This window comes from Carassius auratus, unplaced genomic scaffold (genome assembly GCF_003368295.1).
Source record: "Carassius auratus strain Wakin unplaced genomic scaffold, ASM336829v1 scaf_tig00016366, whole genome shotgun sequence".
Taxonomy (NCBI): Eukaryota; Metazoa; Chordata; class Actinopteri; order Cypriniformes; family Cyprinidae; genus Carassius; species Carassius auratus.
Window position 1 is genome coordinate 888 of NW_020524669.1, and position 72,089 is coordinate 72,976.

General features: G+C 36.8%; 3 protein-coding genes, 1 long non-coding RNA gene and 1 pseudogene across 7 annotated transcripts; 3 read left to right on the forward strand and 2 right to left on the reverse strand.

Annotated features, from left to right (window-relative positions):
* The first annotated feature begins 8,157 nt into the window (after nucleotides 1-8,157).
* Nucleotides 8,158-17,512, forward strand: LOC113075086 (somatostatin receptor type 5-like). Of its 2 annotated transcripts, none has more exons than XM_026247807.1 (3): nucleotides 8,158-8,545; nucleotides 10,038-11,163; nucleotides 14,568-17,512. In XM_026247807.1, the coding sequence occupies exons 2-3, from the start codon at nucleotides 10,045-10,047 to the stop codon at nucleotides 14,688-14,690; spliced, it is 1,242 nt and encodes a 413-aa protein (XP_026103592.1). In that variant the 5' UTR covers nucleotides 8,158-8,545; nucleotides 10,038-10,044; the 3' UTR covers nucleotides 14,691-17,512. The 2 variants fall into 2 exon arrangements, with proteins under 2 accessions (XP_026103592.1, XP_026103594.1); XM_026247809.1 differs by having other exon boundaries at nucleotides 8,159-8,545; nucleotides 14,347-14,706.
* Nucleotides 17,513-32,033: 14,521 nt separating this feature from the next.
* Nucleotides 32,034-37,215, reverse strand: LOC113075087 (uncharacterized). The gene is made up of 5 exons (XM_026247810.1): nucleotides 37,092-37,215; nucleotides 35,669-35,860; nucleotides 33,209-33,697; nucleotides 33,063-33,132; nucleotides 32,034-32,481 (listed from the first exon to the last, which is right to left on the reverse strand). Exons 2-5 carry the CDS (start codon nucleotides 35,823-35,825, stop codon nucleotides 32,412-32,414), a joined length of 786 nt encoding a protein of 261 aa, XP_026103595.1. The 5' UTR covers nucleotides 35,826-35,860; nucleotides 37,092-37,215; the 3' UTR covers nucleotides 32,034-32,411.
* A 5,792-nt stretch (nucleotides 37,216-43,007) lies between these two features.
* On the reverse strand, nucleotides 43,008-53,301 carry LOC113075091 (uncharacterized). Its single transcript, XR_003280890.1, has 4 exons — nucleotides 53,181-53,301; nucleotides 45,545-45,596; nucleotides 44,626-44,725; nucleotides 43,008-43,100 (listed from the first exon to the last, which is right to left on the reverse strand). It is a non-coding gene; the product is annotated as an uncharacterized LOC113075091 (long non-coding RNA).
* LOC113075088 (gastrula zinc finger protein XlCGF57.1) lies at nucleotides 49,456-59,563 on the forward strand. 3 transcript variants are annotated; one of them, XM_026247812.1, is made up of 3 exons: nucleotides 49,456-49,743; nucleotides 50,465-51,262; nucleotides 56,509-59,560. In XM_026247812.1, the coding sequence occupies exons 1-3, from the start codon at nucleotides 49,629-49,631 to the stop codon at nucleotides 58,038-58,040; spliced, it is 2,445 nt and encodes an 814-aa protein (XP_026103597.1). In that variant the 5' UTR covers nucleotides 49,456-49,628; the 3' UTR covers nucleotides 58,041-59,560. The 3 variants fall into 3 exon arrangements, 2 of the variants coding, with proteins under 2 accessions (XP_026103597.1, XP_026103596.1); XR_003280889.1 differs by lacking the exons at nucleotides 49,456-49,743; nucleotides 50,465-51,262 and adding an exon at nucleotides 54,075-54,438 and having other exon boundaries at nucleotides 56,467-58,936; nucleotides 58,987-59,563; XM_026247811.1 differs by lacking the exons at nucleotides 49,456-49,743; nucleotides 50,465-51,262 and adding an exon at nucleotides 54,075-54,438 and having other exon boundaries at nucleotides 56,467-59,563.
* A 2,828-nt stretch (nucleotides 59,564-62,391) lies between these two features.
* The window catches only part of LOC113075109 (zinc finger protein 850-like), a 10,192-nt pseudogene continuing 494 nt past the window's right edge, over nucleotides 62,392-72,089 (forward strand).

The window sequence follows — 72,089 nt, forward strand, 5'->3', positions numbered from 1 at the left end:
AACTCTGCAGACGTGAATAAACTATAGCCTTTATTTCTTAGATTTTCCTTAGAGACATTTTCCAAATCAGGCTAATCCATCATTCATGCACATTGTTTTGCATTAGCCAGAGCAAAGTTGATCTCTGACAGAATGTGGATGAATTATTGAGGTCTTGCTGGAGTATGTTGTGTGTTCAAACTATAGGGGGAGTCTCAGATCTTCACATCATCTGATTTAGTGCTGTATATGGACTGGAACAAAACCAAAGGAGATTGAATATACAAGTCACTAGAAAACACACATTGCTGCTTACACACTGTAAAGTTTTAGGAGTGACAACACTATTTAAATAGCTACAGAAGTGGATCCTCTCAATTGACTCACTCTTGAGACGGTAATGATTGAGACCATCAGAGTTGGGTGGGTTTTCATTACACTCAGAACCGTCCTGCAGTTCCTGCACAAACCCAAGTTTGGGAAAGTTTTAATGGACTTCATGTTGTTAATAGCAATATCAATGCAATATATTTTCTCTTTGTGTTTTTATATCAATATGGTACAAGATTATCCTTTTTGAATAAATGGCAAAAATAAAAAAGCAATCTAAAGGTAATCTAGTCTGATTATATTAACTAAAATGTGTAATGTAATGGATTACGCTACTATTATTTTTGTCATGTAATCTACAATTTGTAAATAGGCCTAATCTACCCAGTTTTTTTATGTCAAAATCTGGCAAAACTGAGTCAAGAGGCTATTTGTTGCACAACTCTGATGTGTATTTAAATATGTCATTAACTGTGCTGTGTAGATTACTTACAAATTATAGTCCATAACTAATTACAAATTATTTGATGAAAATTGTTGCCATAAATGTTATCTAGAAAACTCATTTAACTAATGCATTCTGACTACATTTGAATTACTTTTAGATTACTTATCACCATTACCCAACATCAGAGACGTGCAAATGTGTTGTTCAATTATTGAAATATTAACTTTAAATACTTTTAGGCCAAATGGGTTTGACTGAAGAAAAAAAAGTTTGTGAATCCCTGCATCACATGAACAGTCAAGCACACGTTCATACTCACTGTATTCAAAATGACACACAGCAGAAGTCTCTAGAAAGTTAAACAAATTAAAAGAGAAAAAAAAATGGGAGAATCAATAATAGGAATAATTTAGTGCCATTGTTGAATAGCTTGTAATCATATAATTCATAAAAAGCATCTTTAATTCTGATCATAGGTATTTTAAAAGATGAGTCTGGTCACATGTACCAAATATTTAGACTCAATTACATAATCCAGATTACATGCAATCTGTTACCAGTGTAGCCAAGTCTGCAGTTTCCCGTGGAATTTGTTTGCAGTTGTCACTCCTTTAATAAGTGAATAGTGTTTGTACAGGACAGGATTGAGCACTAAAAGGTGAACTGACAACTGAATTTAGCCGTGTCCATGTCTAGTTGTTATGTCTCTAATAGGAGTCCATCTGTGCTTTTCTACATCAAACCGGAAGAAAGAAAGACATCTGAGGACATGAGAGGGAGTGAATCTCAACTCTTACCACCCAACTTGTCTGTCCTCTCAGAGCTTTTTGTTTCAGGAGTAAATGTCCCCGGTTAGCAACCATCTGCGAGATTAAAACACCTCAGAGATAAAAGATAAAGATAAAAGAGCAAGACAAACCGAGAGACAGAGATGCTCAGAACAAGAGGTGTGATGAAAGGAGGAAGAGAAAACGGAGAAAAGACAGCGAGAGACGGCAGCTCAGTGTAACTGGAGTTTAGTTCATTTCAGACAAACACTGAAGAGTTGCACAGCTTTAGTTGATCCAGACTCACCTGTGCTCTATTTTCAGACATTACTGTGTTTGCTAAATAAAACGTTAATGTAGATATTGACTTAACAATATTTGCTGGATGATCCGGCTGTTGCTACTGTAAGGTGATGTGGGTATTTGCTAGGACATTGCAATGTTAACCACATTATGTACTTGGAAGTTGCTAGGAAATTACTGTATGTTAAAGGAAAATTCTAGGTAGTTGTTAGGGTGTTGCTATGAGGTCACTAGGGTGTCCTGGGTAGTTGGTAGAGTGTTGCTGTTTGGTTACTAGGGCGTTGCTGAGGTTTTCCAAGTAATTGCCATGTTAAAGTCTCTATTCTACACTCCATTCTAGGGTCTACATGAACAAGTGTCAGTGTAAAATCAGTGTCCCACACACACAGATCTCCTAACACAGCTTTGGGAATGTCACCCGAGTGTCTGAGGTGTTTTCACAGGTGTCTCCTTCACCCTGATCTATCAAGAGCTGCTCTGCAGATCAGTCTGTCTCATCATCCTGGGATAAAGGGAAAGATAAAGAGATCTCCAGCCCAACCTGAGGTGGTCACTGATTGGACGCAGGACGTTTCCATTCGTCCGTCTGTCTCTTCTCCCACCTGCTTTGCTTATTAAGTTAACCTTTCTTTATTACATTGTGTTTATTTTGATCCGTGTGCTCTGCCAGTCTCCACGGCAGGTGAATGTTGAGCTAGCTTACTTGTGTTTTTATGGATATTTGTGCTGTACTTACATGTGTCTTTGAGGAAGCTGAAACGGACTGAGAGATTTGACTTAACTCCAGATGTGCTGCGTTTGCAGGAGACCACACAAAGATTTACATTTCAAATAAACAATGTACTTTTGACCATCCTATTCATCAAATGATCCTTACATAATAAACAAGTCATTGTTTTCACCAAATATAAAACATTTGAACATTTAATATAAGTAAAGAAAAATTAGCAAAATCATAAACTGTATATGTGTATGATTTCACCTTCATATAGTCTACATCTTATACATCATATAGTCTATAATCTACATTCTTTTAGCTGAATAAGGAAAAAAAACGTAGGATGTACACACATTAAGTACTGTATGTGAAATGAGAAAGGTTACCGTTTATTAATCTGAGAGTGGTATATGAACCACCTGATGAAATATTTTGATGAAATAATGTTCATTATACACATTTTAAGATTCAATCTTTCAGTTCAGTCATAAGAGTCATATTTCATAAGTAGCACCCCACTTCACAGCCATGATCATCAATTTTTAACCAGCAACCTAAATATAAAAATTCAAAGCATCAAAAGATACAGCTAAAGAAAAAAAAAGAGAACGATAGAGTGTATACATTTTCACACATCTCAAGCAAACTTTACTGAGCACATGCTGAATAATTGTTAGCTCCAGCTTGACTATGATAGAAAAAAAATGCCGTCATTGACTGACGTATGATTCATATATCGTGGCATTTACATGCTGTAGTCCAAGGTATACGGTGCAATCATTAATGAGTCCAAGCACATGCATGCTACATTTCCACCAATGGTGAGGCCGTGGAATCTGTCATGAGAGAGTACATCCCTGCTGATAAACAGGCATGTTATGAAGCATGGCAGCTGGTTTGAGCCGGTTTAAGCTGGTCCTGAGCAGGAGCTAGATGCTTAGGACCGGTTTAAGACCAGCACATGACCAGCTTTATTCAGCTGCCATGCATCAAAATACGCCTAACCAGTATGCTGTTGTTTCAACAGGATCAGACCCCTTTAAACCGTAAACAACAGCCTATTCATTTCTGCCAAGCATTTGTCTGAGAAGATTGTCTGCATCAGTTCTCATCTTGACAATTCACTGATCTGAGATCATCATCACGAAGCTGTCACTGACCTCGGTTCAGGTTAACTCAGTAAAGAGGCATGAAAGTTGAAGAGGAGTGGGTTATGATAAGACAAGCCAGAAGATGGAGAATGACCTGCGATATAAGCGTGAGCTGCAGTGGTCTCATATTTTCATCAGGATTAATTTCACATCAGATTGGCACTGCTTATGCTCTCTTTGGAAGCATTGGTCTGTATTAAAAGCACTGGCATTCATTTTAAATTTCAAAACTTTGAGTTTGGAGCAGAACGCTCATATTAGATCTCACAGAACTCTTCAAAAATTAAAAGTCACGCTTCTTTATTTCTGCAATCAGGCACCTAAATTACTGCTCCACATGTGATTACAATTGCACTGGGGAGTGAATAAGGCAGATACTCGCTATTAGATTGGAACATTATCAGAAACTGCAACATTATATACTGATTAAATCAGTTTTCTAATCTGGTGTAAGTTGCATTAGAGATATTTGAGCATCATGAAACAGCTTTTACATAACTTAAAAATTTAATCAAAGTTTCCAATACCTCCTATATTAAATTATACTATGATGATGATACTATGAAATAAATAAATCACATTTAATAATTTATTTAATAAGAAGTAAATGCATATAATAAAAAAATTAACATAACAAAATTTAACAGACAAAATATTAGTTTTTATAATAATTATTTAATATTTTGGCTATACTGTGCATGCAGCTGGGAGTTTAGACTGGCTAAAGCAAAGCAGACATGATCTGTTATCTATCAACTTATTCACATTCTTGTTGGTCAGATTAATTTGCCTATTTCTATGCTAAAAGTTAAGTTGCGCGTATAAATATTTGGACGCTTAAGTCACACTTAAAAACAAAACATCAAAGCGAACCAAGAATTTACCAAGAATTGAAGTGGCATCTACAAATGAAGGATTCAGGAGAATTCAATCCACAGCTGCATCAAACTTATATTGAATATATTTCAGCACAGATTAGATTGGATTTTTCTGACTCCATAATATTTCATTTGTAAATATCATGCCTGGAGCAGCCCAAGCTGTCCATATCAATTTATTTTTCCATTTATGTTCTTTTCTTATCATGTCCTCTAATTGCATATATTTGCGCTCGAGAACAATACAACAGCAGCTTTCAAAGGACAAATGTCTTGAGCTCAACCCTCAAAGCGGCGATATAAAAGCAGTCCTAATCTAATTTCACCGCTTAGACTGAGGTGAAATCATACGATATTGGTAGGAAGATGCTGTAGGAAGATCTGATGTCAGTAGAAGAACAAATGGCAGTCTGGGAGTCATATAATTAACTGTATTAAATCTCCTTCCTCTCTGTCCAAATGCAGGTAAACTATATTACCCTAACTGTATCATGTAAATTATTTACCATAGTGACACTAAATCCAATGACACGCAGACAACTTATAGTCACGACTCCCAAAGCTCAAGTCTTTTGACAAAGTTTTAGCATTGAACTCAATGGTTGTGACAGTGATATAACCTCGCTTCGGCCTGCTCTTATGTCTGCAGCTGGGGAAATGTTGCTGCTAACTGCAGTGTAAGTGAATTAGACTGGTGGAGAAGCACAGAGATCAACATTAATTCTGTGGAGGAAACCACCACCTGTCTCAACATACACTCAATACACTGCCAAACTCAATATATGTCTGGAGATAGTATTATGCTCTTCATAAAGGTCACTGTTAAACATGATTTACAGCAGCAGAAACACATGCGATCCCTACAGAGTTCCCCATTAACCCTTTACCTGCCACCTCCTTCTCTCTTTATCCAGTATTTCAGAAAATAACTCATCTATTACACGTTTATGCCATTGAACGCTTAGGAATTTATTATACTGAATATATCTGCCATGGAAACAAGAAGAAGAGAATCTGACAAGAATACTAATAGATTCAGTATGGGGTTTGGCCAGTAGGGGAGGCTATCATCAAAGGGGGTTGAAGGGTATTTGTTTGGACAGTACTAGTCGTTTTTTAATGCTGATCGATATTTATCTACAGGGGCTTCGGACTGAGGGCAAAACCAGCACTGATTACCAAAGCCCCAAAGGAAGAGAGGACCCTTGAAAAGTCTGGAATATATATTTTTAAGGGGGGGGGGGGGTGCATCCTTTTCTTCAACCACTGATCTGAATACTGAGAGGATGAATTCATCTAAATTTCCATATTGCATTAATATGCATTTGATATCATTCAGTGTGACATCGGTTTAGAGATTTGTAGCCTATAAATATACCCCGTGATATGATGATCTCTGAAACAGAACGCGGCCTGTCAGAGGCGTCTAGGAAACACTGATGAATCAGACAGAAGCTGGAGATTTGCAGGAACACATGTGGATTCTAGTTCATCAATATCTGTAATTATCCTGCTGTGTACTCGTCGAGTTCAGAGCTGCCTCAGGCATGAATGAACTCCACTTCAGTTGATCTCTGCTGTGTGTGTGTGTGTGTGTGTGTTTTATGGATCTTCGGGAGTTTCTCAGCAGCAAACACCCCAACCGTCTTAACACTGAGTACTTGTTGAGAGACAAATTGATTTTTTATTTTCTATTAATGCTATACAACAGGAGTTCCACCTGTAAATGTGAATGAGATATGTATGTTATATGTATGTCAGTTATGTATGTTAGTAGCAAAGATATCACTGTCATTTGTCACAACAAAAGACAAACTATTTTATTCAGCTGTGGTGGCACACTCCACAAACGCCAGCATTGTTGTTTCATTAAAACTTAAAAATCGTACATACCACAAATTACTCATCTGACCTTTTTTTTTGCATACAATGTTGAAAGGAAGTATGCATATTCTTTGCGAAACGTTGACCTCCGAAAAGGCCAACAATCTCAGTCGTACAAAATGATTTACAAGATGGAGAGATATTTCTTGCAAAATGTCTCATTTCAGTGATATCTGTCAGGCAGTATGACGATTTTGTACTAGGTACCTAAAAAAAAAAGGTCCCCAGTGATGCCTGATGAAAGATGCCATCTGTTTCTGTGCGATTAACATCTAGAACGGTGTGTTCTGTGTACCTCAACTCTGCACGCACCTCAAAGCTCTTGTTTTATCTGTCTGCTGTTTAATTATGGAAAAATCAACCAGCTGTAGGTGAGATATGAGTACAGGAACTCTGCTTCCCGCTGAGAAGTGAATTATGTAATAAGGTGGCACTGTCACACCGCCTCAGATGTCATGTGTGAGCCGTACGCCTCATTTTTGTCTCGCACCTTCTTCTAAAAGTTACTTTAAGCTTGTTAAAGGCACATCTACCTCCAGGTCATGTCAGGAATCAAAACTTTCTCAGGTCTCCGTGTGGATTGCACCACTCATTTTAATGGCTAAAGCTGCTATGGTTCACATCGGAGGTGCTATGTTGTTGGCACTCTTGAAAGATGGATAAAGGGGTGAATTTCACAAAACCTGTCAAGAACAGGTCAAATATGAGAAATAAGAAATTCCATTTGGCTATTTTTAAGATTTCCTGCATTTTGACATTATTCTTCATAATGTCAATCATGCAAATCGTTGAAAGTAATGGAAAAGTTTGCCGCTGATGTTGCTAAAGTAAAAGTCTGAACACATTACAGTAATGAACATGTGGAATGGAAAAGTTATTAAGTGCCGTAAACATAATGCCACAATACCAAAAACCAAATGGTTGCCAAAATAATACCAAATTATGCATATTTGAATGAAAGTGGAATTTTGTGTTTACACTTGGTGGTCACAACAAATTAAGATTTTCAATAATTTACAAATGTCCTAAAGGAATTTCACAGAATAATAGTGTTTACTCTATTTGTTTATCATGAAGTGCATAATAAGCCTCTGTAAAAATGGGTGTGGCCATTTGTAAATTTGAAGGGCCTTATGGGCTACTTTTAGCAATACAAAATCTCCTTTTGCTTCTTGATATTGCAAATTGGTGTGTCTTATCATATTATATAAATTTAGCATCTTAGTTATTAACACACCGGTTTGTAGTGGAAACAGTTTTACCGTTTAATGCAAGTTGTAATTCAAGGGATAACGTTTGTAATAAATACTAATACTTACTTCAGAGATTGTACAAATCATTTTCATATTTAAAAATGTAGATAGGCCTACTGCTGTCAAGAAGGATTTCAACTGCACCATAAAAGTATCCATACGCTTCATACTCACCATTAAAAGTCCTCTAATAAGCTTATATTAGGAACAGACAAAAGTTTAACATAAAATCTTCCGTTACGCTCTATCAGTTCAAACTGTTTCACCCGCGAACTTTGTTGTTTACGTTCTGCGCTGAGCCATATAAGGTAAAAAAAGGGAGGAGTTTAAAAAATGCGCATCAACTTTATTGGCTCTATTGCATGTGGAAATTAAATATTCAAAAACTATCATTAGAACTCGCCTTCCTTCAAACTCTATATGATTGGCATATGGAAAAAGTTCGGGTTAAAAAGCTATTACCCTGTGGGGTGATCGGTTGTGACTGGAGCACGCGCACGGCTTGACTGCAGGATTGCGATTTAACTGAGGGGTCTCTCTCTCTGTCTCTCTCTCTCTCTCTCTCTCTCTCTCTCTCTCTCTCTCCAGGTTTAACAGGGAGGTTTAGCTCGATCTCGGAGTGAATCGGGCAGCAGATGCCATCACCTGTCGCGAGGCTGCACACTGCGAGAGCGCGCACGCAAAGGCTGTATCTCCTCAAGCTATAATTCAGATAGCTATGCTGACAGATTTAACCTGCACTATGTTTTCCTGTTTTTATTACATTTTTCTTCTCTTCTCATCACCTTCGAGGGGTGTTTCACACTTTCCTGCGTTTCACTGATACATTCTCTGGTAAGCACAGTTTACTGTTTCAGATTTAGATTTTTATTTATTTTATTTTAGTCAACATTTCATCCAGGGAATCTTGTTGTAGCCTAATATTTGTAAGAATATTTTTTAATTGCTTTAGGACTGTTTTCGTTGATACACTGATCGTATGGTACGTTGCGCAAAATAAGATGTAAAAAAATTCTTTAGAATTCCCCAATAATGCATGTGATTTGTTAAGTTATTAAGTTTCAATGTCATCCCAGATGAATAGCATAATATGCATTTTAGTGTTTTTTTACGCAGTTTAACAAAGTGTCAATTTCTAAACAAACATAATAAATAATGTCTCTAAATAATGTAATCAATCAAGAAAGACCGGGGCACATCGTTCTTATCACTGTCTTTGACGACTTCAAGCTGATTTCATCAAGATGAGAGCAGATAGTTTGAAAGAAAATGCTTGTTTTTTAGTAAATAAGTCGAGATTCAGCTCCAGTGCGTTATTTCTGCGGGTACATGCTGTGAATTCCATGAAAGCAGCAGTGAAGTCCGTAAATATAAAACATTGTTATGGCCAAAATATAATGTAAATAAAAAAACAGTATAAATGTATACATATGTGACAAGTTGCCCCAACTTTGTCTCTTTTCTTGAGAACACAGTTCAAACTTATGGTTAGCACATAGATTAAATATTTAATTGCATATCATTGTAATTTTCAGTGGTTTGAAAACTATTATATGGTTTGGAGGTGAGAATTTACATAACCTATATTTACATTCACATAAAATTTAGTTTAAGGTTAACTGAAATCAAATGAGTTCTCTCTTAGATTATGATCTGACAGTCTGTTTTGGCTCAGCTGTGCTCAGATTGATAGAAAAATGCATTGTGAAGATTGATCACTGGACTAATGTATACATATATATATATATATATATATATATATATATATATATATATATATATATATATATATATAAAACAAAACAAAAAAGGCATTTTCTTACTTCATTTGTCGCCATAGTTAACTGTGTGTTGCCTCTTTAGTTCAAAAGCTTGAAAAAATTTTTTTGTTCAGTAGATGTCAAGTAAGCTATAGTGTTTTTTAAACCATGCTTTTTAGTTTTTAATGCATGAACGTGCTGTGCCACTATGCAACACTGAGGAGAGACATACAACAGGAGACAGAAAGCGACAGAGAGATATGCATGTGTGCGTTGTGTCAGTTCAGTCTCCTTGTGTGGGTTTTGGCACTGATCTTTATAGCTGAGGTGTGATCATCTGCACTGATTCGGGCTCTCTGATCTCTTACTGTAAAACAAGCCATCTCAAGCACATTAAATGAACACAAGCCATATTCTCTCCCTCTGAAAAACACATACCTGCATAAAGAGAAATATGTACCTTTCCACTGAGCTGTTTTGGATTAATTGCTGCTTTATATTCTCTCGGTCACTCATCTTACCTCTACACTAATTTCTGACCGTTTTTATCTTTCTGTCCATTCCAGTTCCAGAATGGAGTCAATAAACCAATCTGGGTTGGTGGGGACAATCCCAGGGGATTATAACTCCACCTTTGGAATGGGATTTTCAGGAAGTCCAGTTGGGAATTACACTGGCAATGTTTCCGATCAAAGCATGCCTTTTCAAGGGAGCAGCACGATGGTAACTGCAGTCATATCATTCACCGTGTTCATCGTTGGACTCACTGGCAACACTCTGGCTATCTACGTAGTTTTGCGTTATGCTAAAATGAAAACAGTTACAAACATCTACATTTTAAACTTGGCCGTGGCCGATGAGCTGTATATTATGGGCCTTCCGTTCCTTACGACGCAAAACGTACTGTCCTACTGGCCGTTTGGCTCATTCCTGTGTCGCGTTGTTATGACAGCTGACTCATTAAATCAATTCACAAGCATCTTCTGTTTGACAGTGATGAGTATTGATCGCTATTTAGCAGTGGTGCATCCTATCCGCTCCACTAAGTGGCGCCGACCACGAGTAGCTAAAGCAGTTAGCGCAGCGGTGTGGGCGTTTTCCTTCATCGTTGTTCTCCCCGTGGTGATATTCTCTGACGTTCAGGACACGTTTAACTCATGCAACATGAGTTGGCCGGAGCCACGAGACATTTGGTCAACGGCATTCATACTTTACACTGCTACGCTCGGATTCTTTGGCCCCCTGCTGGTCATCTGTATGTGTTACCTGCTCATCGTTGTCAAGGTGAAGTCGTCCGGTGCGCGGGCGGGATTTACGAAACGCAGACGCTCAGAGCGAAAGGTGACCCGCATGGTGGTGGTGATCGTGGTGGTGTTCGTCCTCTGCTGGCTGCCGTTCTACATCATCAACATCGTAAACCTAGTCTTCATACTCCCGGAGAACAGCGTGATGGCCGGGGTGTATTTTTTTGCCGTTATCCTATCGTATGCAAACAGCTGTGCCAATCCGCTACTCTATGGGTTCTTGTCCGACAACTTCAAGCAGAGTTTCCGTAAGGTGCTGTGCGTGCGCAAGACAAATGGCGTGGAGGATGGCGATCCCAGTGTGCCGCGGACGGAGAAAACGACGACCCAAGAAACCTTCCTGGCACCTCGGAACAATGACTTTAATGGACATGCACAGGGCAGCCAGGTACAGTCACTCTGAAAGCACATTTCACATATTTGACATGTGTTGAATGTTTATTTTTGGGCTGTTAATAGATAAAAAGATACAAATTTTAATTGTGATCAATTGCGTCCAATTATGTGCGATTAACCACACACTTAACGTGAAATTAAACATACCATTTATGCATTGTCAGCTTGCTTGAACTACACTTGAAACTTGATAAGCTTTAAATGGTACTTCTAAATGCGATGTATGCACAGAACTTTACGTTTCTTTTAAAATAGAAATTTTACTAATACATTAATACATTTTAAATACATTATTTTTATTTGATGTTGCAAGTCCTAGTTTATATCACTAAAGCGTCATATTTTTAGTCTTGGGGATGTTTACGCGACAACGTTTTCAATTAAATACCGAAAACTTTTTATGCGTTTTTGTAGTTAATTTACACAACAACAGCATTGTGTGTTTCTGTAAACTTTTGAATATGGGTTTCAAAGTGTGCGTGCATATTACGTGTTCAGTGTTTTTAAAACCAAAACAGCAAAACAGAATTTGTATTCACCAGTCTGAAGAAGAATGCTTCCATAAACGCATAGTGTTTATTTACAAAGTGACATGACAACTACTTCCCTGGCATGCATAATGCAGCATATATAGTCATTTTTGTTGATCTGTTTGAAAGTTGACCATTTTAACAACGTTGTTATCTGTATGAAAACTAAAAAAAAATTATAAGTTAAAAACTTTTCAATTTTGGCGCTGTGTAAACATACCTTTAGTCATTCTGTTCTTTGCATTGTCTGATATGTTGAATGTTTTAGATCATAAAAGCTCAGTAACACTAAAAATAAAGTTCCATTTGCTACATTAACTAACAATTCAAATTAATTCTGAACCATTTATTTATATTAGTTAACATTTATTAATTCATTATTAAAATCCAAAGTTGTGTACATTAATACTATTTAGCTGACCTGCACTAACATGAAATAAAGGATAAGATTTGCTTATTGTAAGTTAATGCATTAACTCATGCTAATGTGACCTTACTGTAAAGTGTTGCTGAATGTTCTGAATTTGTTTAAGGCACAGTTCACCCCCCCCCCCCCCCCAAAAAAAAACAAAAAACAATTATATTAATGAAAATCCTCAAAGCATTTGCTCACCTGACTGATTTTCTTTTGTGAAAAAAATAGATGTTTAGCCGAGTTTTCACATCATGCTCTCTTCTAACAATCAATGAATATGAACAAAAAGGACAACCAAAACAATTCAGGAGACTTAAAGAATTTAAGATCTACATTTAAAAGTCTATCTTAAAATTTTGAATATCATGGCGTTATGTTTTATGTTCCACTGAAGGGTTTGGGGCAACATGAGGGTGAGTAAATGTTGACAGAAATGTTACTTTTTGTTAAACTATTCTCTAAACTGTTTTGTAGAAGAAGAAAAACAAAGGATACAGTTAGGGCCAGTTAGGGCCAGTTGAACTCTCTGTAGATTACACACATGCTGAGAATTTTACGTTCGATACAGCTGCCCCAAAGAGACAATCTCAGTGAAATTGATTTACTAAGCAGCAAATTGAGTGAGAGAGAGAAAGATTGTGTTTTTGTGTCTTCCTGTCCATCAGTCCTAACCCCCTTAGTGCCCTTAGGGACAAAAACAACTCATATGTTCCCAATAAACATTCCCAGTGTCCATGTATATTAGCATCTGTGTGTGTACGTGAGTGAAAAAATGAAAAAAGAAAGAGAAAAAGAGCTGAGCAATAGTATGACCAAAATCTTACACCATTGATTCATTTTAAATCAGTTTTTGTTATGAATACATTACATACCCATTTTCACCAGTTTTATTTGATCATATCGTTTAGCCCTAGTAGAAGAGATGGTGAAATGTATTTCTCTGTGTTATGGTTCAGCTTGACCAATTGGACCATAAGGGAGTGTATGTATGTGTGTGTGTAGAAATGTGAGTGTATTATAAAAGTGTCCTTCCAGGAGTGAGATCAGACGATGCCATAGTTCATTCAGTGGGGAAATCATAGCCATGTGGCTCTAGAGACTGAGTCAGGTCTGTATGACTGAAGAATTCCTCGTCTTTGATGGATATTATAGCATCTGATGTAGGATCAAGGGGAAAAGCCAGTCTCTTTAAGCCAATACTGCATCCGCAGAGTTGATATCAGCTCTAATGTCTCTCTGTGGCAGACTGGCTTTCCCTGCTTTGATTGATACTCAGTCTGATTGCTGGAGACACAAAACACACATTTGCTCTCTCTCTCTTTTAGCCATTTTCTCTGGCAGTGTAGCACTGCTGGAACCGGAGGCCAATTTGGCTCCATTCTGCATGTTTACAGAGCAAAATAAATAAATATATAGCCTAGAAATGGCTCTTTAAACCTGCTGGTCTTGAACCGAGAAACCAATCATCACCACAAGTTTTCAGACCAAATGACTCTGGCACAAAACAAACAGTAGATCACTCTCATTATTTAAATAAAGTACACACTGGAAGCATTACATAGATTCAGCTAATGGACAGCTTGTGCCAATTTTTGTTACACTACACAGCTACTTTGCCCACTTTATTTCCCTTGTTTGTGTGAAAAAAAAAATTTATTTAATACATCATAAATCGAATATATCTAATAAATATAAATATATTAAATTCAATTAGGTTCACAGATCCCACTTCCGAGCACCATCTCCAGTATCATTCAAGAGTTATAGTTAAATAGTCTCTCTCTCTCAGTTTTGAGGAGTACCAGCAGGGAATCTCAGGGGCTGAATTAAAACCACATTGTGCACCAGAAAGAACACGTTATTCAACAGGAAGAAAGAAGGAACAGGAAGAAAGAAAGATATGAAAATGGCTGAAAATGTTGGGAAATAGAAGGGAAGAATGTTGTGCTTGTTAGGCTTCTGTTTTTACGAATGCAATTTAAAGGAACAGTTCACCTAAAAATTTAATTCTGTCATTGTTCACTCACCACAATGTTGTTCCAAAACCTGTATGCTGCTATTTTCTCAGTGGAACACAAATAGAGAGATGCTGAAAAAACTGTGTCTGAAATAACTAATGGCAGGGTTTTCATTATTGCATCATTATTTTCCTAAACTTCAGAACAGCATCTTTGACGCACACACAGCAGTGCAGAGGTGCCACTGTCTGTCCTGTTCTGTGTTTCTGCAGGATCTGCAGTTACAGTCTTGCATGAGCGCGTCTGAGAAGCCTCAGCCTGCAAGACCCCAGATCATTGGCCAGTCCACTCTCTAAACGCTGTTTCTCTCTGTCTGTCCTTTCCATCTTTATTTCGTCTCCTTTCCTGTGCTCTCTTGTCTTATCGTCTCTCCGTTCATCCCTTCAATTTGTCTGTCTGTCCGCTTGTCTCTTCTTCTGACTTCTTGTGGAAGGTGTGGCCTGAGCCTCAAGCCACGCCCCTGAATGTGCCAGTGACTCCGCCCTCCCACGCAGCAGAGCTCAGCCTCCACCCGGTGCCCGCTGTCTCCACACCCAGCTCCAGCCGTGACCTGTGACCCCGGGGGGTCGTGAGGGCCCATCCGAACAATGCCAGGATACTTTGTTTTGGGTGGAGGGTCCAGTGTGTTCTGGAAACACAGGGTCTTTCTTCATGCACAAGGAAACCTGGAAATGTCAGGAATTTCAAAGCGGTCTGGAAAATTCTGTGTTGAATTTAAATGCTTTAAAATATTTAATCAGTTAAGAATTACTATTTGTGAATTTGTTAAATACTATTAAAAACCTTGAGTCTGAGGCCACCAGTGAAAATCTGTTTCGTGTTTTTAGAATTTAATAAAATCGCTTTTGTTTCATGATTATGTGCATAATCATTGACTTTCTCCAGCATGACTTAAAAAGGAATAATGCAGGGTCTGAAATCTTATAAATGTCATTTTACATTTATTTGTTTTGAAAAATGTTTCAATCCAAATACCTTCTTTTTACTTTCTGGATTAAATTACATTTTGAATCCCAGATTTTCAACGTGGTCTCAGACTTTTGGGCCCAACTTTTAAAGAGTTTTAAGAAAGGATGAAAAAGAAGCGAGAGGGGTTTAGAAGAGAGACAGGACTTCAGATGCAAATGAAGGGGACTGAAGAAGATGATGAATGTTAACAAACACACAGGCTTTAAAACAGAAACATTTGATCAATTTTCCTGCATTAAACACGAAGTAACCTTTTTCCTTCTCCTCTACAATTAAATGATTAATGTGAAGTGTACAAAAAAGAAACACCCACACACAGAATATGTATTAAATGTACCTGCTTACAGCTGATTGCGAAAAACTGTGTGTATCCCAGTGTCCTTCACAACCACAGACTAATATGTTGTTTTCCTTCAGGAGTTCAGCAATCAAAAAGTGCAGCACAACTCCAAGAAGTTTGATGTAATACTTGGAAACTCATTCGAATACGACCGGCACCCAGTTATTATTAATATTCCCTTTTAAACAGATCAAACAATATTCCAACTACAACATAAAACCAAATTAGCAGGGTTATCAGTGCTAACTAAAGTAAAACCGTAAAAATCTTGTTTTCTTCAAATATTTTAATGTTATTGCAATGGGAAAATTTCTCATTTTCATTTAATTTGCGTTGAAGTACTTATATATATAACTGAACAGAAGCAAAACTTAAAGTTAATAACGTAACTATATAGAAATTTTTTAAATAGTGGTAGAGCATTGCGTTAGCAGCTCAAAAGGCTGTGGGTTCGATTCCAAGGGAACCGATAAATGCATACATTTTTTAATCAGTGATCCTAAAGGTTTTCAGAGAGAGATGCGTGTAAAACACAGTAAATGATTCTGTTGTACTCCTTTCCAAATGAATGCTAGATCTGCAGAGCCAAATTTGGTTGCAGTATGTAGGTCAAAGTTTTTAATTGACAAGAACATCTGCAATGCAAACCAGTTGTTTTTAAGATATATTTTTCCAGAGGTCAGCGACTCAACAGGGTTATGGGTGGACGTATGAAGTGAATGGACAGAGCGCAGCCGTTGACCCTCGACACACTGGGCAGAAACTTCCCTTTCTTCATCTGGGGACCTGCACTGACAGGTATAACCAGAAGTGAAAGATTGCTTCTGGACGTCAGGATCCCAGCCAACTGAACTTTTTGACCTGTCAGAGGGGATGGGAATCTGTGGAAACTGAGATTTTAAAGTACTTTAGGGTGTGGTGTTCAATGGTTGTCGAGTATGAGGGTCAAGATAGCGTTTCCTGATCCGTATCGACATGTTTAAACTGTCCTCTGCTCTCTGCCAAATGTAGCAAAGTGCCTTTTCTTGTCCCAGATCAGACGTTTGAGAATGCGAGGCATCAGTGGAGGCCTTAGAGACACAACCTGTTGTTTGCTTTCTTTGTTGCTCGGCTTCTTCCCTCGTCGTTTACTGGTGAGGGTTATTTCCGTTCATATGCTTCGCTGTTAAGTGTAACGTATTCATATGGTTTATATTTAAGAACGCTTTTTGACATAATGTCACTTGTGTAATGATATTGTGAAGTGTAATGGAAACCGCACCAACAAACATTATCATCGCCTTTCTTAAGTCATTTCTATTGATGTTTGATGTACAAATGGTCTCATTTGCCGAAAAACAAAAAAGACAAATTGGTGTGGGATGGATGAACCCATCCAGTGTGGTCGCAGTCACCCTTCTGTACCATTGGTGGAAGTTTCTAAAAATGGCTTCAATTCCTTAGCTACAAAGATCTTCCTTGTGCGATTTAAGTGTTCTGCGTGTCGGCATGTGTATTTAGCGGTTCATAAAAGCTATAAAGAATGTGCATTGCTTTGTTAATGCTAAACGTGCCTCTGATATTAACTTGGATGTCACTCATAATTCAGCAGGCATATTTCAGGCCTGTCCATGTCAGTCAGCAAGCTTAAGATTCTTCTATTAAACCCAAAGACTTGTTTGATTCTGGATTTGTTAGGAGCTGTGAATGACGCATTAACAAATCACTCTGTGCTGAAGAGATGCTGAGCAAATGTCCTGTTCTGCAGTGTTGCTGGTATTAATGTTACTTTTTAATGATTACTCACTTTTTATTATTCATTTGTTTTTCGCGATCCTTATCAGGAACCAGTGTAAGAAAATGTTTCGAAAAAATTTAGAGATATTTAAATACACAGTTTCCTGAAAGCGACCCTTCAGTCTCGTCAATACTTAATATCAGAAATCTATATTAATGACATATTGCTGACATTAAGAGTGCGCTTGAATAGCTGATGCCATTATTACTTATGAAATCAATTAAGTGAGAATCTGAATATTTAAGCTGTACATATACTATGTCTTTGTCTAAATAAAAAAGTGTATTCATTAGCCATTTGCTCTTGGTTTTTCTTTCAAAACTGAGTTGCATACAGGTGACACTGTACCATTGCAGACTTTTGAGTTTTGTCAGGCGTTGTTTCTGCTACTCAAGTATTTGAACAAAATGCATTTTTAATTAGCAATAACCAGACCAGACTTGAATTGCAATACCTTTAAGGAGGTTTGTAATGTCTGGAGAGAGTCTGTTTGCGTTTTCCATTCATCTCAATGACAGTTGCTTGGCTTGTGCAGGACCACCTCGAAGCATGCAATTTAAAATCTGCCATATTGCCCAAGACGACATAACCTTTTGAGCCTTTAAATGTCAGGTGATATATCAATCTTTATATACACTCCTAAACCTTCATGAACGAAAGTACATACACATCTGCTGCAAGAGAAAACTAAAAATCAATCACATGACCAGTCTTTGAATTCCTGCTGGTTATTATTGGGTCCTTTACACTTCTCAACAATTTTAATTAGTAGCTGCTAAGACATGTACATATTCAATAAATGACCAGAATCCAAAGGCCAATGGTATTAATTCGTTAATTCGTTTACCTGATTTTAGGACTGAAGCTCTGAAAATGTAATTTACTGTAAATGGGTAGCTGCTACAGGTCGATGCTATTTGCAGTGTATAAAGGTGGTACATGCTTTATAAATGGCAGATAATCAGCATACTGTTCACAATTAGTGTATGATAGTATGCTAATGCCTTCAAAGGGTTTGTTCTCCGGAGTGAGAGCTTTTAAGAGCTGAAGGGTGTAGGGGACCTTCTGCGTCATCATCGCCGTCATCATGGAAAGAATCTGCCCAAAGGATCATGGGAAGCGAAGTGCCAAGCCAAAAAAGGATACAAGTACCGTAAAAGTCATCGATATGTTTCCAGCGATGTATTGCAAGTTTCTGAAGGTGTAAAATAGCTTATATAAAGAAAAGTCCAAAATTTTTGTAATAATTTACAGAAAACCGTCCACTTTACACCTGCTGATCTTGTCATTTATTTGGACGCTCAGAGCCATTTTAGGAGAAAACTAAGTTTAAACTTAATTGGCTTAAAACTTAAATTGCATAGCCTATATGTCTCTTTGTGCCATATTTTAATAAGCAGAAACTAAAATCGCAGTTTTTGTTATGTAAGTAATAGCATGCAGCTCTTATGTTTGTGTGCAAACCAGTAAATCACTGTTGCATTTTGCTGCATCAAGCCAAATTTAGTCCTATAACCAGGGGCATCATAAAAGACTAATTAAAAGAGTTTAAATGAAAACTGTCTCCTGGTCTTGTTTGTGTGTATGAACTGCTTTTTCTTCAGATGTAATGTCTCATCCTGAGGCTTCAGTTTCCCATCTTTTCTCACTCTGCCTCCATTTGCTCCTCTGTTCCAGCTCAATCAGGTTTTCAATTCCTGCTTTACATTCCCTCGTTCCACGTTCACCCGCCCAGGGAGGATAAAAAGACTCTTTGTGTCTTCGTTTTCAATCCACTTTCACATTGTCATCTCAGACAGAGCTGAACTCTCTCTGCAACAATACACTTATCTGAGAAGTCATTTTGTGTCAAATAGCAGAGGCTCCGTGGATGCTGGAGGATTCTCACAGACTTCAAATCATGAATATAGCAGAAGTAAACAAAGATGCAGAGTAATAAAGCATCCTTCTCATCAGACAGGCTTATCTTTTTCCAGCTTGACAGCAACAAATCTTAGGTTTAGATCCGACAGGCAATAACACAAGAAAGCAAGCCCCCCAAAAACTAATAAACCAGATACGGTTTAGGGCATGGGATTAGGAAAAGACAAATACTTTAGCATCAGGGCAAACACGATCAAGAGCCCAGTGTATCTCAGAAAGAGCAAATAACATAAATTCAGTGTGGATCCCTGTTCAAAAAAGTTAACACTTTTCTATTCTTAAAATAGATAATACAAGATGCAAATAATGTAATCACATACTCAGTGCCTATGGTGGTTAAAAACAATAACAAATTCTGAGTAACTCTGTTAAAACCTTACAAACGTGACATTTAAAATAACATTTAAGTGAACATACCTCAACACTTGGTACTAAAAATGCCAAATGCTGACAACAGTATAAACAAAAGAGGTAGCAAAAAACATGCTGGGAAAACAAGTATCACATTTCCTTCATTTCATGCCATTTTACTCAAATATTACAAGGTTTTGTACAAGGCTATTATTGTAAAGGAGAAAACCTAATTTATATGCAGATTTGTATCAATTGTAAAGGTACAAAACAGCTGAATCAAGGTAGAGAGCTTCGACTGATATAAAGACTTCAGATGATTTCCACAGATGTCTGGCAGTAACTTCGAGACATTCTTTAAACACTTGGGTCTTGAGCAATATCTGGACATTTCCTTGCTGCTCTGAGGAGGAACATTCAGCAGTGTCTAGTGAGAAACTTCAACTTCTGGCACGAGGAGGAGGACTGCAACACCCCAGAGAACCTAGAGGTGATGCATTAATGTTAGTGGGATGTTCCTTGTACCAGTGGACGGCGTGTTGACATGATTTATAACCATGAGATCTTTCTGCTGGATTTTTTTGGCTTCGAATGAATATCTCAGGGAACTTACACAACCGCTTTGCACACAAATTTCAGGGGAGCCTACAAAGAGTAAGGATTTCCAATGTTTGAGATAAGCCAGCGAAAGCTTAGTGATATCCGGCATTCTTTGGAATAAATGAAGGCCGTTCTCACCATTTCTCCTGCTCTAATAAGTCCCTGCTCTGACAACAAAGAGCGATACAAACAAAGACCGATAATGCCTTGTTCGCTCTTGTTCCGACTGCTTTTGATGAATATCCTCCTGCATGGGAAACTGGAACTACTTTTAGCTAAACAAGTCACCTTTAATAAACCTGAAGTGCTTCTGCAAGGTCTATTTTTTTTTTTTTTACACCTTTCACTTTGTGAACTTTCGTTCTGAAGGTCAAGGCACTAGAATCCAGACTTGGGGGAATTTGAGAATTTATGAAGCTGCCAAACTGCAAACCCAACAAGAGCAACCTTGAAAACCTCATTAAAAAGCTGCCGCTGCTTCTTTCTAATGCAGAGTTTCCTGTCTGTTCGAGCATGAAGCTGATTTGATTGCTACTCATTCTGCACGCTGCCGACAGACTCTTTCTGCCAATGCATCGTTTGACGCTGGACGATCATTACTGCTGACTGGGAACACCTTCACATTTATACTCAATAGCTGCGAATCTTTAATAGTGCAAACACTCACTTTTGAATTCCTTTGTGTTTGGTTTGACATCAACACTGTACAGTTTGTCCCTCTCAGTAGCAAAAACTAAATTTGCTATGGTTGTACAAGGAACCCCAGGAACATAATTTGAAACAACTGGGACTCAATCTTTTGCAAGACACTGTTTGCTTAATCGAAGCTAACCCAAGCAGACACACATTCACACTTCAACAACAAATATACTGTACGTCATTGCCATCCGAAACTTGAAAAACATGGAGACACGGGTGGCTGAATTTGATTTTGGATGGGGTTTTTGTCCATGGATGAGTGTAGAGCTGGACTAACTGTTCTTATGGGGGTTTTATGAGCTACAGAACTGGAAAAATGTGGCTGTTTTATGGTACTTATGTTTTTTTGCAAAATGTGTTTTCATTGCATATCATTCAATATGTGTCAATATGTACCCCAATCCAAAAGATACAAAAATGATGTGGCATAACATCAAAACTCAGTAATAAACATTAAAATATCTAGGAAATTAGCAAATTTAGCTATTACAATTTACATATAAATAGAAACATAATATTTAGCATCTATACAGAAATCAATAATAAATATATGAATAAATCACCCTGATGATGATGAAAGCAGTCGTTCTGCAAAGACCCCTAACTGTGTGACCTTTTCAGTGGCTCCCTTTTCCTCTGATCCTGGACCAGCATCCAAAACCGAGTCCTGATCTAAACCACCGTTAGATAAAGCCTACACCTGATCTGAAACAAAACAGGACAGTATAGTCTCGTTTAGGACAGCGCTTCAGAGCACCCTGTCAGACTGCATTCTGGGATGCGGGAGATTCAATATAAGCTTCTCAGACCAGACACGTAAACATCCAGAAAGAAAGCAGCGTATATGTTTATCTGTGTGGGTGTCTACACCTGTCTCACACTGTGATCTTTAATAATGCTCTGATATTTGAAAAGGTGCAAGCTAAAGCGAGATTCACGTCCCTCCCTAGCCGCCCGCCCACAGAAGCTAAAGTGATTGTAATTATATTAGGCGGAAAGAATGAGTGGGATGTAGAGAAAGAAAATGTAATTGTTGCTCCACTATTTGACACTCTTTCCATGATGACTTTATACATAGAACTTGTCGTCTGCATCCTGCTTTCGTTTTGCATGTAGTAAAGTGTGCAAGGTGTAGATCGAGCCTACAGTACTTTGACTTAACATTTTAGCAAAGGAAGAGGCCGCTATAGGGCCCCTGGGGAATCAGGGGCCCCCATCTGAAACTAGCGAAACATATTTGCAGCATTGAGCAATGTAGCCAGTCACAGGCATATCTGAGACCAGGAGAGTTTATGTTATGCTCCGAACGCTGACTAAAAAACTTGCGAATCCTCGCATTATAACAAAGTGTAGATATGATGCATATAACAGATTCATTGTGAAGTGCAGGGAGCTTATTAACGGGATGTCGTCAGATTGTGTATGACAGCTTTTAGTGATTATATGAGGGGGCGCTCTTTGCATCAATTCTAGGCTGTATGTTACTGAATGTCTCAGAAAAGAAATGTCCACCTCAGTAATGAAGGTATTGTGGTTCAGGTCATAATTTTCAGATTGACGTGTTTGAGTGCTTTTACAGTGCGAACCGCCGTGCACTCGTATAAATGCACACATTCTATGACTTGCTTGATGATAGATTATATTTGCATTTATTTCTCGATAAACCCTACAATATGCCTTCAGAACACTTGGAATATGGAACAAGTTGCATAGAATTTTTTTTTTGTTTGTTTGTTTTTAAAAATGATTGAAGAAGGTTACAATTTATTAAATGGACAAGTGCAAAAAATAAGTGATCGCATCTTTTTTGATCCGAAAAAAAAAAAAAAAAAAGCAATCCTGCTATGGCTTTAGAACAGTTTCAGGTTGATTAATTATTTACTTGTTGTTAAGGCATAAGTAAACTATGGGAGCAAACAAGCAAAATTAGGGTTTGGTGTAAAAGAGCACATGGTTCTTGTGTTGGGGCCCCATACCTGGAATTTGCTTAAGGGCCCCCAAATCATTAAGTCTACCCCTGCAGGTATGAACAATATTAATATGACCAGCTTTCTAAATCATGTAAACAGCACAAATACTGTACCTATGTGAATGACCTTGTCTTGTACATAGGTTTTGTTCTCCTCTCCTTGTTATTTTGATGTGTCTCTTCAGTGCACACACCCCTCGTCTCCTCCACATGACCTGTGATTCATTCTCACGCAGGGTCAGTGCGACTCTGGTATCACATTGAGCCAAAGAAAATAACAGAACGAACAGTTCTGAGCATTTCATCTTGTGCTGGTTGGTGTTTTCGAAGAGAATGATAATTAAGAGTTCAACAGCCAAAAAAAAGGACATTTTTGCATTTTCTTCAGTCATATTTACAGCTCATTCAAGGATTCGTTTTCATTTTTCTTTATTTAGTAAAACACCAAAGGAGCTGTTAGGAAGAATGGTTGATCAATGTCATAATGTACGACTTCAGAAGAATTGGTAAAGACATTGCACGATACAGATGGATTGTTTAAATCAATTGTGTTGTATTTTATGGAGCCTGACAGTATGAATTACCCAAGATCTAAACGTGTGCAAGAAAGTCATAAAGATATAAAGTATCATGCATGGTGACAAAAATGTATTCTCTTAAAGTCTAAAATGACCTGATGATGTTCAGAAGCCATACACAGATAATACAACATTATACTTCAATCAGTTTCATTTATTATTGAACTGAATTAAATCAACATTGCATTGACTAGAGCTAAATAATGACACTATTCATTTACTTCCATGATTGATTCTGCTAGTTTCCTGTTTATTTCATTCTGAGGCTGTTTTGAAGCAATCTGTAGCCTATTGCGTAAAGGACTATAGAAATAAAGGTGACTTGACTAATAATTGTCCCATGCCCTCATATAGAGGTTATAGTTTATTTACATTGATTTATTTTGAAAAGTGTTAGGTTTTCTAGAAAGCATGCATTGATTCATTTCAAAATAGCTTTTTAGGAAATGCAATTAAGACCTTCCCTCATCCTTCAGGCTCTCACCATGTTTCCCCTCATTTTTGTCTCTCCACTTCTCATCGGTAAAGACATTACAGCATTTGGATTGGATTTCCTGAGGTAGATTAGAAGCAGACACAGCAAGAGCCCATCCTGAATGCTTGGATTTCTGGGTAATGGATGGAAATTAGTGATGCCATCGGTTAAACAAACATTTGAATGCAAAACACACACTCACGCAAGCTACTGCAGATGCACACTTTATCTTCGGCAGTATGTTGGTTCTTGCACAGATTTCCTATTTAATTTAATTTACTTAATAACTTTATTTATTGTTCGCTTTATTGCATGTCTTCCAATCTATACTTTAGATTTGACTGAGGAATTGATTGAAACTTAAATTAATATTGATAATTTTGCTTCAAATTGAGAATAAATTCAGTCTATTTTTTTGGAAAATAAAACTGTAGGTCACTTTTGCAATACTTTCATGGACTTTTGGTTATTTTGAAGCTTGATAGCTCCATTCCACATGCACCTTTATTATTTTGAATAGAGTTGTCAAGATATTCTTAGAAAGTTTCAGGTTCAGAAATGTGTCTAAATGCATGAACTATTCCATGTTTAGCACTGCATGGTCCTCTTGAACTTGGGTTGATCCTGAGGTTATTTTTTATTTTCTGTTGCATCAATAATCCAATATACTCTAAAAATAGTTCTTACAGTACCTTAACGTGACTGTTCTGTCTTTGAAAAAGGTGAGTGCGTCTGAACGCTATCTATTATTATTCAAACACACTCCTCATAAGAGAAACACAAGCACTCGAACGCACTGAAGGGGAGAGCTGAGTGAGGTGTACCATTACACACCCCACATCTGTGCACCTCTCACATTCGGTTCTTTGTAGCACACACACTGACAACTGCTGAATAGATGATGCATGAATAAAGGCAGACAGAGAAAGGAGAATAACATATAGACAGGGAGCGAGTAAAGTAAGGGAGCTCCAAAAAGGAGAAAAGATATGCTTCCATTCCCTGAACATCAAGACAGACATCTGGCTGTGAGAGAGAAACTTATCATGACAGGGTGACGATGATGAAAATCACTGTAATAGCAGCAGAGGTTTAGAACAACCATGTACTATATGCTTTTGTGGCATTTTTTTATTACTACAAACGGTTGTAATTTAGCTTTTCATTATCATTTCCCACCCTCTTTTTGACCCTTAAAATTAAAGAGGTGTTACTTCCAAAAATAAGAATCCTCTCATCATTCACTCACTATTCACTCATATGATGTGTATAGTTGCTTGTATTCGATTAAAAAATAGAAGCCAAATTGTTCCTTTGAAGCCAGGAATGAATGATGATGAAGGTGTTTGGAAAGGTTTAATCTTGTATTTGTGATTGTGCTCAATAGAGTGCATTAGTGCATATCCACTTTATCAGCGCTACCTGTTTCCAGAAGCATTTTTTCCCATTCATTTTTACCATAAGTAAAAAAAGAAAAATCTTAACTGAAGTGTTATAAGCCATGAACCAAGTGAACTAGCTACAAGGTGAATCACACATTCAAACTTTTATTTGAACCAAAAAATTAAAAAAAGTGTTTGAAAATGAAAAGTATTGAAAAGTATTTTAATATCTTTAATGAGGGAACACACTACCATCCCATGAACCACTGCAAAAGACACAATCAAAAATTATCAATAAACATTCAATTCAATTCAAAAGTTTATTTGTATAGCCCTTTTTACAATACAAATCACTGCAAAGCAACTTTACAGAAAGTTATTTTTCTACAATATTTAGTAGTAGTTTATGAGTGGTGACAGGAATTTTCAGAAAAATTAATACAAGACATATTCAGCCAGATGATGAACACCATTAACAGCATTATTATATGATGCAATCACTCTTGTAGCAATATTTGTTAGTTCTGTATGCTGTTTCAAGGTTAGCATCATCTGAGGTCCTCTGAGGGGTCAGCATCATCTCTTCATAGGTGTTCTTGCTTGTGTAAATCCTAGTTACCACGGGATGTAACAAATAGACATAATTAGCATAGCTGCTATTCCAACCAAGTAAAATTAATTAGTTTAACCCAAGCTAAAGAATAATAATGTGCATTTGATCAGATACAACTGCCGTCACAAACTATGAGATGCATTATTTGAATGCTTGGCGAAAGAGATGTTTTTAATCTAGATTTAAAGAGAGAGTCTGTCTGAACCCCGAACGTTATCAGGAAGTCTATTCCATTATTGACAACCACCAAGAAGTGCGTTACAATAGTCCAGTCTAGAGGTCATGAATTCTAGCATTTCTGCATCAGAAACAGATAACATATTTCATAGCTTGGCAATGTTTCTAAGATGGAAGAATGCAGTTTTGGTAACATGGGAAATATGGTTTTCAAAAGACAAGCTGCTGTCTAATATAACACCCAGATGTTTGACTGTAGAGGAAGTGACAGTACATCAGTCTAGTTGCAAACTGTAGTCTACTAGATTCAGTGTACTGTTTTTTGGTTCAATAAGTAATGTCTCTGTCTTATCCAAATTTAATAGGAGAAAATTATTGGTCATCCAATCTTTTAAATTTTTGACACACTATGTTAGCTTAGATAATTGAGAAGTTTCATCTGGTCTCGTTGAGATATATAGTTGAGTATCATCAGCATAACAGTGGAAGCTAATTCCATATTTTCTAATAATATTACCAAGGGGAAACATGTATATTGAAAATAGCAGAGGACCTAGGACAGATACTTGTGGCACTCCATATTTTACTGATGATAAATGAGATGACTCCCCATTTAAATAAACAAAATGGTAGAAATAAGACATGTAGGATCTAAACCATCTTAGAGCCTGCCCTTGAATACCTGTATAGTTTTGTAATCGAGCTATGAGTATGAAATATAAAACTATTAATTTAAAGCAGTTGATTGTATATATAGAAACAATATAATTAAAATGTATTTCAAAATATGCTTGCATATACTTTAATATTTAAGAGTTTTGAGAGCATGGGCAGACCTACTCTCTGATTGGAGGAATTTTCTGTATAGCATTATGGGTAATGTAGTTTTTCACAAAATTGTTATTGTTACAAATCCATTTCCCTATGGAGAAAAATAATGGTATTTTTAATTCTGAAAACCTACTTTTGCCCTCTATTAAAGAGCGGCACCTCTGCAAACGCTACTGTTGTTATGTGAACAGTCATGTTGTGATAAAGTATATTACACTTGTTTGAGAAGAGCGAAATATAATTTTCCAGGATTTTTAAGGATAAGTGAGTGTGTTGGTTTGGATGAAGTTTGATCATATTTCAGAGATATGGTCATTAAGGACAGAGTGCACACTCTAGTTAAAAACATGCTCTAGTTATTCCTTATGACTCTATCTCTGTCTGCACCTGCAATCTTAACCTTGATTAGTCCTGTTTAACACTGGTGAGTGTTTGTCTATGCCACGGTTTTGTCTCTCATCCTCTTCATTATGAGCTCAGCATCCTCAGGTTTCGCTCTAATTAAGATGTTATTTCTTCAGCGCTTCCCGCATTCAGACCACAGACAGGAGGATGTTTATTCAGACGCTCTTCACTTTTTAAAATCTCTCCATTATGATGAAGGGATACTCCAAATTGTCTGTGCATATCTGATAAAGCCAGAGCGGCCCGAGTCATTGGATCCCTCCAGTCACAATAACTGCGGCCGTGACTGCAGTCCCGCTTTAATCACATTGACATTTTCTGGTAAATATTGTACGGTGGGTAAATGTTTATGCAGTAAGTGCCTTCAGTATATTTTGTTGCAAAAGTATTCAGTTTGAAAAAACTCTTTGCAATGTTATTTTCTGCATGTTTACAGATGCTACATCAATAACCCATCTGGCACAGATATTTTGGTCACACTTTATTTTGATAATCCACTTTAGACATTCTAAGTAGCTTTGCAACTACATTTCAACTAAGTCTCATTAATTTAAAACTAAGTGCATGTCTACTAACTCTCAGAGTAGACTGTTAAGTTAGGTTTAGGGTTAGTAGAACAAGTTGACATATAGGGCCTACTTGCAAAGTTTCTCATAGTCAGCATGTTGCATGGTGTGGACCCATCAAAATAAAGTGTTAGAAGATATTAAGCGACACATAGTCGCAAAGTTATTTACTGTTAGTAGAATGTCTAAAGTGGACTATCAAAATAAAGTGTGACCAATATTTTATTGCCCCCTTGAGTACTGGGTAAGATTGGTTAACATTTTCACATGCAAGATGGATGTCAGTTGTTGGTGGTTTGCTGTCAGTTTTAATGCACTGAATCAGTCTTCAATAACAGTTTCTAGCTTTGCATTACATTTGGACGGATTCACAAACCAAACGAATGTTAAATCTGTTAAAACTAGACTGAAATTGTAAGTTATATTTACCCTACATTTGACTATTTTTCATTATATTACAGACTATTCTGATTCTTCAAGAACATTTTACCAAAGTGAATCATATTTCATTTACAAAAGCACCCACTCATAGTCCATGGTAGTGTTTAAAGCCTTGAGTCTTCTTTGATATGTATGAATGAACCGTGTACATTGATACCGTGAAATTATTCTTCAGAATGTGAATTTGCTGCAACTGGTGGCCAGCAGTTTTCTGATCATTCCACACATGTTCAAGTGGATTCAAGTCTGATTGAATTACGTCCTTTTGTTGAGCCATTCTTCTGTATTTTTCTTCAGGGCTTGTGGGTAAATAGATTGGCATTCAAAAATAGTCTCTGTCCCAATTTACCCCCGTCTTAGAAGTTTGCCTTTTTTGTCTCTGCACTTTTTTCATGCCTTCTACAATCATTTCCCATTTTGAGTCTGATATCGAGTCTCATTTTCTGCTCTGATGTGACCACAGTTTGTGTTCCTCTAATGACTTTCTGTATGCTGTGTGTGTTTGTAAGTGATTTTGGCTCCTAATTTGACTTCTGTTTTATTCTGTAAAACACTGAAACAGAGTGGACACATGTTTAAAGGGATAGTTCACCCAAAAATGAAAATTTGATGGTTATTTCCTTACCCCCCAGGGCATTCAAGATGTAGGTGACTGTTTCTTCAGTAGAACACAAACTGAGATTTTTAACTAAACCGTTGCAGTCTATCAGTCTTATAATGGCAGACAAAGGGCTCCACAAAACCAAATTAAACCCTGCGGCTTGTGACAATGCAGGTCTTAAGACAAGAAACGAGAGTTAAAATCTTTGTTTGTGTTCTACTGAAGAAACAAAGTCACCTACAGATCAACATCACATTTTCATTTTTGGGTGAACTATCCCAACAATCTCTGCTCGTCTAATTTTTACTCACACATCCAGTGTTTATCATATTTATTCACCGTCTCCTTGGATGTTTTCCCTGTGGACTGATGGTATGGCAGAGTGAAAGCCCTGTAGTTATTTTGTTCCTTTATTAGACTTAATGAAGACACCAAATTAGATATTGGATGAGAGAGCAATCACACAATGGACATTTTTTTAAAATTATTATTTAAAAAAAATTAAGCTAGTTTACCGTGAAATGCAATGGTAGTGCTTCAGGCATCATGGGATACATTTATGCAACTGAAATGTTACAGATTTCAAACTGTATATATCACTAAGCATAAACTAACCTTTAACCGTTATAATGCAACATACCTAATGAGAAGAAACACAACTTTAATAAAACATCACTGTAATTAATGTGAAGGTTCACAGAGGGACTTTCATTGTTTCTCACCTTAAATTATAAAGTGTTAAGACTCAGTGTTCAATGAGCTAAAGGAAGCCCTCAGCATTAATGTGTTTGAGCAACTGTTGTTAAGTCAATCTCTTTTCATTTCAATCATACGGTGGATGATAATGGGTCTCATCACACACTGAATGATGATTTTATTGTGTCTAACACACTCTGGGTGGGAGATGTGTGATTGAGACCCTCTCCTTTAACAGATGAAGAGTTATCGATTAAGATGTCATGCACGAATGTGCAAAAATAATGTTTTTTGTAATGTAATGTAATGAGAGATGCCTGAAGGGACAGCAATCTGGTCTAATTGGTAAATTCAGCTAAATGCAGAATAACAGAGTAATTATTCATGCATGTACACATGGGCGGTGTTATTACATGATAAAATTGTAGTGTTTTTTAGGTATAACTAACAATATAAATTAAAAGTCTTAAGTAATAACTTAAAGATGTTTTCATGATGAAAAAATAACTTTAATTGTTATATTTACATTTGTTTTCATCTGAATTTTACCCTTTTGCATGGCATTGCTATTATTCACTCTAACAGGTAATTAAAATGTCAATATTTATTAACCTCATTTGCCTTTATGCAGTTTCTGATGCATTGCATGCTTCTGCCTTTTATAATGCACTTTCTATATACTTCTCTCTTTTTTTTCTTTTCTTTTTTACTTATTCTTGAAAAAATTTCTAACTTCTTGAAAAAAGTACTTGACATCATTAACGCATAATTGCTTTGAATATAAGTGCTTCCAAATGACTAAATATAAAAGTAATCTCAATAGTTCAACCTTGTTATATAGGACAAAAATCCAATAGTTTCATATTTTTTGTGGGGAAAATAAGTCCCTCAGTGTCTGTCCTGCCGCTTTGGGTCTGAGGTAGAAAAGTATTATTTCTTGCATATTTATTCATAACCTTTTCATGAGAAGTGATTAAAACACAAATCGGCACAGCATTAGCATTTATGTAATTTTACCCAACCTTTGTTTGGTTTTTGTAGTGTACATGCTTCAAGGGTGTTTCTTTTCACAACATGTTGTTAGTTTTCAGTTTTTTACTGAGTATTTATTGTGGTGTGGTTTGTTTAGCCGGCAGGGGTGTGATGATGACAGCCCACCCCCACCGTTTCTCAAATGTCAAACCTTTTAAGCTTGTGTCTCTGTGAATACCTTGCACTCTTCGAGCCACATAAGGTTTCTCAGTTTTTTTCTAAATTAGTTTGGTTTAGGAGATGCATCTGTAAGTGCAAAACAAACTCAGTGTCATTTTAGCATGAAAATAAATGATAACCATTCAAGCCCAAAAGTGTGTGCAAACACATGAACACAAAAACTAAATAAAATTCAGGATATCGCATTTCATTCTGGAGGCATTGGTTATTTCCCAAACTACTTGTGTGAAACATTAACTAAGGTTGAAATACTTTATTAAAAAAGGCAAAAAAATAATATGAAAAGATATGAAATACACCACTGATTTATTTATTGAAGTGGATTCTGCTCTCATCTGAAAGAACCTGTGCAATTTATATTTCTCAGTCGACTGCTTTCCATTTTATTCCTCATGGTTTAAAGGTTTTTCAGGTCTAGGCTTCCTTCTCATTACGGCCCAGTACCTTTGTGGAGTGACCCGGGAACAAGCGGTCAGCTTCAGGCCGTCCACGGGCCACTTGAAAACCACAGAGAAAATTGGGGGGTCATTACGGCCCTGTGAAGAGCCCTCGAGGCTTCTGGGGAATAAAATGGATTGAAGGTACTGTGTGAGAAAAGATTGAAGTCTATCTCAGTAGATGATGTCAAACCGTAAGATTCTGTCATGGCAGATCTGTTTCTGAGAGTTATTGATCTGTGTCACGCACGGATGACAAACTCTGTGTTTCTGCTTGCAGTCTTTCACACACACACACACACAAATCTGGTTTTGTTAAAAAAAACTAAAATGTGGCAACATCCCAGCTTAAAAAAACAACAACTTGAGTCCTGAGGTTTGTTTGGACATTGTCTCTGATTTACTGTCACTAAAAATAGTTGCATACTTTTAAATATGAGCTGTGTTGATGGTTTACAGCCTTCACTGTGGATTTTAAAAACATCCCAAAATAACTACAGAGCACGTCCTTTATCTGGATCCCCAACATCATCAGAATGAGCTCATTACCATTTGACGATTTTAGCACAGTTTTCATGGGAACCATCACACTGTTGCATTTTTACATTGACAATAACCAGTGAAGACCAACAGTTGTGCAATATTATGGTATTAGAGTATTACTGTAAAGTTTGGGCTTGTTAAGATGTTTAAATGTTTTTTTAAAGAAATCTCTATTGGTCACCAAGCCATTATTTATTTGATAAAACATGAATATTGTGAAATATTATTATAATTAAGAAAAATAAAAAAAATAAAGATAAAGAACAAGATTAAACTCATCTATAGAAGGTTATAACCTTGAGAAGATAAAGACATAAAGAAAAACAAACTTCTTGTTTATTTGCTTTGAGTTTATGACACAGGCATGAATCATAATTTTCTAAACGTTATTTCTTGCCATGAGCAAGCCTTTTATATATGCTTTAAAAGGTATATTTTTATTCTACAGAGTTTTTTATTGGACAAAGGAAGTTGAAGGTTTCAAATGCATAAAAGTTCATTTTCTCAGGGTTTAGGAGTACATTAGCATATAAATGATGTCAAAGCTGATATACATTAACAAAAGGTCATGGGGTTTTTAAATGTGCAAATACGTAAGTGTAGAGTTTCCTTATGATTGAAAAACGGCTCCACCGTTGAGTGGTGAAGATGTTTCAGCCTTCAGATGGAGAAGCTTCATCAGCCTGGATGTACTAGGAGCACTCAGCGAAGTATTTGGAAGGAAGGACAGAGCGACACTCTTTCACCTGCAGCATTGCCAACCTGAAGCACATAAATGCACATTTACTATGAAGCTCAGAGCTAGAGATCAGTCACAGGACTTTCTTGGGACTCAAGCCACTGCTATAAACAAGGTATTTGAGATCATATGTGACCCTGGACCACAAAACCAGTTTTAAGTTGCTGGGGTATATTTGTAGCAGTAGCCAAAAAAAAACATTGTATGGGTCAAAATGATTAATTCTTCTTTTATGCCAAAAATCATTAGGCTATAATGTAAATATTATGTTCCATTAAGATATTTTGTAAACTTCCTACTGTAAATATATCAAAACATATTTTTTGGATTAATAATATGTATTGTCAACAATTAATTTGGACAACATCAAAGGTGATTTTCTCAGTATTTAGATTTTTTTTTTTTTGCACCCACAGTTTCCAGATATTCAAATAATTGTATCTTGGCCGAATATTGTAGGACCATAACAAACCAAACATAGATGGAAAGCTTATTTATTCAGCTTTCAGATGATGCATATATATCTTAATTTCGCTAAATTGACACTTGGTTTTGTGGTCACATATATGCATTTGAACCCTTGCGAATGCATGAGTGAACTTACAACTTGTTGCTGCTTCCCGCCAAAATCTTCAAGCAAGCGATGTCATCAAAGATGTCATCATCAACGAGAGCTTTCAAGACAAAATAAAGACATGATGACATAAAAAATTGCTTGAATATATCATGGTGTGTTTGTCCTCTACTCACCGTTGCACTCAAGACCACAAAGGTTCAGCGATGCGCTCGATCCGGGATCACAGGCCACGCGGTCGCTCAGCTGGAAGATTCCCAACAGGTTCCAGGCGATGACATCATCACGCCCCTCTTCCCCCGAGCTCTCTTCAGAGCTGTCCTCCTCGGACATCGCCTCTGGACCACTTCCAGACGAGTCTGCAGGGATCTTTTCGGGGAAGAGACCATGGTGCCAGGTCCAGAGAGGCTCCTTTGCTTCTAGCATCTCAACGTTCTTGCCCTCGGGGAGAGATCTTGCACGTCTTCCCTTGGGAGGACTTTGTGGTTTAACAGGGATTATGTGTTCCTCTTCCAGTCTCTCATCATCTTCTTCCTTTTCTGGGGTTTTTTCCTCCTTTGGTTTGGGGGGAATTTGTAATGCAGGTCTAATCTCATCTTGGTTGATCTGGATGCTGGTGACGAGGCTGGTGTTGAAGCCGGAAGTGTTTTCCAAATTACAAACAACTAAAAGAAATCAAATTAATAATTTTGGGATGTTTGGTGATGTAAAATATGAATGGGATTTGAGAGCTACAGCAGAGGGTTGAATTTTTAGTGAATAATGACGTAAATTTGACAAAAATATCTTTAATACTGAATTCACAAAAAAAAAAAATGTATGAAACTTGAATTGTAAGAAAACATTTATTTATTGTTTTATGAAAACATGAAGGTCCCCCAGCTAGGAATGTTATTGTTATAAGAAAGTACCAAGAGCAATACATGTTTTGGGAATGTTTTCAGCAGCAAGTTTTATTTTAGTTTCCCAGAATGTTCTTCTAAAAGTTAGGATAACATTCTCTGAAAACATTCTAAACATGTTTATTGATAACATTGTTACAACATTATCCTCTAACATTCTAATTAAGATATAATCAGGAAGCTTCCCATTGGACATTGTGCGTGGACTCAAATGTTGCACAGATGTCAAATTTTGGTTGAAAGTAAAAACTCAACATTTGCCGACATCAATAAATAACTCCAAAAACAGTATTTCCAACTAAAATGATTATAAATCAGATTGACTTTATTTCTGTCATATATTTACAAAAGGTCTTACTGAGATTAACAAAGGTTTAGATGTTGATGTCTATTTAAAAGTAATAGTTTGGTTTGATGTCACCATTATGGTGATCAGTGTTTGGAATTAATTGGCCAATTTTACACGTGTGGTTTTAATGCTTTTCTTGCTGTAGCTATGTTTATTATGGCAAAAACATCAAGATAACTCATGATAAGATGATACTGGCTGCTTGATGATGTTTAAAAAATCATCACGTAGCAGTCTGGTTTTCTACAATCTAATCTATGGTATTAGTTGTACTTTTTTTATGGCAACTCAATGGTTCTACAGGCTGAGACCCAGCCGAATTTTAATAAGATTCTTTCAAGAACTAAAAAAAAAAAAAAAAAAGAAGAATTTTCATACAGACATCAAAAATCAATAAATGCATCTCAACAATGAATGGTGGCATGCTGCAATGCATTCTGGGTGACTCATACAAAACTCATCCATGGCTCGGAGAATGCATTGCAGCATGAAGCATGTCACCATTTTTGTATTCATACACTGATTCTTGATGTCTGTGTGTGTCTAATTATTCAGTGTTTAAAAGTGATTTGTGAGCAATGTGATTTAAAAATCACAGACAGAAATAATACAGATTATCTGATTAAAACACTGCTGGATCTTATGCTGTTGAACTTATGCAATACAAAGTTAAGAGTATAGATCTGACTCTAGATGAGATCAGTTAATCAGATCGCTACATGAGGATAGTTTTAACATCAGCAAGTAGCCAAAGGCTAAACAATTTTTTCTCACTGTTTTTGCCATAATAAACATAGTTACAGCAACCAAATAAAAACTAGCACTGAAAAGTTTGAGTCAAGCTGCCTACTGCTGATCATCATAATGGTGACGTCAAACCAAACTATTATTTTCAATAAAACATCAATATCTAAACCTCTGTTAATCTCAATAAGACTTTTTGTAAATGTATGTCAGAAATGAAATGAAAGCTGGTAATGCTGTTTTTGAAGTTATTTACTCTGGAGCTAGACATCAAACAAAGGTTGGGTTTTACTTTCAATCAAAATCTGACTTCTGAGCAATATTAGTCCACATCGAGTGTGATGGGAAGCTTTATTAGAATGTTAGATGATAATGTTCTAACAATGTTATCAGTAAACATTTTTAGAATGTTTTTAGAGAATGTTATCTTAACTTTTACCCGAACATTCTGGGAACTAAAATAAAACTAGGCCATCCCTACACCTAACTATCAGTGGGGTTTACGAAAATGTAGCTACAAATGAGATTGTTGAAATTCATATGATTTAGACACCTATTCGCCAAAATGTGAAATTATTTCAAATTTCCATGAGATTGTGTTCTGATTTTTGTCATTTTTAGAGCAGAAACTATGTACTCACGTCTAGCGATGTGTTTGTCCTTGGTCGTTTGGTCTCCAATGGATCTAATCACCTGGATCTGAGATGCTTCCAGCTGCTCCTTCAGCTCACATTTACTCATGATCCTTCCCTCAGACACACTGAACACCAGCAAAACCAGAACCAACGCCGCCAACATCTTCACGGAGAGAACGCTGTGGATCAAATGATAGCCTACAGAGAACAAGGAAATCCACAGAAATTGTGCACTGTTAAATCAATATCCTCTTTAACAAGTCCCTTTCAAACAATGTCCATTTCCACCTGACAACCTGCATGGACTATTGTATAATGCTAACTAATTACCAAAGAGCTATTAGCCTATTTAACAACAACAACAACAAAAATGGAAAGAAACAAGCTCCATTTTATAACATAAAGACCAATTCCCAGCAATAACTATAATGATACAGTTTTGTTGTAATTGTGTGCTCGAGCATTTAAAGTAGATGATGATAAGTTCAGTGGGTGCTTAATGGAATATTATCATCTGTTTAACGCAATCTCATGAATGGTGCAATTTTCTGTTTCTATTTGGCGTACTATTTGTCTTTCTCGTGCATATCATACGCATAAAGGGAAGGGTTGGGGTGTGGGTTACATGCAAATTTTTATAGGGTATAGGGTATGCCAAAATGCATATCCAACAAGGTGTATGTAATATGCACGCAAAACTGCGTATTATATGCACGTCAAATGTGTGCATATCACATGCACAGCAAAGTCAATTTCTGTGTACAAATAGCATGCAATATACAAAAAATAAATACAATTAATGCTAGTGATACACATTATCATGAGACCAACAATTTGTGATTTTTTTTTCTCACAATGTCAGACTCGGCAAAACTATCTCATGGTAAATGATAAAATCACACGAAAAATGGATAAATAAAATAAAATAAAACTGAAAAAAATCGAATTGTTTTGTTTAGCCCTACTCTCATTTTTGTTCTCAGCCAAACCAGGTCCAGAAATGGCCACTGTTGTCCTGGGTGTGTATTTGAGAGGAGATAAAAGGAGAGGCACGCTGAGCTTAAGTAGTATAAGTGGGCAGATGTTTATGTGCTGATAACAGCCCAGCAGACGTGAGACACATTTATAAAGAGAGAAAGAAGCTCAACAACTGCTTCACTGTCAGCCCTTGTCAGAGACACACAAGAGGAGACGCTTTCCTCTGTTTCGGCCTCAAATTAAATTAAGTCACTTTGTGGAGAAAAACACTTTAAAATGAGCTCCAACTGACACATTAGAGCTCCACGATTAAAAAAAACATGTTATAAACCACCACTACTCAAAACAAACCAAAATGTCATTAAGTGCTACTTGAAGTGCCTGTCGGAGTAAATAAATAATGGTTTTATTAAATATCAAATGTTCAAATATGAAAAGCACAACTTCTTACCAGAGGTTCTGCTGGGGAGATGCTCGCTGGTGATTTGACACTGGTCTGCTGGTCGTTCTTATATACACGCTGTGACCTTTAATCACATCAGCACTGTACGCTGGTCACACCAAGACTAATATTTAGGACAGGCAGGTCAACGTCTGTGACAAAAGCTTCATTCTTCCACTGTTGTTTACCATTCCTTCAGTGTACAGTGTACTTAAAGGGTGTTTGAATACTCCACATGTTAAACTCCAGTTGTCACCTGATAAGAGCCCCTTTTAGTTGTTATGTGGGTTATTCAAATACAGAGACGAGAGCCGCTAATGCAAAGTGTCAATAATCACACCAGTACAGTACCACACAATACACATTTGAATTTCTGATTCAAACTAAGTTTATAAGTGATGGTTGGATATTTTCCTTTAGCGTTTGATGTAAACCACAGAACTGAAGCATTATACTTTTGGTTTTATTGCCTCCAACATTCACAAAATCCCTCCTTATGACAACAGTAGAGGCTTTTGTGAAGATGTTATCTGCATCGGTTGCTCTGGAATGTTTTTGAGCCAGTTGCACTGCTGAATTAATGATCAGGTGCGTTCCGTAGAGTTCATTTGTTTTATGTTGGTGGGTATTATGGTTTGAATATGTATTTCGCTTTGAAATTTTGTAGATGATTTTCAGCAGACAGACAGAATCATACAATCCCATTTTTTTCTAGTAATATTTTGTGAACATTTTAGAGGCCCTTTATGTTTTATATGAGCTTAGAACTGGAATAAACATTGCTCAATAACCAAACTGTTCTTGTTGCACCAAGTCTGACATCAACTTCTGATGGCAAAACTCTTAGAAACAAAGGTTTGTTATTGGCATCTATGGTTCCATGAAGAACTTGTAATAGAACCTTTCCACAAAAGTTTATAGTGGTTCTTTACACTCTTAATAATAAAAGTTAAAAAAGGGTTTTTTTTCCCCAGTGATTCCATAAAAGAACCAATTCCGGTTCCCCAAAGAACCTTTCTTAGATGAACCATGCTTTTCATGGTGTGGAGATTTAAAAAAGCTAAAGAACCTTTTTTTTAAGAGTGTAGACTGTTCAAATGTTTTAACACTAAGAAAATAAACTATTCTTTTAAGAATCGTTCATGGAAACTGTATTTGGGAAATCAAAAATGGATCTTCTATATGTCATCTCTGTGAAAACCTCTTTTACGAAGCATTATTTTAAAGAGTGTGATGCACACATCTTGACTTCGAGCTGAACTCAAAGACGCAGGTTTGATGCTTGGAAGAGTTGTAATAAAATGTCAGATTTCACAACCGTTGTTTGTCACCTGCATGCTTGAGTGAACCAGACCTCAGCTGGGGTTTTTGGCTGACCAGAGAGAGGATTTGAGAAAGTCTGATCTATTTGGCGTTATAGGAGGCAGGTGTCAACACTTGCATTTGAAATGTTTTCATAAGATGAACAGGACAGGCCATTAAGATGATGGATAAACAGCCGTTTTCTGAATCTGTTTTCAGAGTGAAGGCTGCTGCTGTCTCCACATATCTTTCATTAAAAGCCCATTTTAGCATTCGGTCATTAATCACATCTTGTGTTCAGAGTGGCCTTGTGAAGAACAGAAAGCTTGATTCCTGCAGTGGACAAAGTGAAATAGATTAGATCAGAAAGAAAAATCTGAGAAATAGATTAAAAGTTTAGGTTTGAGCATTTGATTCAGAGTAAATAAAACATAGAGGTGAGTATTATTGTTCTACATACTTTACTACATTTTTTTTCAGGTATAACTTTTCCAATAACAAGCTTGCTTTTAATGAGTTGCAGTGTGACTAGACACTAGCTTCACTTTGCATTGCACTCACGACTTTACGGCCAAATACTTTTGATCAAAGCAATTCCTCTCTTTTTTTCCCCTCTCGAAAGAAACATTAAGGAGGCCAGTTCGTTTAAGTGAATTGTTTCACTTGACAGTTCCTTTAAATGAACTTCAGAGCAAAGTATTGACTGTATGGCATTTTACGCATTATTTTAACAGAACAATATTTCAATGCTGCTGTTTGTCACTGTGTTTTCAGTTTACTTACAAAATAATAAGTGCTTTATAGTTTATTTGATTGTATTTAATGTAAATAGTTAGTACTTGTAAAAGATATATAGTCATCTAAGTCGTTTAAAAAAATGTGAGCATTTTAAAGCTCTGCATGTTGAGGGTTTGGTTTTTTAGTGTTTGGTGCGTGCATGTTTGTGTGTGTGTGTGTGTGTGTGTGTCTGTGTGTGTGTGTGTCTGTGTGTCTGCGTGCGTGCGTGTGTGTGTGTGTAAAGGTTGTTGTAATTGTGGTTCAGTCAGGTCAACAGAGAGCAATGTTAATCCCACACACAGAAAAGCACAAAAGAACACTTGACCTGGAGGATTACTCTTTATTCAATTACATCTCTCAGACTCTTTTCCTCTTTCTTCTCATAATGTCTCTCTGTTCTTTCCTTGTATAGTTAATAAACAGCCTTACTGTAGGAACAATCCACAGTCGTCTATGTGCCACACTACAACTTATGAAGAAACACATTCAAACTCTTTCTATCTATCTGTCTAGTGTTGATTATTGTACCACACTATGTAGCTTATATAACCTTTATTGTATTTCATGCCTTGTTTCGTTCCAGATTCCTCCCTCATCATCTTGGCTGCGTGCACAGAGGAAAGCAAACACACGCTGTAAATCATCTTCTGTTGTGTGTTTATCACTGGCAACAATCTCAAGCACAGCTTCTGTTTATCTTGTATGAGCTGCTTTATGAGCTGCTTGCATTGATTTCTAGTCTGCACGTCCAAAACTCAAGTGCAGAACTCTAAACACAACCCTCTTCTTCAGTTGAACTTGTAGTTAATAAGTTGTTTCTGATTTTGTCTGTTCCAGCCCAGAACACACACACAGGCGCTCTTTATACACACACGCAGACTCATCTACAATATGCTTGTGGTGAGATGAAAGAGATGAGCTCAGATTCAAACAGGAACGTTCATCTTTTAATGTCATGCTTGATGTTATTCATCACATACACGCTCAGCATAAACGAGGTGTAAGAACTGCATTTTAATATTTTGATGTTTTCACCCCTGAATTTTTAGAAAACATGAAGCGATTCTGAAGAACATGGTGTTTGTTCACGCAAAAGCTGGCAATTCAGTCTCAAGTGTTTTTCAAGGGTGTTCTTATTGGTTTCTAGGTGGATATTTACACTCTCTGTGATCTTTTGGTCTCTATGACTTGAGTCCCTCCTTCAATGTAAATCTGGGATTTCTTTCACCTGTTTTACAGTTCAGCAGGTGAAAATCATAAGCTTGATAAAGTAACAGCACCCTCTCCTTAAAAACAGCATTATTTGAGCTGTAATTCAATGCACTGCCATTAAAATACTTATTATCATTATCTTTCGTCCAGTTTATTTTTCAATGCAGAAGTAAGATGTTTTATTTTCACATTTTTATGCAAATCCCCGATGTGACGTGTTATGATGTTTATATTAAAGTCGCCTACCAGAAATCCACCTTTAGAAGAACCAAAAGCTGCTTCATTGTGCTGGCTTTATGGAACTAATCCTACTTTCAAGAAGAGCGGTTCAGACAGAACAATTCATTAAAAAGGGAATATCTCTGATTTCTTACCTGTGTTGACTATCTCTTCCTCTCTTATTGAAATGTAAATCAATAAGGTTACAAGTCAGTTGGTGGTTAATCAAACTCATTTCCATATTAATGAGGCTGAGAGAATACAGAGAAAAGGGGGATAAAACCAAACTGATTGACCGTTTTACAGGAAGAGGGAGAGAAAGAACAAATGAGCAGAAATGGTGGTGGGAGGGAGTGAAAGACAAAGGAGAAAATGAGGTTTTGAAGATGAAGGGGATAAAAGAGAGCTGAAAAAATTCAGCGGCGCGTCACAGGAATTAATTACATTTTAAAATAAATTCACATAGGAAACAGTTACTTTATATTGTAATAATATTTTATAATTTTACTGTATTTTTTAAATATAATAAAGTGAGCAGAAGATACTTCATAAAAAAATAAAATACTTACCAATCTCAAACTTTTGAATTGTAGTTCATTTTTAAATCATAAATAAATGATTATAATTACTACTTTATTCCCATGTTTTTATTTTTTTATGATGTTGAAATCTGCTGGGGTTTGCTCTTACAGGGCTGTGCATCACTGAAGTTCCTGTCCAAATAGTAAGTGTTCCTAAAACCTTTAGCTTTGACTGAAAGAGTATAGTTGCTAAAAAGTTGCATGGATTACTTATCTTCAATTTCCTTATCCTTATTTTTTTTTTTAACCAAGTGCATGTTTTTTTTTTTTCAAATGCATGCTTTGATTTCTTTTTTTACATCAGGTCATGCAATAAAAATCTTTTAAAAGTTTTTATTAATGGCCTTCCATGCCACAAAACCAATCCTGAGACTGTGGGGATTCAGGATTTGAAATGTTCCCAGGCGAACAGCAAACCCCGACTCAATTTCAGTGGAGGCATCACACACAAGAAACAAAGACTCAAGATTGATGAAATAATAAATAATAGTAAATAATTAATTTGAGGTATATTCTAGGATTTGGGTCATCTATGATAACCGAAACCCATTTAGATATGAATAAGAAATCCCAATAAGGATACATGTGTGTGAGAGAGGGCAGAGTTTTCCGACATCTTGTAAACCGCCTCATAAAGCTCAATTAGATTCAAAACTAAATATTACCATTTCTCTGGAGCACAAGAAAGCTGAAACACAGGCTGATCTTACCCTCCTTCAGCCGTGTGTCACTTACGGTCCGCTTTCACTGCATGAATCTGTCTGTAGACCCAAAAAAGGTAAAGACTGATTATAATAGAGTCTGACACTGGTGTACATTCCAGTCTGACACAATTCATCAAGATCTCTTCTGAGAGTTCAAATATGTCTCTAGTTGTAAAATGACGACGGGGATAAATGCATTCGGTCCATGAGAGTCCCTTGTAAACACTGTGGCATGGACGCTTGTACTTAATGAAGTGAAACAGACTAGAAAAATAAATGTTGTTTCTCAAACACTGGCCATTCTTCATGTTTTATGCAACTCTTCCTGGGAATAGCTGAATAGATGTCAACATACAGGTTTTAATGTTTTATTTCTGGTCTGTGCACATCCACAAAGCCTCACTGTATGGCATTGTCATTCACACTGATCCACTGGCATCGACCTTCAGTGAAAATCTAAAACTCTCCACATTTATTGATGAAAAGCACTGATTCGGTACAGTTTATATACACACACTTCAAGGGCCATGCAGTATTTGTTTGCTTTCTCGACAATCAGTAGCAAAAAGTCTTTAACCTAACTCACAAAAGCTTAATGTGATGCAATGCCAGTCATACATAAATGCTATTAGTTAACCATGAAGATATTTGATCTGAATCTGATATTATCTGATGTTTTCAACTGAATAAATGTAATTGTATTCACAGGTTTATGCTGAATTTAGAATAAATATGTACACCCACACAGTGCAGAAATTCATTAATGCCTTACTGACAATTATACATCCAGTGATGTTTATTATATTTTATGTTAAAATGGTGTAATCCAAATGGATGCACACCTTGTATTTAACTCTAAACTTTTTTGCATAGATCCCAGATACAGTAAAAGGGGTGTCGAATTGGAAATGAAAATAATGAAAAGGAGGTGGATGTGTTTGAGTGTTAGCCGGCGGGTACTTCAGGATGGACAGGAGGACGAGATCGGGACGGAGGATAAAGTTCAGCTCTGAAAGAAGCTTCTGGAGTGACATGCAATGAGGAATAGTGAGGCAATGTTCAGCAGAGTGAAAAGATGATTTAGCTGGTGGTTGAGATGGCAATAAAGGAGAGGATGTGTTTACCCTGTCCTGGAATGATACAACTTTCATTTTCTTCTGACTTCAATTCCAGCACGTTAGCAGTGTTTGTGCGATGAACAGGATATGATGTCATTCTCTCTGCTGTTTAAAAAAAGATAAATAACAAATAAAAATACAATCTATCTTTCTTGCATCTTAAATTTGTTCTCCTTTAAGCCAAGAGGTCAATCTGTGACGTGTCACGATTATTTTCACCACTGAAGAAAACTAAATAGTGAATCAGTGAGAATGCAATCACACATTTAAAGGCAAAGAGAGCGACTCTCAGAGGCTCAGTGATAACAATCATATGCTGTTTACAGCAGCAGGACAAACTGTTTGTCTAAAATACAAATGAGCGTAATTCAAAGCCTCTATTAGTGCAGAGCATTATCAGAACCGAGGACAGATTCATGACATGCAAAAAGCACAAGTGTCATACAGCTAATGGCTCTGACAATCACACTTGTATGACATGTTTATGACATGCATGTTTATGACATTTATGAAATGCTCGCTGAACTGTGCTGAATTTGTTCTGTGTTTGGAGATCTCTGGGCAGTGGGATTGTGTCGAGTCTTATTACATATGGGATGAAACCATACAGAAATGTTTCAGTCAATATTTGTACAAAATCTTTAAAGATTTCCTTTAAAGAAAACAGGTGATTCTGTGTTCCTGTACACAGTAGAGGTTGCATGAAAAGCCTAATTGCAATGTAACTTGCTCTGGATAAAAGCGTGACTAATGCATGACTAGTATCTTCAATGTTGCAAATGCAAATTGCCTGACATACAGTATTTGTTTTTCATTATGCATAAATAACTACATTGTTAGTGTCATTCACACACACACACACACACATACACACACATACACATACACACACACACAAAGCCTCGCAAAACACAAACATGAAAAGAATGCAAAGTCTTGAGACTCAAGTGCAATGGGCAAAAACATCAGTCTAGCACTTATTTACATCACAAAGAAATACCTTTGAAAAGTACTGCAGTCAAATGCAAAACGTTCTGTGAAGTTACATTCGCCTTAATTAAGACTCATTATGGTTCGTCTGAATACTCGTTTCTGGCAAGTGTGCATTAAAACGAATTGGGGCACACACACCCACACACGTTACTCACACACAAACACGAGAGAGAGAGAGAGAGAGACAGAGAGAGAGAGAGACAGGGGTCAGGGGTCGCACATTATCTTTGTACACATAAGCGACAGAAACTTGTTGTCAACTCTTTCCTAAGACTTTTAAGTTATAGATTTTAATGATGTTTGCAGTGCAATATTTGACGGTAAGGATGCTAATGATATTTTTGTCAGTTATGGCTCATTAGCGCTAACATTGCTGCCTACTTTAGACAATCAGACTCAGAGGTGAAACAGTGTGGTATGATCACATTTGAATGAATTATAGCATTTATTTGAATGAATTATCAAAAGAGAGAGAGATGCATGAAATGATTTCAATGTACTTCGCGGAGGGTGGTTGTTGTCCTCCACCTCATGCATTAAATCGTTTAACACTCAGCTAGCCGTGCATTATCCCTTATGTATAAGAGACTATGGGCTTCTTCAAGCAATCACATGAAGTAGTGATATGTATACTCACGTACTCATGTGGTGTGCATTTAAACAGAGTACATGGCTGTCTGTCTAACCGCTGTCATTGCTGATCTCTCACTGACATGAACAGGATCCAGGCTTGATCTCTGATAATAAAAAACAGCGTGCTTACTGTGAGTCTGATTGTTTATGACTGCGGTTTTTACACTATGTTCATGTTTAATTCACTCTTGAGCACAGACTAGCTGTTTAAGTAGTTGACTAATCGACTATTCTGTGCATCCAAGCCACATATACAGCCATACATTTAACAACTTATCCAGTGAAACCAACTTATCAAGTAAAACATATTTTTTTTTACCTGTCTATTAGCAGACTAGAGGTCATCAAAACATGACAAATATGAACATAAATGAAGCCTAACATGCACAAACAAACTCAAAAGAAATAAATATCCTTCCAAAACACCTGGTTTCTCTATTGTTTGAAGGCCTGTTGTTAGATCCTACATCTTGTGTTAAAGAAACTTTATCTGTTTTGTACTATACCCTTATTCTGTGAAACACAAAGGAAGTGAGGTCCGTGTTGTCTGAATCCAAATGTTCCTCAAAATATATTCTCTTTTTCTTATTTTATCTCCAGTTTCCCTTTTAGGACACTGCAAAAAGATTGATTGAGCTTCTAAGGACATTTGAATTAAAGTAAATACATTTAAACTGTGTTTATTGTCTTGAGTTACTGTAAAATAATAATCATCACTGTGATTTCATGATGATTCTTGCCTAGTAAAGTGCATATAAGGGTTGTGACACATCTTTTAATGTGTTTGTGTGAGTGCATCATCCTCCAGAGCTTGTGTGGCCCTCAGTGTATGTCTGTGGTCTGTGTGTGTGTCTCTGTGCTGCACTGTTCTTCTGAGTGAGTGTTTGTGAATAAGCCTTCTTGTGTTTCCTTTTGATCCAAACCTGTTTTACAGCAGGTGGTCTCAACGTCCCCCGACTGCACCTCAGAGCTGAGCTGGAAGATTCAATAAAAAAGACCAAATTAATGAACGTGTCAGAAGCAGAAATGTGTGAGTGTTGTGTTTCATATAAAGTAGAATTACTGCAAAAATAAATAAATAGAGAAAGGACATGAAAATGCCCACGATCACATAACATATTATATTTTACCTAGTCTGGGGGAAAAAATAACAAGCTTAAAAAAATCTTAATAAAAAGTAGGTTTGTTTGAGAGTTTGCCAATTGAAAGTGTCCACCGTGATAAAAAATAAATGTGTGTGTGTAAGAGGGTGTTGTGTTGAATCTTTTCTGTCTGCATCCCTGTGAAATTTGATTTCTTATCTCAAAGGTTTATGATAAGGCTTTAATTTGTGAATGATGGTTACGATAAGGAAAATAACTTGCGTTAAAAAACTGCCAGTTGTTTTGCATTATCTGCCTAAGAATATCTTAACTTTTGGAAGGGCAATCAAATTAAATTAAAAAAAAATCACAGCTGTTATTATAAAAATGACAGATCAAGTGTGTGCATTAGTTAAGCACAATGATTCAAAAGCAGCAGTTTAATATTCAATGCATACATTAATTTCTCATACATCCTATATGCTTTAAAACCAGTGTGTGTTTCTGAACCTGGTAGTAACAGGAATAAATGTAGACAGAAATATGAATGATGGCTTTGAAGTCGAGAGGGGAAAAAGAGGCTAGAATGAGAGGTTTTGGTGTGAAGCAAGCAGCCTAAAATACACACACACACACACAGGCCTTGTGTGTCACTGAAGCCAGCAGTCACAGCATTGACTTTGATGAGAAAGTCTGTATGAAGTTCAGACCTTCTGTCGATCAGAATAAACATCCACTTGGAGGCTCTAAGGGGAAGGACCACTGAAACAGACCAAACCCTGATTAAAGAGGAGACAGTCTGTGTCCAAACATCTGTGTCACTATACTTCATAATAAGCAAAAAGCAATAAGTTCATGAACAGAGTCAACAGAGTACATTTCAGAGATTTACATATTTGAATTGCAAACAAGATTTCCATATATTTGGATTATACTGTTTAACTAAACTAATAAACTTCAGATAATGCATATTTGTCAGCCAAAAAATATATGACATGGGTTAGAAAATGGTGAGATGTCTACACTCAGAAACTCACGGCATAGTTCATTAACTATGTGCATCTATTTGATTTTATTTAAATAACCATGTTTTCACAATGCAGGATAGATAGATAGATAGATAGATAGATAGATAGATAGATAGATAGATAGATAGACAGATAGAGAACAGAGGTACTAAGCACAGCACAGCCTTCAGAGCTGCATTCATCCATCCACCCACTCACCATGCCTCAAGTTTTTCTTCTCTCACACTCCTCTATTTCTCACTGCACAGTCTATTCTGCACTTACAACCAAGCTCATCAAAAATTTATTATTTAGATTTGCATGTTGAACTGACCAATCAGGATCATGCAGGTCCATGATTCTCACAGACTGTATAATCATATGGCAGAATGTTTCATGCATGTCTCATACACTGATGTTAACAAACTCTGCTGATTCTACGTCTATGAAAAGGGTTTTGAAAGCATTTAAGCTGTAATTATATAATCTTTTGCTGCTTTACAATCGTGTTAATGAGATAATCAGCGATTGCACTGATGCTAATTTACCAAGGACACCATACTTAGACCTTTAAGCTGACTGCTTTCAATGTAAACAGTGTGGGTCTCTGTGGAAACGGGAACACTTTACATTTATTTATTCATTTATTTATTTTTCCTTACTGCTTTGGTAAATCATTAATATGACATTAAAAGTCACCATTATGTCAGTTGCAGATATAATCTCTTACAAGTTATGCATAAGTTACTTTTATGTCCATGTTGTCTTTTTATCTTCAAAAACTTTTAATCATCATTTATAAAACACAAAATTACCACAAAAAATATTATGCATGATTAATGGTTTTTAACACATTTTTTAACATGTTTTTTAACATATTTTTTTTAAAATGTTTAACTTTTTTTTTTATGTTACTAGTTTCTGAAAGTTCAGAGAACATTCAAAAGTAGCATTCCCAGTATGTTTGCTGAATGATCAAATAGAATGATCCTGTAACATTTGCATAACTAAGAATAAAACTTGTAAAAATGTATGTTTTTAACATTCAAAGAACACATAACTCATGTGAATATTAGTAAAATATTCTTAGAAGATATTTTTGTTAGCTGGGATTGCACATAATAGGAAATGACAAAAACATCTAACACCATTGAAATGTCTTCTCTTGGCCTGAACATGAAGGAGCTGAAATTGTAGAGCCTGAGGAGGACAGCTGTGCTGTTATCACTCACAGAAACTGTAAAAATCTAGTTTACTTAAGATGCCGCATTTACTAACGTTAATGATCAAGCGTGTATTTGTGACAAGGAATTTATATATTTAACAGCCCTGTGTGTTGGTTGGTACATTAGAGCCCTTGCTGTTATCTTTTACATAGCAAGTGATTGTCATTTTTGACAACAGTGTTGAATCACACAGTGAGTAAATGAGCATGAACTGATATTGCTTTACATTGACAATTATCTCTGTGTTTGTGTGTCTAGGTTTTATTATCTGAATGGGAATGAAATCTCTAAGAATGGCCTAAGAAGAAAAGCATAAAGATTAAACCACATTCTGGACACATCCCCAACATGATTTAAGGCCCATGAATACAACAAAATAATACTGCAATTCATATCTAACACTGCCAAGAGTTAGTCTTAGTCTTAGTCTATTATTATCTAATATCTATTCACAGTAGATGTTAATTGGGTGCCCTAACTTGGATTGATACTCAATTGTGTCAGTATGTAAAACAAACAAACAGATGATATAACCTCGGCCCACACACATATTCCAAAACAATACAGTCTTTGTGCTTCGGCTCCACTCTTTCTCACTAGTGTCCTTCAAGATAAGATGAGTTTTCATCCTTTACTTAATGCTTTCAGCTCCTTCAGATCTCAATTCAAGAAGGGTTCAAAAAGAAAAGAGAACAATAAGCTAGATGTGTGTTTTCATTTCCATATGTGCTACAGTTAAAGCTCATAAATTATTATACAGGTATAATAACAGAGTTTCATTTGTTGTTGCATTGTTAGAAAGAGACACTCATCCTTTCACATAGTACGATGAGGTGTGGGTAAAAAACTGAAAAGGTTTAGATAGCCTAATATATGCTTTGTTGTACAAACATATAGGTAACCACATTATTGTGCACAGGATCAAACATAAGCCCGATGCACACATCTCTATGTTCTCCACAAACTATGATATTCCCTCGCGTTACTTTGTGTATTTTAACTGCTCACACGAAGTTTGGATAGAGATAGCTATTATTTATTAAAATAATGCAGCGCTAAATGGAGCATTTTGCTTTGGATCCAATTGATTTGTAAAACGATCCTCGAAACGCTTTACACTTGCGACACCTGTTGACCAAAACCAAGTGCAACAAGAACACGGACCAAACCTATATTTAATGACAGAATATACAATGGCAATATACAAAACACATTAAGTGTATGTTTATTTTTGTTCTTAATTTGAATAATTTGTAGTGCTTGCTGTGTGTGTTTAATGCAAACATTTAGAGATAATTAAATATCACTCTCCTTTTTGCCATTATAGATACACCAACCTACATTATAAAACTGAACCCCGATCAGGTACAACTATATCAGACGCTGGTTTATCTGTTCATTGCCCTCTAGCGGAGAACCATTTAAATTCCAAAAGAATCAAACCAGTGTGTGACGTAATAAAGCATCGTTTGCTGAAACCACGTGATTGGTCGGCTTCATACGTGTTTCGAACCCCTGATTGATTCAGAACAAAAGATTCATAGTTTCGAAGCTTCGTGGAGAAGTGTTGTGATTTTGCCCATTACCACATTATACGTTCCTGTTTCAAATCGAAACAGATTTAGACGTGGACTCTCTAATAAGGAAAGCAGTGAATCAAACCTGACTGATTATATCTTCGAAATAACCGGGATGGAAAACTGCCTGGTTATAAAGATGGAGCAGCGTGAAAACAGCAGTACAATGCCAGATGTGAAGACAACAAACCGCCAATCCTCACGAAGGCAAAGGCGGGAGAATGAAAAATGTAAGCTGGTTATTTGCAACTTAGAAAGAATAAGTTAATTCGGTTATGGTGTGATGGCGACTATTGAAATATTACGTTACGTGTGTAAAATGATAGAGAAGTGTTTAGCTTTCTCCACATGTTTTGTGAGACCAACTAGGCTACTTTAAAAGTCGTTAACTAAAAATGACTCCAGAGATGCCAAAGGCCTTCATGATAGAGGTTTTAGACAATAAAAGTAATTTCATAGATGATTTTATAATTAAGGTAACTTTAACAATTTACCAGAGAAACAGGCCAGTGATAAAATGTAAAATTTCTCACATATGTTGTAATTGGATATACTGATGCCAAATATATTAAATGCCAAATGCGAAAACAAATGAATTCACCTAACAGGTTAGAGAAACTGGGGAGCAAAACATGATTATAGTTGGAACATATATGTTTACATACAGTTGAATAAACCGATATATTACCGTGTGATTATAATAATAACAGTGTCTGCAGACTCATGGTTTGTTTCTGAGTCTGTTATTTTGTTTGCTGTATGTAACAACAGAAAAGTTTCTAAAAATGACTAAATCATAGGCTAAGACCATTTTGCTCCTGGCCAACTAACTGCTCACCAAATAAATAAATAAAAATCAAACTAGCATCAAGAAGACCACCGCAACAATATTACAGTAATATTATTTATTGTTCTTATACTGATTACTGGGATCTTTTATGTTTATTTTAGATCAGAAGGAACTGAAAGAAGATTCGGTCACTAACCATCAATGTGGGATGCCTTTCATTCAAGAAGCAAACCATAAGCAGCACATGAGAATTCACTCCGAAGAGAAAGCTTTCACCTGTTCTGAATGTGGAAAGAGATTCAAAAATAAAAGGATCCTTAATGACCACATGACCAGTCACTCCGAAGAGAAAGCTTTCATCTGTTCTGAATGTGGAAAGAGTTTCAAAAAGAAGAGGGTCCTTAATGACCACATGATTGTTCACACTGGAGAGAAACCTTTCACATGCTCTGAGTGTGGAAAGAGTTTCAAACTGAAGAGGATCCTTAATCAACACATGAAAATCCACAGTGTAGAGAAACCTTTCACCTGCTTCGTGTGTGGAAAGAGTTTCAAAATGGAGAAGGTCCTTAAACAACACATGAAAATTCACACTGGAGAAAAACCTTTCACCTGCTCTGAGTGTGGAAAAGGTTTCACAGTGAAACAAAACCTTAAATATCACATGAGAAATCACACTGGAGAGAAACCCTTTACCTGTTCGGAGTGTGGAAAGAGTTTCATCGTCAACAAGAGTCTTAAGCAACACATGAAAGTTCACACTGGAGAGAAGCTTTTCACCTGCTCTGAGTGTGGAAGGGGCTTTGGTTTTAAACAATCCCTTGAGAAGCACATGAGAATTCACACTGGAGAGAAACCTTTCATATGTGCCGAGTGTGGAAACAGTTTCAGAGAGAGACAAAATCTTAATGTTCACATGAGAATTCACACTGGTGAAAGGCCATACGTGTGCCCTCACTGTGGAAAGTGTTGCAGATTGAGAAAAAACCTTCAGAATCACATAAGCATTCACACTGGAGAAAAGCCTTTCATTTGCCCTCTGTGCGGAAAGTGTTGCAGAATAAGACAAAACCTTCAGAGACACATGAGAGTTCACACAGCAGAGAAGCCTTACAGCTGTTCCGAGTGTGAAAAGAGTTTCACAATGAAACATCGCCTTACGAGACACATGAGAATTCACACTGGAGAGAGGCCTTTCGACAGTTCAGAAAACCCACCAGCTATTGAGTATGTGATATAGATTTGGCCATTTGACACAATAAGAATACATGGAATACCGTTACAATTAGTTTACTTGCAGAAACTGCAGGCGGTCTTGATGATTCATTAGCTGTCGGGCTTAAAGCATGCGTGCTAGTGTGTGCTAGGGCCAGTCGCGTTTCCACTGTCACTTCCGGGGCTTGATCGTGCCTCGCCGGGGCTTTCTCGGGGCCAACGGCCAGGGTTTTTTGGCCCGACGAAAACCTTGGGCCAAAGCGGGCCAGCTGGGGCTAGAGGAGGGGTTATCAACAAAGGCGGAGTTTCTCTGTGTCTAGAGAGCGTCAGCGCGGATCATTTCAGAAAGATAACAGCTATAACACCAGCATTAAAGACGTTTTAAAATAAGTTGAGCTCAAAACTCACTCTTAGTTAGCAGCAAGTGTTTGAAATAACTTGATCCGATGTTGATTATAATCACTAAACAAGGCAGAAATATTTATAAGCGATGTAAAAGACTATGCACGCTAAATATTGACGTTATGACTGAATAAGCAGGCTATTTTCATGAGCGTTAAAAATAAATAAAATAGAAATAAGTGTATTTATGTGTGATTAATTTTGAGTCCTGATAAATTAAATATGATCAATGTATCATGTATTCTATAGTTAAAACATAGATGCTTTTTAATTTGAGTATTTAACAAAGCATGCAAACAAACGGCTGCTTTTATCATGTTTGTTTTGAGATCGCGCATGTTCCAGTGACTTATTTCTTAGTTTTATGATAACTTCTCTTTGTTGGTGAAATGATGAGGTTGCATGACGTTGTTCTGAGAGGCGTGTAAAAGGCGTGTTTTAGTGACGTGTAGCGGTGCTTCAAGCTCCACTGTGGAAACCCTGCGCTATTCTGGCCTCGGTGCTACTGGCCCGATGCTATTAGCCCCAGCTGGCCCATTTTAAGCCCTGGCTCGCACTGGCCCGTGGAAATGTGGCTTTTTAAAACTTGTATAGCCCTAACAGAACTACATAGTTAATTAAATAGCAATGTTTTTGTGGGTTTTCTTCCATTATTTGTGTATTTCTTTACTCATTTATCATTTATATATAATCCTGTATACATTATATATAGCCTTACTTAATATTTGTTTGCCACATTTTTCTAATGATGTGTAATCTTACATTGTTCAACATTTACTAATGCATTATTAAAATAAAAAGTTGTGTCTGTTAACAGTTAATGCACTATGAATTGACATGAACTAACAGTGAACAACTGTAATTTTATTAACTTTAAAAAAGATTAATAAATACTGTAACTGTAAATGTATTGTTCATTGTTTGTTTATGTTAGTTGACTTAATACATTAACATTAACTAATGGAACTTTTTTTTTAAAGTGTTGCCTTAAAGGGTTTCTTTCTCCCAAAAATAAAATGCTGTGTTTTGCCACTCACCCCCGAAGCATCATCCTAGGTGTACAGTATATGACTTTCTTCTTTCAGACGAATCCACAAATCCAAGTCTAACTATCTGTTTCAAAAGTTACATTCACATTCTCTATAGATGCTAAAGCGAAGTACATTTCGGGTACAAGATAATAGATTTGTATAATAGTTGTCAATGTAATTATTATTATTTTAGATCTGAGGGAAGTAAGGAAGTAAAAAAGGTTCTTACATTTGTTAGTTAACAGACGCACACAATCAGACAGAGACGCAAGATGAACGCACAGACCCATGAACCACAACCAATAGAGGAAAACCGTTGGAATTGTGAATTCAAATTGCGGACGCGCGGGAGCGGAGCAGATTTCAGCCAAATACGAAACAAACATCAGTCCTAAGAGAAGATATATTCATCGTTATAGGCCTATTATTGAGCACTGTAAATCAATGAAATTATTTTCTAAAGATTTTGTCAGTAACAGTTTAAGCATTTTAAAGCTGGTTATATTTAGGACATGTCATGGAATTATAAATCTGTTCCGTCACTTTCAAAAACCTATTTAATGCGAGGAAACTTTGTCATTAATGTTTTGACGTGAACTGCTTATGAAAGTTTGATTTAACAAGTTATTCCGAATTAATGAAGAAAACCTCTTGAATGTGTATTCCTTAATTAGAATAAGGTACCTCCGCCAAATATTCTGTTAAAGACAGGTTAAAAAAAAAACCTTTGTTTTCAGTTCTCTGTTTGTTTTTTGTTTTTTAATGTAGGCTATTTATGTTTTTAAAACATATTTTTTCTTACTGAAAAGTTGAAATATTTAATTACTCTAACTACACTGTTTGGTAGACATTTTTTTTCCATTGGCTTTACATATTTCTGATTGAGCTAATGTTAATAAATAATTTAATAATGTAAATTGATGAAATCCATTTTACAGAAATTCAGTTAGTCCAATTGAAATATTATATAGTATTATTCATTTAGCTACATTCTATGGAAAATATATAGGCTAGAAGTATTTCGTGATTTATTTTCTTTGTAACTTACATAGCCTAACCTGACATTAAATTATACAACACTGAATTCACCGCCCTCTATTGGAAATACATCGAAATGGCCAACTTATGACGTAGCGAAGGCTCTTTTGCTGAAATCACGTGTCCTGGCTAGGTTGATGCGTGCTCCGAACCACTGATTCGAAACAAAAGAATCGTTGACGTTTCGGATCTTCATGAACCAGTGTTTTGAAAGCGCCCATCGCTGCATTAATAATGCTTATATTTCAAACCAAATCAGTTTCGATTGTAGAATGTCTTATAGAGAATAGAATGTATTAAAACTGACTAACGGGTAGCCTATTCTGCGAAATAAACTTGATCGATAAAGATGGAGCAGCATGAAAGCAACCAGACAACACAGGCACCAGATGTGAAGACAAAAACCTGCCAGTCGTCACCTAAACAGGAGCAGAACAGTGAAACAGAGAGTAAGTTGATTATTTGTCAGACACGCAAAATCGAAATAGTTAAATTAATCTGTTATTTGTTGATCGTGACATGTGTCAAATGATTTACAAGCCTAGAAGGGTGGTTATTCCAGATGTTAAAATGACCGCAATACTTGCGGATTTGTTAGAGCAACTAATTTTTTTTCTTCTATTGTTTTTTTATATCTAAAATCAGACTGAAGTCAGAGAAGCTAAATGTTTTTAAAATGTGATTTTCAGACTCTTGAATAAATGATCATTCATTCCTTATAATAAAATTAAAAAGACATCTACACCACTCTCTAAGCAGAATTTCTTTATTGACTGCCTTCCAAAACATTCTGCAAGCTGAAAATTGTTCAGTATAATAGAAAAGGGAATTGGGGGTAATTGAATTTAATAAATTATTTTTAAATAATTAATTTAATGTAATAACTATAAACTAGCTTTTATTCCTTAGTGATTATGAAGTTACTTCACACACACACACACACACACACATATATATATATATATATATATATATATATAAATCCATTTTGAATGTTAAAAATAGATAGTCATTTTATGTACTGCTTTTTTAAAGTCTACATCTAGTAGATTTAGGCTACATGCTCTCTCCACATTGAATGTGTCCCAAATGTGTATAAAATAATAGTGGTGTGAACATGACAGAAGCTGACTTTTGACTTAACATAAAAACTTAAGGATTCATCATTGATGTTTGATCTATGATTTACAGTAAAAATTAAAGTTACAGAGCAGTTACATCTGCTTCTGTTTATTTTTATTTTTATCACATGAATGTACAAAATAACTCCATCATGGCTTTTAAGGTTTAAACATTTAGATAAAATACTAAACAAAACTCTGTTTATGTTTTATTAAAAAAAGAATGAGCATTTATATACATTTTCCATACAATTATCTGATCTGGTGATGTTTTGATGACCTCTCACATCTCACATCTCACTTTACTGTTATAGAGCAACAGAGTGAGAAATAACCAGAGTGTTACACTCACCCGACTAAACCTTACTCTTATCTGGGTCAAGGCCCCGATGTAACCCCTCTGGGTATTACTCGCTGAGCTCCGAGCAGGATTTGAACTGGAATTATCGGCATTGCAGGTGTTTTCCCATTTTAATTTTGGTCTTTTAACCCCGATCACGTTTCCTCTTTCCTGTAATGGCCATACATTTGTGTATGATTGTCACAAGGTGTTGCTTGGCCATTTGGTTCCACAGAATGGTTATGTTTTTGGAACAATGGAGGGTCTTCTTTGATCAATTTTCAGACCCAGACCCAGTTGAGATTTAGCAGATATAAGGAAGACAGTGGACTCAGACGATCAGGCACCACTGATTAGTTTTTATGATCAATCAATTACTTATTGGGGAATCTCCTTGATCTTAAAAAGTGTTGTGTCAATTTGTTGGACTCTGGTTAATGGTAAATCCTACAGCTACTTGAGAGCAGAAGAGTCAGGTATTACCAACACAGCTCTTGTTATCTGTCCTCCATTACATTCACTTCCTAAACCTCACTCCTACCTGGGTCACGGCACCAATGTAACTTCTTCAGGTTTTACTCCCCTCATTCACTCCAAGCGGGATTTGAACTGGCGTTACCAGCATGGGAGGTGAGTGCACTAACAAGGACTCTTAAGACCACAGCTTCTAACATCAGTTGCTAGTGCACCTCTTGGGGTCAGGGGAGTGAGGTTTTACCCACTTGCTTTGGGCTGACAGTGGAAACGTGTCTAATGTGACCACATGCATCCCTAACCACCCATGAAAGTGGTTTGATTTTTGGATCCTGTTTAAACCTATTTTGACAAATACAAGTGAGTTAGCACCTTTTAGGAGATCTAACAGTATCTTATCATGGAAAATTCTGTAGGCATGGACATTAAAATCGTATGTCAAAGACCTCTGTCGCATTCTGCTGTTAAATTTCCCTAGCTCAATCTCACCTTGATTATCATTGAACTGATTTTTGACATTGATATTTTAACATTTGTTTTAGATCAGAATGAACAGAAAGAAGATTCTGTCACTTGGCATGAAGGTGGGATGCATTTCTTTGAGCAAGCAAGTCTTGAGGAGCAAATGAGAATTGACTCTGAAGAGAAACCATTCAATTGCTCTCAGTGTGGAAAAAGTTTCACAGTGAAACAAAAGCTTGAGGCTCATTTAAGGATTCACACTGGAGAGAAACCATTCACCTGCCCTCATTGTGGAAAAAGTTTCACGCAACAGGGTCAGCTTAACATTCACATGAGAAGTCACACTGGAGAGAAACCTTTCATCTGTCCTCAATGTGATAAGAGTTTCACATCGAAACAAAGCCTTAAAAGTCACATGAGAATTCACACTGGAGAAAAACCTTTCACCTGCCCTCAGTGTGAAATGAGCTTCACACAGCAAGGATACCTTAAACGTCACATAAGAACTCACACTGATGAGAAACCTTTCACTTGTCCTCAGTGTGGGAAGAGTTACAAAGTCAAACAAAGCCTCGAGAGTCACTTGAGAGTTCACACTGGAGAAAAGCCGTTCATCTGCCCTCAGTGTGGAAAAGGATTCACAGCAAAACAGTGTCTTAAAAGTCACATGAGCATTCACATTGGAGAGAAACCTTTCACCTGCTCCATCTGTGGGATGAGCTTCACACAACATCAAAGTCTTAAACGTCACATGTGGACTCACACTGGAGAGAAGCCTTTCATTTGCCCTGAATGTGGAAAGAGTTTTGCAGTGAAACAAAGCCTCGAGAGTCACATGAGAATTCACACTGGAGAGAGACCTTTCTCCTGCCCTCAGTGTGGAAAGAGATTTGCAGTGAAACAAAGCCTCGAGAGTCACATGAGAGTTCACACTGGAGAGAAACCTTTCTCCTGCCCTCAGTGTGGAAAGAGATTCACAGTGAAGCAAAGCCTCGAGAGCCACATGACCACTCATACTGGAGAGAAACCTTTCACCTGCTCCGAGTGTGGAAAGAGTTTCACAATGAAGCAAAAGCTTGAGAGACACATGAAAATCCACACTGAAGATAAGCTTTACATCTGCCCTTTATGTGGGAACAGTTTCACAATGAAGACCAACCTTGAGAGACACATGAAAATTCATACTGAAGAGAAGCCTTTCGCCTGCTTTGTGTGTGGAAAGAGTTTTAGAATAAAGCAAAACCTTGATGGTCACATGAGAGTTCACACTGGGCTGAAGCCCTTCATCTGCTGTGAATGTGGGAAAAGTTTCACTGTGAAACAAAGCCTTGAGAGTCACATGAAAATTCACAATGAAGCAACGGCGTTCACCTGCTCCGAGTGTGGAAAGAGTTTCACAGTGAAACAAAACTTAGAGAATCACATGAGAATTCACACTGGAGAGAAACCTTTCACCTGCCCTCAGTGTGGAAAGAGTTTCACACAACACGTACACCTGAAACGTCACATGAGAATTCATTTTGACGCAGTTGGGGAATCTTCTCTGCTATCTCCTGTCTACACCATCCATCCAGATGAAGTGATAGCAGTCATAGCGTATCAGGACACCCACCAGCTGTCGGAGCAGAGTGATGTAGTCAATCTGTTTATATGATTATTTGGCCGTGACCAATAAGAGACCAATGGGACAATTTGGTCAGGATGCCACTTTTACACCCCTACTCTTAATGAGAAAATGTTTCTGTTGATCATTATAATGGAAAATGCACTGTTTCCCCTTCATTTTAAAGTTCCACAATTATTCTACATATTCTAAATGTTTGTTGTAATTGTTTGTTAAAGGGATACTCCACCCCAAATTGAAAATCTTCAATCACTTACGACCATGTCGTTCCAAACCCGTAAAAGGTTTGTTCGTCTTCGGAACACAATTTAAGATATTTTGGATGAAAACCGGGAGGCTTGGGACTGTCCCATTGATTGCCAAGTACCTTACACTGTCAAGGTCCAGAAAAGTATGAAAGACATCATCAAAATAGTCCTTCTGCCATCAGTGGTACAAACGTTATGTTATGAAGCAACCAGAATATTTTTTTGTACACGAATAAAACAAAAATAACAACTTTATTCAACAATTTGTCTCCTTTGTGTCTCTCCACATCACTGTTATTCTTGTTTTCTTTGTTTACAAAAAGTATTCACGTCACTTCATAATGTTACGGTTGAACCACTGATGGCAGATGGACTATTCTGACGATGAGTCAATCTTTCCAAATGGGATTGTACCAGGAAACCAGCAAATCTTTAAAAATTGGTTCCAGCATAAAGGATAAGCACAGGTGAGTACCATTTGGAAGGACAACAGTTTGTCCAAAAAAAAAAATTCTTTATTGTTCTACTGAGGAAATAAAAAAATGTAAATAAAAAATCAAGTCAGAACTTCTCATTTTTGGGTGAAGTGTCCCTTTAAGTTTCATTAATCTGTGAAAAGCAGAACTGTAACACATGGAAAGTGCTCATTTTACATGAATTTATCCAAGAAACACACTGGTTGTTGTTTAAAGTAGGTTAAAGTAGTCTATTCATGACCACATACACAGTTAAGCAGAAAATCCCTAAAACCTTTTACTGATATAAGAGCATGTATGCTTCTGTTTAGATACAATCAGAGCTTTGACCAATACAAATATCTAAGGTTTTTCAATAAACTTCTCATTTCTTATCACTTTATTTCCCACCTCATGCCCTTCTCCTGCTACAGAAGAGTTAACTTGAGAGTACTTTTGAATAGTTTCGAATGTCAGACAAAAATCTTCCTGGCAGGGAGGCAGTGACGACTTCTAAAAGGACTGGCCCAGTTTTTCCTGACTGAACTGCTGCAAAACAGAAAGTCAATGTTAGTTGTTTATCACTTTCATTCAGAGATTGTTTCATCCTTTTGTGACTGATGTACAGTATTGTATATATAAGTGAATCAGCTATCTTGAGGTAGAAAAAAATGCAGGACTTGATTTTGTCCATCTGAAATTGACTGGAGCATTGTTGTTTGCTATTTTTATGATCTTAGGTCATTGTACACACATCATGAGATAAGAGATGTCATTTCAAGGGGTAGGGAAAGTTATTTTGATTAAAAATTAAAAGAGCACATTAATTGTAAATAATAATAATGATTTAGAAAAAAATTTATAATAATTTTAAGTATTTTAGAATAAATATTTCATTCTTCAATTAAATTGTAAATTTTTATTTATTGGTGACTTTAATATTTAAGTGTCATCAAATATTATATTATATGAGACTTTGCAGTCTCAGGATTGAAACATTAATGATCAAAATATTTTCTATTTAAAAAAAAAAAAAATTTATTCGATTTAAATCAGACTAACAATTTAGCTGTTGTTTTTATTCACAAATTGTAAGAAGGAACAGCTAAACTAAAGTGGTTCTATATGAATGTACTTAAGATGACTGCCTCGCACGCAAAATAGCCTACAAAACATTATGGTGGGACTTAAAAAAAATGAAACATTTCAAATCTAAAGTCTGATTTAATAATTTTAAAACAACGATTAGATTTAGATTTTCAAAACCCTGAATAAAAATTCATAATGCGTATATTTCCGTCAGAGTCTTAATAGCAGATGAGTTTTACACAATATGAATTTCAAAGTACATAGCTGTGTTTGTGTGTGTTGGTGTGTGAGCCCTGTGATGGACAGCTCATCTGTCCAGGATGTTTCCCCGGGATAGACCCCAGCCCCCCATGGTCATACAGCGGATAAGAGGTTTGGAGAGGGGACGGATGGATTATCTGTGTGATTATCCATTTTGAGGGCTGTTGCTATGTAGATTCTGTCATATCTGTCATCTGCTCAGAATCAAGATGGCCATCGTAGGACTTGCAGGTTGTAACGAAGACAAAGCTTTTTTTAGGCAATGTATTAGTCTTTGAATGTAAATAATCCTGTCAATTCCTACCCAATTTTTGGTCAAAAATGTATTTTTTTTATGTGCACTGAATATAGTATATAGTCATAGAACATAATTTTTTTTGACCTGGTCATATTTTGTACCATCATGATGTTTTTAAATGTTTTATTCCTATAGATTATTTTAACACCTAACCTGTGTCACAAAAGTTGCAGTTTTTTTCTGTTTTTTTCTTATTAAACGTGTATGTTGTTGTTTTGTTTTGTTGTATTGACTATTTAATTAAAACACATCACATGCTGTCATCACCTCTCTTTCCAGTTTTATTTTCACCCTGACACTGAAAGCAGGGAAACAATGGCTACTGTACAATATGTCAAAATAATGGCAAGCACTTAATATTCATCCAAACAAAACATTTTGTTTAACACAACATAGATTATATATATTATCTGTATTATTATATTATTATTTAAAATATCCATAATGTTGCTGCAGAAATTAATTCAAATTGCTAATCATTTTCTTAGGATACCCAGTGGTTGAAAGGTGGCAGAATATCATCTGTGCACAGTTTTTGCAAATACTTATTACTGAATTCAAAGATCCAGCCTAAAACAACTTTATTACTGGTCGTCGAGCTTGCACAGGTCTTCTGCGATTGGGTTTCCACAAACCAGCTGCATGACTCCGATTATTCTGAGGGCCTTAAATACTACACTAATCCCTTCTTTGCGGAATATAACTGAATCTAAACTGAAACAAGATCGGTTAAAGTTACTGGCTCGTGGGTTCTCCAGATCAACGACATTGAGCGGCGAACTTCGAATTTCGAAACGACAGTGACGTAATGAAGACTCGTTCGCGGAATTCACTCGCATTAGAATTACAAGATTCATAAAGTTTCGAAGCCTCGCGAAGCAGCGTTCGAAAGCAGGCATCATTACAGAAAAATTGCATGTAGAATCTGTGTAGCAAGAGAGTGAATCTAAACGGACTGATGAAACGGGATCGAGTATTTCCTTGTGATGAAGACTGAACAGCGTGTAAACAGTCAGAGTCAATATTTTAAACTTGCATGTGAAACGGTTAACATGAATGCAAAATCAATTATAAACCAATGCTGATTTTTACTTAATTGTTTACTGTCTTGCAAATTCTTTGTAACTTATATTGTCACTTCAGGAGACAATAACAGGGGAGTGACAGATTTAGCCTTTAGTATGTCAAGAATATAACAATGTCCTCAGTTGCATTAGAGTGGGTTGGGCATAAGTTACTTTGGCTTTCTCGCCATTATTGTCCTTGATTTTGACATTGATCCTATGTTCATTTTAGATCAAAAGAAACTGAAAGAAGATTCTGTCACTTGCCATCAATGTGGAATGGGTTTCGTTTATCAAGCAAGTCTTAAGAGGCACATGACAATTCACACTGGAGACAAGCTGTTCATCTGCTCTCAATGTGGAAAACATTTAAGATTGATTAATCTGTGCAAGTCATAACCGTTACTATAAGTTCAAGACAAGAGGCCTCCCTTCCAATTCTTCAAGACCATAGACAAAGTTAACAAACAAGTTCTCATCACCTTTGCTTGGATGCAGTGCAGATGCAGCTTTGACTAATACAAATCGCAAGTGCTATTGAATAAATGTAATACATTAAACTATTTACTTGTTACTACATTCCCTGCCTCTTAGTCTTTCCCTTCATATTGGATGCAGAAGTCTTTGATAATAGGTTTGAATAACATGGGATATAAGACTCAAATGGGATAATTTCTGATTTAATGAACCAATCAAGAGACAATGCACACCTATTAAAATGAATTTATCATTTATTGGTTTTCATTCAGTGATGATCTGTTAAAGTACATTGGTGTCATGTCACAATATTTTATATTATATTCTATATTCTAAAAAAAACAAAACAATAGGAACCATCACAGACATTCTAATGGTTTCCACTACATTTAGGCTGTATACATTTGTCAGACACTTTGCTTAAAAGCGACTTATGCATCCAGGCTATACATTTTTTATATTATTTACCAGTAAAACTGAACCCATCATCTTTTCCTCTGTTATGTAATGCTACCACTGAGCCACAGGAACATTACATATACCAACATTTAACCAGTAACAAATGGTTTCCTGTAGTGTGTTTTGGGACATATTCCATTAGGATTTAGTGGTTTTAGCAAGTCAACCAATTACCAGAAGCCAGGGTCCGGTACAGTTCCCGTTAAAACCAACACAAGTCCCATTATAAAGCTTTAGAATTCATTTATGGTGTCTATTGTTTTTTGTTTTTCAGCAGTGTCCCCTTAACAAATACCTCATTGCCCAACTGTAAAGAAGCAAAGAGAAAACTCAGTATACACTAAAGATTTTCACACGGCCATCAAAATCAATCAGCCACAATCACAAACAGATCATTAGTAGCCTATGTAATGTAAAAGGCTGATCATGATACCCTCTCAAACCAATTACAAATGTTTTCATTAACGTGTAATCTGTTATGTGTAATCTTAATAAGTAACATTAATTATGAAATAACTCAGTTTTTCATTGTACACGCGTGTTTTTCTTTAAACTGAACCTACATAATAAAGCTGACCCGAGATCAGCGCCGTCTAGCGGAGAACCGTCGACATTTCAAAGCAGTGATGAAGACTCGTTTGCTGAAACCACGTGACTTGGTTAGTTTGATTCGTGAACTGAACCACTGATTCAAAGCAAAATATTCTTAAACGTTTCGAAGCTTCATTCGAGATCATAAATAAACAAACGCTAGGCTTGTTTTAAACCAAATACATTCGTGTGTGGTTATATACAAAACTGACAGAATCAAACGCGACTGACTGAGCGATCTATAGAATAAACGGAGAACATTTCCTGGTGATAAAGATGGAGAATCGTGAAAACCATCGGACCACAGAAACACCAGATGTGAAGATGAAAACCTGCCAGTCCTCACCTATGCGAGAGCAGAAGAATGAAACAGATGGTAAGTTAATTATGTCACTTACAAAGAATCTTAATTGTTTTTACAAATGGAAAACTACGTGCGCCAAATGATTTATGCATAGGCTACATATTTGGTATTTGGGGTATTTGTCATAGCAACTATATATTAAAATTTATTGATTAAAATTTACAAATAAAGGCCAAAAACAGAACATCCCTTTACTAATTATGCCATAAAGGTGCATCCCTACATTACTGGCTACTCAAGAAATAAACACATAGGAGGACATCAAAAACTTTACTGAAATGTATTTTATGATCTTACCTGTATATAATTTAAAACTCGCACAAGATTGGTTTGTATTATTTTGTACAAAAACAATTAGCCTAGCAACGAGATGAAGACTGCAAACATATTACTATATTATAAGTTATCTATTTCACTGCAGTCAAAAATTGAGAACAGTACTGCCACCATATACATTATATATACAAATGCATATGCAAAAAAATTTTTTATAGTACTCTCCCATTCACTGTTGTTCAGGTTTTCCCAACTATGATGACTCTTGAATGCTGAGAAACCGGAATTTTTTTTGATGAAGAAACAGGTTTGTAAAGTCGTGGGGTAATGGTTAGAGCGTCGGACTCACAATCAAAGGGTTGTGAGTTCGAGTCTTGGGCCGGCAGGAATTGTGGGTGGGGGGAGTGCATGAACAGTTCTCTCTCCACCTTCAATACCACGACTGAGGTGCCCTTGAGCAAGGCATCGAACCCCCAACTGCTCCCCGGGTGCTGCAGCATAAATGGCTGCCCACTGCTCCGGGTGTGTGTTCACAGTGTGTGTGTGTTCACTGCTCTGTGTGTGTGCACTTCGGATGGGTTAAATGCAGAGCACGAATTCTGAGTATGGGTCACCATACTTGGCTGAATGTCACGTCACTTTCACTTTAAACAGGCTCATACACATGTAAAACTGTATCACACACATGCTATTTTAGAACATTTATTCAATTTATTCCACTGTAAGTTACAGCCCTGTCCAAACCAGTTCCTGACTGTAGGAGCTCCTCATTTACCGATATATTCCTCCTGAATTTCACCTCAGCCTTCCATCATGTTTCGCACATTCGCACACAGAACTAGACTTTATCGTTATTATCATGGAAAGACTAATTCTTAATGTTTGGAAAATTTTTAATGGCATATTGAAAATGATAAGATATCGCCCATCCCTCATACACTGATGAAGTTTCTAATGCTTCGTTCACACCAAATGCGAATAGAGTGTCTGGCGCGGATGATTTTAATGTTAATGAGGCGTTTAGCGTGGCGTGGTAGACGCGAATTCGGCTCATTCGTGCGAAGCGAATGGAGCATCTAGCATGATACGTGTGTCTACCGCGAATGGTGCTTTTTGTGCATTTATGCATTCGACGCGAATTCGAGGCTGATACCCGAGTTGAAATATTTGAACTCTTCATGCCGCGTTAACCAATCCGGAGCCTTCTTACTGCTGTAGCGGCAGGCCCGCCTGAAGTCACTCATTCAACATGGAGGAACGACTGATATTGTCAGTGAGCAGTCACCCGGAGCTATATGACAAGTTCATATTTCTATAGAGACAGGAATAATAAAAGACCTTGATTGGATGAGTGTCGGTGAGGAGATTGGGCAACCTGGTAAGTTGTAAATACACATTTCACTTTTGAGTCACGTACACGTTTATCAACCCGCGGCCTTCCCGCTGTTTTTTACAAATATTTCCCGAGTGATATACAGCTACTTTTCGCAAGAGCAAATACAAAGAGATAACTCTCTCGATGAATGCTCGGTCAACATCAGCCATCTTGCAAACAGACAACCGCCAACCACGGATTTCGCCTCAGACGCACGTCAATTTCCCTTCAAACGTCTATTTTGCTCTAAACGCGCGAATGCATTCAAAATGCTGAAGCGACAAACTATACGCGGTAGATGCAAATTTGACACTCTTTTCGCATATGGTGTGAACACAGCATTAGGGCACCAACTATTAAAATCATTCGACTGGTTTCTTTCAGTCATGGGCAACAATAAGTTTACAAATCTCGGCTGCTTGCGTTATATATATCGAATTGCAGTTCAGGAAAAACATGTCTGTGCCTAAACAATGACCTCTGTTGCATTCTGCTATTAAATTGGGTCGCAAATCTATACATTTGGCTCAAAATACCACCTTTGTTGTCTTCGAATTGATGTTTGACATTGATCTTTTAATGTTTATTTTAGGTCAGATCGAAGTGAAAGAAGATTTTGTCACTTGCCATGAATGTGGGATGGATTTTTTGGATCAAGCAAGTCTTGAGCAGCACACGAGAATTCACACAGAAGAGAAACTGTTCGTCTGTCCACAGTGTGGAAAGAGTTTCCCGGTGCAACACAGGCTCGAGGCTCATTTAAGGATTCACACTGGAGAGAAACCATTCAGTTGCACAGAGTGTGGAAAGTGTTTCACGCAACAAGGTCAGATTAAAAGTCACATGAGAAGTCACACTGGAGAGAAACCTTTCACTTGCCCTCAATGTCAAACTAGTTTCACATCGAAACAAAGCCTTAAAAGTCACATTAGAATTCACACTGGAGAAAAACCTTTCACCTGCTCTGAGTGTGGAAAGAACTTCATAACACAAGGATACCTTAAACGTCACATAAAAACTCACACTGGTGAGAAGCCTTTCACCTGTCCTCAGTGTGGAAAAAGTTACAAATTGCAAGAAAGCCTTGAGAGTCACATAAGAGTTCACACCGGAGAGAGGCCGTTCGTCTGCCCTCAGTGTGGAAAGGGTTTCACAGCAAAACAGTGTCTTAAAAGTCACTTAAGAATTCACATTGGAGAGAAACCTTTCACCTGCTCCATCTGTGGGATGAGATTCACACAACATCAAAGTCTTAAACATCACATGTGGACTCACACTGGAGAGAAGCCTTTCATTTGCCCTGAATGTGGAAAGCGTTTCACAATAAAACAACGCCTTGATATTCACATGAGAATTCACTCGGGGCAGAGACCTTTTTCCTGCTCTCAGTGTAGAAAGAGTTTTACAGTAAAACTTAACCTTGCAAGACATATGAGAGTTCACACTGGAGTGAAGCCTTTCTTGTGCCCTCAGTGTGGAAAGAGATTCACAGTGAAACAAAGCCTCGAGAGTCACATGACCATTCACACTGGAAAGAAGCCTTTCACCTGCTCTGAGTGTGGAAAGGGTTTCACGAGTAAACCCAAGCTTAGCTATCACATGAGAAATCACTCAGGAGAGAGGCCTTTTATATGTTCTAAGTGTCCAAAAAGTTTCACAGTGAAACAAAACCTTGATATTCACATGAGAATTCACTCTGGAGAGAAACCTTTTTCCTGCTCTCAGTGTGGAAAAAGTTTCACAATGAAACAAAACCTTGACATTCACATGAGAAGTCACACTGATGAGAAGCCTTTTACCTGCTCTCAATGTGGAAAGAGTTACAAAGTGCAGCAAAGCCTTGAGAGTCACATGAGAGTTCACACTGGAGAAAACCCTTTCACCTGCTCCGAGTGTGGAAAGAGTTTCACAGTTAAACAAAGCCTTATGAATCACATGAGAATTCACACTGGAGAGAAACCTTTCACTTGCTCCGAGTGTGGAAAGAGTTTCACAGTCAAACAAAGCCTTATGAACCACTTGAAAATTCACACTGGAGAGAGGCCTTTCACCTGCCCCCAGTGTCCAAAGAGCTTCACGCAACATAAACATCTTAAACGTCACATAAAAACTCACACTGGAGAGAAGCTTATTGATAGAGAAGGGGAAATCTCTACCGTCACTTGTGTACAGCATCAGTCCAAATGAAGTGATAGCAGTCATAGCGTACTAGTACATCTGCCTGCTATCAGAGGAGAGTGATGTAGTCAGTTTGTTTGATTAGGAGACCAGGACTGATATGAAACCAATTGGACAATTTGGTCAGGATGCCACGTTTACTCCCCCACTCTTAACAAGCAAATGTCTCTGTTCATTTGTACCAAAAATGCATGGTAGGACTTTTGGGATGATGCTTATGGATAGTATACACTGCTTTATTCCATAAAAATTAATACTAGTCAATTTAGATTTCATGGTGACCTTATATCACAAAACTCTAAGGTCTGGTTTCACATACAGTGTTTAGACTAAGCCTGGATTAGTCCATAGTTCAATTAGGACATTTAAATAATTTTTCGTAAGCATGCCTCTTGAGACAAAACAAATGCATTGTTATATTTTAAGCTCAATCAGTGCAAGTTTCTTTCTGCTGAAACAGCTCAGATTTACATTTTAGTCTGGGACTAGGCTTAAATCTTGTCTGTGAAACTGGTGGTAGGTGTCTTACCTTGCAGTCTCAGGTTTGAAATATGATTATAAAGTAAAATGCAGCCTACATTAACATTATTAATAATTTATATTAAACACATTTAGTTGTAGTTATTTACAAAATATAAGCACGAATATGATGGTGGACCAGTTTAAACTAAACGGGTTCTACCAATATAACAGCCTCATGCACAAGTTAACCAACAAGGAATTCTACTACCATGTTTGTTTGTAAAACAAAACATTACACAAACGCATTACATTTAATGGTACTTCACCAAGATTATGACTAAAAATCTATGTATAATGCTTAAATTAACCCACAGAGTTCTTCTGTCTGGCAAACACCATTGAGGTTTGGGGGATCTGACCATTTCATCTTAGTGCTGCACATTACACATTTTAAATTTACATTTAAACATTCAGCAGACGCTTTTATCCAAAGCAACTTACAAATGAGAACAATAGAGTCAATCAGATCAACAAGAGAACAACAACAGTATAGAAGTGCTATGACAAGTCTCAGTTAGTATTTTTTTTTTTTAATATGATAGACAAAAAAAGAAAAGGGAACCACTAAAAGGGACGGTCGTAAAAAAAATAATAAAAAAAATACACCCCTGAAATATGGTAAATAAATCTCAACCGCACCTGCTTGATATGTCGAATAAACATAAGTTCTTGCATAGAGAGAAATATGCTTGTGTTTTAAATGTAGGAATCCTGTTTGACAGATGATGTAACCTCCTAGAAGTGATGTCACTTGAATGTACATTATTTTACAAGGGTTTTTCATGAAGGTAACAGGGCTGACATGAAATCAGAAAATGCATATTTATGCCAAAAACATTGCTTAACAATGAGACTATATTTAAAACAATATGCAAATTTGTTTTTTCATATATATATATATATATATATATATAGTTTTGCCTTCATTTTGAAAATTAAAAGCCCTTCTGAAAAAAAATAATCCCTTTGAAGGACAGCCCATAAAACTTACCCCTATCAGCATAAATGCTATTTAGATCATTTAATATAATACGTTATTGAACTATGTAATATTGATGAAAGTGTACATAGTATTGAAATGCTTTTAAATTGCAAATTTATTTCTTGTTATATTAAATCAATGTTTTGATTATTCTTAGGGATGCAAAAGGCACCGATTTTGTGGAATGACCCAAACAATGAGAATAACTGTATTTTCTCCACAAAGATCTACGTCAAAACATAAACTTTTCCAACACATTTTGGCAGCTGGATACTCATTAATATCCTAAACTGATTATCCTCCATTTTAGGTAGAATTGGCCATTTAAGATAACTACAGAATTTTTTTTTAATATATACTTTGCAAATTTTACTGTTTTAATTTTGAAGGTGTATTAAAACCTGTAAATAACTTACTTTTTAATAAATTCCATATTACTTTGTTCTTACGTCTTTGTGTCCCAAATATATTCTTCTCCAATCTGTTACTCGATCCAGAAACAGGGCAGGGACAGCAGATCATCGCCCCTAGCGGTGAACCATCGAAATATCACGCGTCTCGGTCCTGTATGTGACGCAACGAGGCCTCTGTGTTAAAATCACGTGACTTGACCAGTTTGATACGCGCACGACTGATTCGCATTCGTTTTTACGCTTATTTAAGGAGAAAACAAAGTAGTGATTTTAAACCCGAATCCACTTTGGCTGCAGAATAGCCATTAGAGAATAGAGTGAACGAAACCTGGTTGATGGAGACTGATGGAATAAGCGGCTTCGAACATTTCCTGGTGATAAAGATGGAGCAGCATGAAAACAGTCAGACAGCAGAGACTCCAGATGTGCAGACGAAAACATGCCAGTCCTCGCCAATACAAGACTGCAAGAACAAAAGGCAGTGTAAGTAATGAATTAAACAAGTTAAAGTATTATGTTTGTTATATTAATTGTTGATCGTGACTAATGAAAAGTGATCAAAGGACGTCTGCCGAATAAGAAACATCGTTAGGCTGCTCCAGATGTTTAAGTGTCCGCAATAACTGGGAATACAATATAGACCAAGTATATTTAAAAAAGAATTAACTGAAATTTAAACCGGAGAAGCTTAATAACTTAATGCGATTTTTAGATCAGATAATTTGATAATTAAGATGATTCATTATTTTCTGGTAAAATTAACTAAGCGTAAATATAATAAGAAATGGGCAAAATCGGTTAAAGTGGGCCATGTTTTTTTTTTTTTTTTGACATCATGTACAGTATCATTAAATGTCTATGCACATAATGCTCAATTTTACAAAAGTGATTCAACAAAAAATGTTCCAATTAAAAAAAATCTAATAATATTATAACACCACATTAAACATTATATTGTATTATTATATAACATATTATCAATATAATAAAATAAAAATAAAAATTTTGTGTGTTGAATATGGCACCACAATAAATTATTCTTATTTCAGTTACTTGAGTACTAATGTCCATCCCAAGCTCTAGCATTCACAAGCTGTGTAAACGTTATTATATATACTTATTCTGTTAATTTTACTTTATTGTTTGGGGTGCACATCTATTAACGACCATTACTGTACAGCTAATGTCTCAAATTTATTGCCCATGAATTGATTTTTGACATTGATCCTTTAATGTTTATTTTAGATCTCAAGGAACTGAAAGAAGATCCTGTCACATGCCATCAGCATGAGATGCATTTCATTCAACAAGCAAACTTTAAGCAGCACATAGGCATTCACACTGGAGAGAAGCCATTCATCTGCCCTCAGTGTGGAAAAACATTCATATTCAAACAAAGCCTCGAGAGGCACATCAGAATTCATACAGGAGAGAAACCTTTTTCCTGCTCTGAATGTGGGATGAGTTTCATAGAGAAACAAAAACTTAATATTCACATGAGAAATCACACGGGAGAACAGCCTTTCATCTGCACTCAGTGTGGAAAGAGCTTCACATTTAAACAAAGCCTTGAGAGACACATGAGAATTCACACCGGAGAGAAGCCTTTTACCTGCTCCGAGTGTGGGATGAGCTTCATAGAGAAACAAAAGCTTAAAATACACATTAGGATTCACACCGGAGAGAAACCTTTCAGCTGCCCTCAATGTGGAAAGAGTTTTAGAGTAAACAGGAGCCTTAAGAGACACATGAGCATTCACACTGGAGAGAAACCTTTCGGATGTACCCATTGTGCAAAGCGTTACACGGTGAAACAACACCTTGAGAATCACATGAGAATTCACACTGGAGAGAAACCTTACACTTGCACGGAGTGTGGAAGCAGTTTCATGGAACAACGACAACTTATAATCCACATGAGGATTCATCTGGGGAGAAGCCTTTCACTTGTCCTCAATGTGGAAAGAGTTTCACACAACAAGGACAGTTGAAATGTCACATGAGAATTCACACTGGAGAGAAACCTTTCACTTGCACTCAGTGCGGAAAGTGTTTCACAGTGAAAAGTACGCTTGACAGTCACATGAGAGTTCACACTGGAGAGAAACCTTTCAGCTGCTTTCAGTGTGGAAAGAGTTTCATTCAACAAGGGCAACTTCAAATTCACATGAGCGTTCATACTGGAGACAAGCCTTTTGTCTGTCCGTATTGTATGAAGAGTTTCCCGCTGAAGCATGGCCTTGAGAGACACATGAGAATTCACACTGGAGAGAAGCCTTTCAGCTGCTCTGAGTGTGGGATAAGCTTCATAGAGAAACAAAAGCTTAATATTCATATGAGAATTCACACTGGAGAGAAACCATTCAGCTGTTCTGAGTGTGGAAAGAGTTTTACAGTGAACCGGAGCCTGAAGAGACACTTGAGAATTCACACTGCAGAGAAACCATTCACCTGCACCCAATGTGGAAAGAGTTTCATGGAACAAGGCCACCTTGAAAGTCACATGGGAATTCACACTGGAGTAAAGCCTTTCACCTGCTCTGAGTGTGGAAAGAGTTTCACAGTGAACAGAAACCTTAGGAGACACATGAGCATTCACACAGAAGAGAAGCCTTACACCTGCCCTCAGTGCGGAAAGAGCTTCACAGAACACGGACAACTTAAAAGTCACATAACCATTCACACCAGAGAGAAATCTTTCGCCTGCTCTGAATGTGGAAAGAGTTTCACAGTGAAACAAGGCCTTAAGAGACACCTAAGAATTCACATTGGAGAGAAGAATTTCACTTGCTCTGAATGTGGAAAGCGTTTCATTCAGCAAGGACACCTTCAAAACCACATGCGAATTCACACTGGAGAGAAGCCTTTCGTCTGCTGTGTGTGTGGAAAGGGTTTCACGATGAACATTTCTCTTGAGAGGCACATGAAAATTCACACTGGAGAGAAGCCTTTCAGCTGCTCTTATTGTATGATGAGTTTCACAGTGAAACAAGGCCTTGAGAGACACAAGAGAATTCACACTGGAGA

Excerpts from the sequence above, each read along its gene's own strand:
- LOC113075086 (XM_026247807.1), top strand. The coding sequence starts at position 10,045 with ATGGAGTCAATAAACCAATCTGGGTTGGTGGGGACAATCCCAGGGGAT. Across the intron at positions 11,164-14,567 it reads GACATGCACAGGGCAGCCAG|GTGTGGCCTGAGCCTCAAGC; the intron begins GTACAGTCACTC and ends TTCTTGTGGAAG.
- LOC113075087 (XM_026247810.1), bottom strand. The coding sequence starts at position 35,825 with ATGTTGGCGGCGTTGGTTCTGGTTTTGCTGGTGTTCAGTGTGTCTGAG. Across the intron at positions 33,698-35,668 it reads GGACAAACACATCGCTAGAC|TTGTTTGTAATTTGGAAAAC; the intron begins GTGAGTACATAG and ends GATTTCTTTTAG. Across the intron at positions 32,482-33,062 it reads GCGGGAAGCAGCAACAAGTT|GTTGGCAATGCTGCAGGTGA; the intron begins GTAAGTTCACTC and ends TATGTGCTTCAG.
- LOC113075088 (XM_026247812.1), top strand. The coding sequence starts at position 49,629 with ATGGAAAACTGCCTGGTTATAAAGATGGAGCAGCGTGAAAACAGCAGT. Across the intron at positions 49,744-50,464 it reads AAGGCGGGAGAATGAAAAAT|ATCAGAAGGAACTGAAAGAA; the intron begins GTAAGCTGGTTA and ends TGTTTATTTTAG. Across the intron at positions 51,263-56,508 it reads GCCATACGTGTGCCCTCACT|GTGGGATGCATTTCTTTGAG; the intron begins GTGGAAAGTGTT and ends CTTGGCATGAAG.